The 72,089-nt window shown below is 38.7% G+C and overlaps 2 protein-coding genes and 3 pseudogenes across 2 annotated transcripts; 3 read left to right on the top strand and 2 right to left on the bottom strand.

The window, feature by feature from the left end:
- The first annotated feature begins 20,518 nt into the window (after positions 1–20,518).
- On the top strand, positions 20,519–22,509 carry LOC116269736 (annotated as a pseudogene).
- A 1,558-nt stretch (positions 22,510–24,067) lies between these two features.
- LOC103877711 lies at positions 24,068–27,977 on the bottom strand (annotated as a pseudogene).
- Positions 27,978–33,658: 5,681 nt separating this feature from the next.
- Positions 33,659–37,447, bottom strand: LOC110741238 (annotated as a pseudogene).
- A 15,662-nt stretch (positions 37,448–53,109) lies between these two features.
- LOC116269735 (olfactory receptor 51F2-like) lies at positions 53,110–54,653 on the top strand. Its single transcript, XM_031653254.1, has one exon. It carries the CDS (start codon positions 53,225–53,227, stop codon positions 54,128–54,130), a length of 906 nt encoding a protein of 301 aa, XP_031509114.1. The 5' UTR covers positions 53,110–53,224; the 3' UTR covers positions 54,131–54,653.
- A 7,481-nt stretch (positions 54,654–62,134) lies between these two features.
- LOC101013532 (olfactory receptor 51E2) lies at positions 62,135–63,601 on the top strand. Its single transcript, XM_021926204.2, has one exon. It carries the CDS (start codon positions 62,227–62,229, stop codon positions 63,187–63,189), a length of 963 nt encoding a protein of 320 aa, XP_021781896.1. The 5' UTR covers positions 62,135–62,226; the 3' UTR covers positions 63,190–63,601.
- Positions 63,602–72,089: the final 8,488 nt, after the last annotated feature.

The raw sequence follows: 72,089 nt of genomic DNA, 5'->3' as shown, positions 1-72,089 counted from the left end.
CTGTAGAAAACTGTCTGTTAATGTCCTTTGCCCACTTTTTGATAGTTATTTGTTATTTGTTGTTGTTGAGATGTTTGAATTCCTTGTAGATTCTGAATATTAGTCATTTGTTAGATGCACAACTGGTAAATATTTTATCCCCTTCTGCAAGTTATCTGTTCACTCTGTTGATTAATTTCTTTTGCTGGACAGAAGCTTCATAGTTTAATTAAGTCCACTTTATCTATTTTTGTTTCTGTTGCATTTGCTTTTGAGGTCTTAGTCATGAACTCCTTGCCAAGGCAAATGTCTATAAAAGTTTTTCCTAGCTTTTCCTCTAGTATTTTTGAAACTTCAGGTCTTACATTTGAGTCTTTATTCCATCTTGAGTTAAATTTTGTATATGGTGAGAGATGGGGGTCCAGGTTCATTCTGCATATGGCAATCCAATTTTCCCAGCACCATTTATTTAATAGGGTTTCTGCCCTTTCCCCAGTGTGTTTTTGTCAACACTGTCACAGATCAGCCAGCTATAGATATGTGGCTTTATTTCTGGGTTCTCTACTCTGTTTCATTGGTCAATGTGTCTATTTTTATACCAGTACTGTGCTCTTTTGCTTACTATAGCCTTGTAGTGCAATTTCAAGTCAAGTAATGTGATGCCTACAGCTTTGTTCTTTTTGCTTAGGATTCTTTTGGCTATTCAGGCTCCTTTTTAATAAGAATTTTATATTTTTTTTAATTCCGTGGAAAAATGACTTTGGTAATTTGTTAGGTATTACATTGAATTTGCAGATTGCTTTGGCAGTATGGTCATTTTAACAATACCGATTTTCTGATCCATGATCATGGGATATTTTTCCATTTGTTTGTATCATCTACATTTGTTTCTCAGCATTTTGTAGTTTTCCTTGTAGAGATCCTTCACCTCCTTGATTAAACGAATTTCTACGTATTCTTTATAGCTATTATAAATGAAGTTGAGTTCTTATTTGGTTCTCAGCTAGATGGCTATTGTCATTTAGAAATGCTACTGATTTTTGTATGTTGATTTTGTATCCTGAAACTTTACTGAATGTATTTATCAAATCTAGGAGTCTTTCGGTGGAGTCTTCAGAATTTTCTAGGTATACGATCATATCATCAGCAAATAGAGATAATTTGACTTCCTCTTTTCCAATTTTGATACGTTTCCTTTTTGCTCTTGCCTGATTGCTCTGACTGGGACTATTTTGAATGAAAGTGGTGAAAGTAGGCATCCTTGTCTTGTTTCAGTTCTTAGAGAAAATGTTTTCAACTTTTTCCCATTCAGTATGATGTTGGCTGCCGGTTTGTCATACAAGGCTTTTATCATTTTCAGATATTTCCTTCTATTCCTAGCTTCTTGAGGGTTTTTATCATGAACTCATGCTGAATTTTATCAATTGCTTATTCTGCAACTATTGCCATGATCATATGAGGTTTTTTTAAAAAAAATCTGCTTATGTGGTGAATCATACTCATTGATTTGCCTATGTTGTGACATCCTTGAATCTGTGGAATAAAACCCACTTCATTGTTGGGTATTTTTTTTTTTTTTTTTTTGATGTGCTGTTTGATTCAGTTTGCTAGTATTTTATTAAGAATTTTTGCATCTATATTCATCTGGGATATTTATCTGTAGTTTTATTTTCATGTGTGTCCATGCCTGGCTTTGGTATTGGTGATACAGTCTGCATAAAATGAGTTAGGGATAATTCCCCCCTCATTGATGTTTTGGAACAGTTTTAGTTGGATTGGTACCAACTCTTCCTTCTATGTCTGGTAGAATTTGGCTATTAATCCATCTGGTTCTGTATTTTTCTTATTTGGGAGACTTTTATTACTGATTCAATATTACTAATCAATATTAGTCTGTTCAGGTTTTCTGTTTCTTTCTGGTTCAATCTTTGGAGGTTATATTTCTAGGAATGTATTCATTTCCTTTACGTTTTCTAGTTTGTGAGTGTAGAGTTGCTCATAGTAGTTTGTGATGATCTTTTGTATTTCTAAGGTATCAATTGTAATGTCTCCTTTTTCATTTCTGATTGTACTTATCTGAATTTCCTCTCTTCTTTTGTTGGTTAATCTAGCTAGTTGTCTATGACTTTTTTTTTTATTTTTGCAAAGAACCAACTTTTCATTTTGTTGATTCTTTGTATTGTTCTTTTGGTATCAATTCTATTTAGTTCTGTTCAGATCTTTGTAATTTATTTTCTCCTGCTAGCTTTGGTTCCATTTGTTCTTGTTTTTCTAGTTTCTTGATGTATGATGTTAGGTTAACTTGTGATCTTTCTATTCTTTTGATGCAGGCATTGAATGCTATAAAACTCTCTCTCGGTACTGTTTTTGCTGTATGCCGGAGGTTTTCTTATGTTGCCTATTTTAACACCAAAATATCTTATCTTCACTTTTAGACTCAGTTTAGGCATCAAAATCCTTTACCTAAATCATAGTTTCCTTAGAGTTCTCTAGGTCTCCAATCTTACCTTTTCCCTCCTTCTGTTTTCCATAAAACATAAAGACCTCTTTAAAAGGTTTTTAATGAAATATTAATGTACAAAAAAAGTTCTCATTAATAAAATATATTTTAGAAAAGGCCAAAATCTTCCTTGCTATATTTCCCCAAACCCAGCCTCTTTCTGACTTCTCCACAGAGGTAACCATTGTACAGTTTTGATTTTTATCGTTTCTTTTTATATTTATATACATAAATATGGAAAAATAAAATTTAAAACAAATTTTATCCTTTGTATTTCAGATAGTAACACAGTTTCTTAAGGACACTTTTCCTGTTTTTTAAATACTGCATAAAACCAACTAAAGAAACTTGCTCATTACCCAGAATTCCTATGGATCTCACTGTCCCTTCATATTTTCTTTTCAACGCTTTCCAAGGTATTAGCCCTCTGTGGTTTCAAACCCCACTGGCTAATTCTCTACACCTCTATCGTATCTATTTGGTAAGCTCATTCTGACTGCTACTTCGTTTAGACATAGAAATGCTGAGGAATGCTATATTTAAGCATTACTTCCTCAGGGTCCACTTGCATCAACCACAGTCACTAAGAACCCTACCACAATTACTCTAGCTTATTGCCAGAATCAATGACCTGGGATTTGGCAGTCTGATTCACCCTGCCCTACTTCAAACATTCCTGTTTTTACAAATGAGGATAAAATGTGGCACATTTTACAACACCAAACATCCAGCTCAAAGTTCTGTGGCCTTAAGAACTGAGACCAAGAACATGATTATTCCAATATATAGTTTTTTTGTTTTGCTTTGTTTTGTTTTTGTTTTTGTTTTGTGACAAAGTCTTACTCTTGTCACCCAGGCTGGAGTGCAATGGCACAGTCTCAGCTCACTGCAACTTCTACCTCCCGGGTTCAAGCAATTCTCCTGCCTCTGCCTCCCGAGTAACTGGGATTACAGGTGCACACCACCATGCCCAGCTAATTTTTCTACTTTTAGCAGAGATGTGGTTTCGCCATGTTGGCCAGGTTCGTCTCAAACTCCTGACCTTGTGATCCCCCACCAGCCTCCCGAAGTACTGGGATTACAGGTGTGAGCCACCACGCCTGGCCCCAATTTATATTCTTATTCATCTTTTAACAACAACATGTATTTAGCATCTACTGTAAATCAAGTAGTCAGATGGGTATTGAGAATATAAACATGAACAAGACTAGCTTCTTGCCTTAAGAGTACTTAATGCCTAGTGAGGAATATAATTTGCAAAGATATAATTTTAAAAATATTTACTATATAGATTTACCTTCTTTCAAGAAACCTCAATAAAGAACACAAATATTGGATGATTCCTATTACAAGAACTTTAACCAGTAATTCTACTTTACTGCGACCATGGTATAAAATCAAAAACTACTTGACACAGAAATAGGAAGAAAGAACACTAAAAGGATAGAAACCACTGAAAGTGAGAATTAATAATGTGAGAAAATACTTGAAATAATAATGCAAGTCAATGGTAACATAAGATTGACTATGAAAATTTAAATTGACACTCAAATTTTGATAATGGCATCGCTTGTCTATGAAGTGTTTTCCAAAGGTTAATCCATAGTCTGAATACATAACAACTATAGTACAAGGCCAAACACATAACTATTGCTTGAGGATCTTGTTAAAAATTTAGATTCCTGATACATCTCTACCAGGGAATATTATTTGGCATTAAAATTAGCCCCTCGTGCCCATGTTTTTCCAACTATACTTGGAATTTAGGTCTTAGTCTAGACACCATTATTTGCTGGAAACCATTCCTTATTCCCCAAAATGAGATTGTTGCCCTCTTTATGTGCTGTGGTAGCATTCCAAATTTACTATCCATGCTATAATTCCACTATACTTGCCTTTGTCCTCTAGTCAACTACTCATGATGAGGTCAGGGACTTTGTTGTTATTAACACTTAATTTCCTATGCCTTGTCCACAGTAGATGTACAGTACCTATTTGCTGAATTACTGAATATATCTGTCTGATTTTCAGTACTGTGCTTGGATTAAAGTGATTGTTTTGTCACGTAGCATTGGAAACTCACCACTGCTCCATTTCTGGCTCATGCTGTGCATTACAGCAGGGTTTCTTACAAGTGCTAGCTCACAGGCTCCCTCTTGCTGGTTCTAGGTTTGTCCTCTGTATGGCACACAGATCAAATGTATTTTCCAGTAAAGCAACTTTCAGCCATTTGAACATAGCCATATATTTGTTCTTAGTCTTCTCTTTTTCTGGCTAATTATACATTTTGTAACTTCCAAGTGTCCCTTTTTGCTTTATGCATCATTATTATACTTTCTTTTTCTTGTTGTTTTTGGTTTGTTGTTGTTTTAATTTTTATTTTACTTTAAGTTCCAGGATACATGTGCAGAACTGCAGGTTTGTCACACAGGTGGTTTGCTGCACCTATTGACCCATCCTCTAAGTTCCCTCCCCTCCCCCACTGCCCCCAACAGGCCCTCGTGTGTGTTGTTCCCCTCCCTGTGTCCATGTGTTCTCATTGTTCACCTCCCACTTATGAGTGAGAACATGTGGTGTTTGGTGTTCTGTATTAGTATTCGTTTTCTCTTTTCTGTTTTCTGTTTTCTGTATTCTGTATTAGTTTGCTGAAGATGATGGCTTCCAGCTTCATCCATGTCCTTCAAGGACATGATCTCATTCCTTTTTATGACTGCATAGTATGCATGGTATACGTGTACCATATTTTCTTTATTCAGTATATCATTGATGGGCATTTAGTGTGGTTCCGTGACTTTGCTATTGTAAACAGTGCTGCAATAAACATACATGCACATGTGTCTCTATAGTAGAATCATTTATATTCCTTTAGGTAAATACCCAGTAATGGGATTGCTGGGTCAAATGGTATTGCTGGTTCTAGATCCTTGAGATCTCAGAAATAACATCACACATCTACAACTATTTGCTCTTTCACAACCCTGACAAAAACAAGCAATTGGAAAAGGATCCCCTATTCAATAAATGGTGCTGGGAAAACTGGCTGACCACATGCAGAAAACTGAAACTGGACCCTTTCCTTACACCTTATACAAAAATTAACTCGAGATGGATTAAAGACTTAGATATAAAACCCAAAACGATAAAATCCCTAGAAGAAAACCTAGGCAATACCATTCAGGACAGGCATAAGGAAAACCTTCATGATGAAAATGCCAAAAGCAATTGCAACAAAAGCTAATATTGTCCTTTCAATACACTTTGGCAAGAACAAGACTAATAAAATCAATGCTTTTAGGCCACTGGAATACCATGTAATAAAATTAATGTCATTCTGTGGAAGGGACTAAAATGTCTCTAAGGTACTTTCCAGTTATAAAATTCTAGGACTCTACATGACTCTAAAACAGTATGAATTAAGATATTTAAATTCAATGTTCCAGGTTGACTTAGAGGAGATGTCCAAAGCCAAAATATAATTTCTTTTTTTTTTTTTAGAAGACTAAGAACAAACATATGGCTATGTTCAAATGGCTGAATGTTGCTTTACTGGAAAATAATTATATTTGATCTGTGTGCCATACAGAGGACAAACCTAGGACCAGCAAGAGGGAGCCTGTGAGCTAGCACTTGTAAGAAACCCTGCTGTAATGCACAGCATGAGCCAGAAATGGAGCAGTGGTGAGTTTCCAATGCTACATGACAAAACAGTCACTTTAATCCAAGCACAGTACTGAAAATCAGACAGATATATTCAGTAATTCAGCAAATAGGTACTGTACATCTACTGTGGACAAGGCACAGAGTCTCACTCTTGTTGCCCAAGCTAGAGTGCAATGGCGCAATCTCGGCTCACTGAAACCTCTGCTTCCAGGGATCAAGCGATTCTCCTGCCTCAGCCTCCTGAATAGCTGGGATTACAGGCGCCTGCCATCACGCTCAGCTGATCTTTTGTATTTTTAGTAGAGACAAGGTTTCACTATGTTGGCCAGGCTGGTCTCGAACTCCTGACCTCATGATCCGCCTGCCTCGGCCTCCCAAAGTGCTGGGATTACAGACATGAGCCACTGCCCCCAGCCCCAAAATATTATTTCTTTGTATGTTCTCCTGCTGTGACTTTCCTGCCTATGACCACTGGTTTTTAATATTAACTTTCTTGGTCATTTATTTTATTTAAATTTCTATTGATGATTCTAGCCATAAGTGCATTATTTTTTATCATAATGTTATTCTTCTAATATGTATAACTGTTAAAATGTTCTTCTAAAATTATCTGATGAATAAGGACCTTATTTTTATTTTTTATATTAATTTTGAAATGATGTCAGGAAACTGAATGATAAACTGATTTTATTTTAGTTAATATACTCTTCTGTCAACTATGCAGTTAATGGAACAAGAATCACTTCATAATCAGCAATTATAATTCCATACCCATTACAATCCATACCTGAAATTTTCTATATGAGACTTTTTCCATAATATTTCATATATTTAGGATATTAAGTAATGCCCATAAGCTTATCGTTGTGACATTTTTAACTGCAATTACATTGAATAAAAAAATGGAGATTATCAAATTCAACCTTTCTTACTATTAACATTAAACGTCAAGACCAAAGACATATGGCTATTTTGTGGCTGATTCAAAACTGAGCAGGCTTTGATGAAAAATATGCTGGGTTCTCAGCAGCCTATAAGAGCAGGAGTAACAGCTGAGACTGGACAGCAGTAGTAGCTAGAGACAAAAAAAAAAAAGTAGTCAACAATACAACATGTAGTCCCAAGAGGTATCATAAAGTAAGATTTGGAGATAGAATGTTTCACTAGTGAAGGAGGTAAAATTGTGTGGCTATAATACAGCTGCGTGAGTATATTCTCCATATCAATGGTTGGAGTCATCATAGTTCTGAATGTCCATAAATGACCAGTGGGATTCTAGCCAATGCCTGGGTCTATGAGAAAATTGCCCAAACTTCTTGCAGTCAAGAAGAACAAAACATTAATATTCAAAGCACTACCAGACTGGCTTAGCGAGGTTCTTAGCAAGATTTTCCAGCACTAAGGGTCCCAGATGACAAAAGTAAAGTCAACATGGAAAAGAACAAAGGAAAGAGAAGAAAACTCACCTAGGACCACACCTGCATAGCAATAAGACTCATTTCAGATGCTACTTCCTGGTGGAGTTAAAAGCTCACGTGTTATTTACATTGATGAAGATAGACTTTGAAAGCATACTGTCCTGAGTCTTGTATGTAAACCAAGGGTGGCAATAATTGCAACAATATTAGGCTAGAAAGAGAAGTGTCTGGTATCAGGCCTCTGCATATCTAGTTCACTCCTATCCCTGAAGCTTAATACAGTTGGCTTTTAAAAGACTAATTGCTAAAGGTGGTGTTACAGATAATTTTCTTCAACAGTTATATATCAACTCAGCTATAGTGACAACAGATACGAAAATCAAGAATCAAGATCAGAAGTGTAAACCTAGACTAGAAACAACTCTAGTAAGGTAGGGGCAAAATCCATTGACCAAGAAATAGCAAATGGGCTATTTTGACTTGTATAGAATTATTTCTTTATATAAAATTATTTTCTTAAAAGATTACATACATATAATGTATGATAAAGTTCCATGATAATAGAGGTTTTTTTCTTAAGGCAGGTTAATTTAATTTTATAGAAGGAACACTTTCAAAACTTCAAATAGCATAATTAGAGAAAAAAGTGACAAAAAAACGAAGAGATGAATACTGACTATAACTTACTCCCAAGACAAAAGACTATTTATTTCTGTAATTATTGACCGAAGCCTGACAATTCCATGATTAGATGAGGTAACAGCCAAGTTCCTGTTTACATGTATTACTGTTTCAAAACAATCCTAGTGGCAGAATTCTGACTGTTGAGACCAGAACTGCTCATAAAATCTGGAAGGTTTTTTCTTTATCACAAGGCCCTGTAGATGGACAAATTTAAACATCAGATGAAAACACCCCTTAAGCTGATAGAACTGCACTTTTCTGGTTGATGACGTATTTTCTCACGGTGGTAGTCTTAACCAGTAAGAATCTGCAAAACCACATTATGAATGAGAAGCAAAATAAGGTGCTTCATGTCCACCTGCCTCCTCAGGCTAGCCTCTAATGCCCACACCTCCACCGAACTGCCCGGCTTTCTTGTGTTCATTTGTCTTGATTTTCTTTCCTTGCAAAGAAACCAAATTGCAAAAGCAGACACAGGAAGGGAGGCAGCAGGAGAGAAGTAAGAAGGAAAGGTGGCAAACATGAGTGCTCCTTGGACAGATACCAAAGCAGGGGCTGAATTTGTTTCTTGTGGGGCATCAGTGGAATTCTTGTTTTAAAAAAACCCAGCCAGGCTTAGTGGCTTACACCTGTAGTCCTAATGCTTGAGAGGCTGAGGCAGGAGCATCACTTGAGGACAGGAGTTTGAGTCTCCACGAAAAGCAAACGAAAAATAATGGGGCGTGGTGGCTCGAGCCTGTAGTCCTAGCCACTCAGGAAGCTGAGACAAGAGGAGTTTGAGCAAGCAGTGAGTCATGATTGCACCCTGCAGCAGAGTTTTTAAACAAATATTCGCATACATGTATATTTTTATTAAATAATAAATCTTACTTTTAAAAATGAATACCACTTCAAATTACCCAATTAATTTATGGTATTTTCAAATTACTTTTGATCTCTTTGTGTGGACCTTACAAAGGAAGGGAGAAAGAAACTGACTAGGGTCAAAGTGAAAGGGGACCAAAAGTACCCCTGGGTTTTTGTGTGTGTGTGTGTGTGTGTGTGTTTGTTTGTTTGTTTGTTTGTTGAGACAGTTGTACTCTTGTTGCCCAGGCTGGAGTGCAATGGTGCGATCTGGGCTCACTGCAAGCTCCGCCTCCCGGGTTCACGCCATTCTCCTGCCTCAACCTCCAAGTAGCTGGGATTATAGGCATGCGCCACCACGCCTGGCTAATTTTGTATTTTTAGTAGAGACGGGGTTTCTCCATGTTGGTCAGGCTGGTGTCAAACTCCCGACCTCACGTGATCCACCCGCCTTGGCCTCCCAAAGTGCTGGGATTACAGGCGTGAGCCACAGCACCCGGCCACCCCTGGGTTTTAAAAAAACAAGATGTGCTATTCTCTGTTGTGAATCGGGAAACAAGAATCATGAAGAGGAAATTCAACTCAGCAGGGAAAAAAATGTTAAAACTGGGAAGTAGAAAGGAGACGTTAAAATCCTAAAAATAATCTCCAATTTGATTTATCTGACTACAGTTAGTAGAAATCATAACAAAACTGATGAATGGTTTCATCATTTCTCATTCTAGGACATTTATTGCAACAGAATTATTCTTCCACAGTAATCATGTTGTCTTTTTTTTTTTTTTTTTTTTTTTTTTTTGGAGACGGAGTCTCGCTCTGTCGCCTGTCGCCCAGGCTGGAGTGCAGTGGCCAGATCTCAACTCACTGCAAGCTCCGCCTCCCGGATTTACGCGATTCTCCTGCCTCAGCCTCCTGAGTAGCTGGGACTACAGGCGCCCGCCACCTCGCCCGGCTAGTTTTTTGTTTTTTTTTTTTTTTTTTTAGTAGAGACGGGTTTCACCGTGTTAGCCAGGATGGTCTCGATCTCCTGACCTTGTGATCCCCCCCGTCTCGGCCTCCCAAAGTGCTGGGATTACAGGCTTGAGCCACCGCGCCCAGCCCATATCGTCTTTTCTTAACATCACTTCCTCTTCTCTGATCTTTTTCCTGACTGGAGTTCCAGGACTAGAAGTTGCTCATGCCTGGATCTCCATCCCCTTCTGCTGTCTCTACATAACTGCTCTCTCTCAGAATGGCATCATTCTATTCGTCATCATCACTGAGTCCAATCTCCACAAACCAATGTACTATTTCCTCTCTATGCTCTCAACCACTGACCTGGGCTTGTGTGTTTTGACACTAGTGGCTATGCTGGGCATATTCTGGTTCAATCAAGTAGAAAGAATAAAAGAAAGTTTAGATTAGAAATTAATGAAACAGAAAATAGAAAAAACAACAATCAATAAAACAAAGTTAATTATTTGATACAAGTGAATTAGTAATTTTAAAACTTCTCAAGAAGAAAAACATAGACCTAGATGATTCACTGGCAAATTTCACTAAACACTTAAAGAAAAATTAATATCAATTCTTCATAAGCTATTTCAAAAATGGAAGAGTAAATACATCCCAACTCATTTTATGAAGTCATTTTATCATGATGTTAAAACTATGCAGAGACATCATAGAAAAAGAAAATCGTTAAGATTTGTTGTGAATATAGATGAAAACATCATCAATTAAATATAGCAAACTAAATCCAGCAACATATAAAAAGGATTATGTACCATGACTAAGTGAAATTTATTCCAAGAATGCAAGGTTGATTTAACATTAGAAAAAAACCTGTAGAACAATGAATAGGATAAAGAACAAAAACTACATGATCATCTCAAAGATGTAGAAGAAGCATCTGACAAGATTCAACTATCATTTTTTATAACAACACTCAACAATGTAGAACAAAAAGGAACTTTGTAAACTGATAATAGACATTTATGAAAAACCCACAGGTAACATGATCCTTAATGGGGAAAGTCTGAATAGTCCCCTCTAATATAATGAAAAAGGCAAGGATGTCCACTCTCATCTATTTTACTCAACATTGCCCTGGAGGTTCGAGCCACAACAGCTAGACAAGGCAAGGAAATAACAACCAGGGAAAGGAGAAGGTAAAACTATTTCTATTTGCTTTGACATCATCTTTTAATTAATGATGATCATCATCATGATCTAAGAATTTTAAAATTCTTAGAATTTTCTACTAAATTTTTTAATCTACTAAATATTAAAACTAATAAATGGGTTCAGAAAAGTTGCAGAATATAAGATCAATAAAAAATTGTATTTCCATACACTAAAAACAATCTAAAACTAAAATTAAGAGAAAAATTCCATTTACAATAGCATCAAAAAGAATAGTTAGAAATATATTTAATTAAAGAGGCATAAGACTTGCACACTGAAACCAAAATATTGCTGAAATAAATTAAAGATGGAACAACATGTTGTAAATGTAAATGGAACAACATGTCATATTCATAGATTTGAAGACTTAATCTTGCTAAGACGGCTGTAATTCCCAAGTTGGTTTACAAATGTAATCACCATCAAAATTCAATCTTGCTTCCTTGCATAAATTGTCAAGCTGGTCCTAAAATACATACAGAATTTTAAGGGTTCCAGAAGAGCCAAAATAATCTTGAAAAAGAAGAGCGAAGTTGGGTGCTTCACGCTTACTAATATCAAAATTTATTACACAGCTGCCATTATTCAGCCAGTACATAGTACTGGCATAGGACAGACATATCCATCAATGAACTGGAATTGAGAGTCAGGAAATGTACACTCACATGTCCTGTCAACTAATTTTTAACCAGGGTGTCAAGACAGCTCAATGAAGAAAGAATGGTGTTTTCGACAAATGGCGTTGCCACCCAAATTTCCACCAACTAAAAAGTGAATATACAAAATGTGATGGAGCCATGCAATGGAATATTCATTCAGCTATGAAAAGGACGGAAGTACTGATACTTACCACACAATGTATAAACCTTGAAAACAGTGCACTAAATGAAAAAAGCCCATCACAAATGCCCAAAAGTGTATGATTCAATTTATATAAAATCTTCAGAATAGGCAAATCTATAGAGACAGAAAGTAGATTAGTGATTGCTCAGGGCTGAGAGGGATGGAGAGCAATGAGGTACAACTGCTTCTGGATAGGGTGCTTCTCTTGGAGTTCACGAAAATTTTCTATAGTTTCTTGGAACAACAAGTAACATATTAAGTACAGCCACATAACTTCATGAATATACTAAACACCATTAATTTTTACCTTTTAAATGAATGAATTGTATGTATGTGAATTGTATCACAATAAAACTATTATATTAAAAAAGAATTAAAGATTATGTAAGAAAGTTGATCTTTAATTCCTAGCCTATAAAAATAAGAAGAAAAAGATTAAATTCACAGTTTCCCTGGAATATGAGTAAGCTTATAATTAGTGATCCATAAAGATAGAGAATTCATAAAAAGATACAACAAAAGATGAAATAACATTGACAGACAAACTGCAGCCCAAAATATGTACAGGAGAATATCAAAGGAGAAGTGGAAGCAATTCAGTGGGATGGTTCAGTCTCTGAAGTGTGGATTGGTAAACTCCATTGTAATGACCAGTCATTTTACTGTCCCACTAACCCTACCCTGGCCTATTTGTGCCATCCTTTAGCACATGAAGAGATATTTCCCTCAAGGTGGGAAGAATGAATGTGGGTAGTTTCTCCAAGGTAGGTCTACACTTCAACTCACTGGCAACATCCAGGAGGAACCGAGAGCCCTTATACCCAGATGAAGAGCTAATAGTCTACCATCCCTCCCAATGACAGAATATCTTCCTTTCCCCACAATACAGAAGGAAAGCCATCCATAGTGAATAGAAACAATATCCACAAAAACATGAACAGAAAATATTAAAAACAGTGAAGAATCCCTAAATACATCATTTCTGGTGGGCTACAAATTGACAGGAAATAGCCATATGTATGAACCCACACATGTGCACACACACATGCACAAAAACTCTTTAACATTAGATTAAGTAATAGAACATTAAATTCAGAATATTATAGAAAATGTCCCCATACCAGAGGTATATATGTAGCATATCTTATAGTGTCTTTTCTTATTCTCCAGAAACATCAGTGTGGAAGGAGAGGGCAAGGGACAGCAAAGCCACTGACAACTGTCTTTACCTGTCAGGGTACTGACAGATCAGTGCCCGATTTCCTAACTAGCCATAGTCCTTAGGCCAGTGGATACTTACAGCTTTCATCTTCCTACTGAAAGAGCTTATACAAATGAGCTACACATTTAATGGGAAAAGAAAGAAATGTTTGTGGACCCTCTTGGCATTCAAGAAAAATTCAGTGTCAGCTAGGCCACATCTAATTGTGTGTGTGTTGGGAGTGGTGGGGAAGCAGACTCTGTCTGTGTACATCTCTAAAACGCAAAGTGGCCTACTGTGAATGGTGCATCTGGCCAGGTGCAGTGGCTCATGCCTGTAATCTCAGCACTTTGGGAGGCCAAGGTGGGCAGATCACCTGAGGTCAGGAATTGGAGACCAGCCTAGCCAACATTGTGACTCTACTAAACATACAAAATTTAGTAGAGATCAACCCCATCTCTACTAAACACACAAAATTAGCCAGGACTGGTGGTGCACACCTGTAATCCCAGCTACTAGGAATGCTGAGGCAGGAGAATCACTTGCACCTGGGAGGTGGAGGTTGCAGTAAGCCAAGATCGCGCCATTGCACTTTAGCCTGGGCAAAGAGAGCAAAACTCCGTTTAAAACAAAACAAAACAAAAAGAATGGTGCATCTTTGTTGTGGTTGGAAATGCAAGATGCAATATTTTTCATTTGTTGTGGAAGAGATGCCCCAGCATACCTCAGACTACCAGACCACTAAAAGTTTTACTGATGTGGAAGGGTGCAGCATCTTTGTAGGGTCTACCAGCTATCCTTGGGAGTTCCTGTTGTCTCACATGATTAGCATGGTTTTATCATCTCATCAATATGGTGGACCAGTGTGATTCTCTAAGGGACGTCTTACTGCTCCAGGTCTCTCAGACTGCATTGTGATAGAGATCCAGAGAGACAACATAGTCTTGAGTGCATACTATCGTACATTATGACTAAATTCAAACTGTTCCTATTCCTCAGTTTATCTCGTGGATGGAAAAATATCAATAGCCACATAGCATGCATTGGAAGCTGTGTTAATATGATCTAGCAAAGCAGCAGCAAATAAGGCTCCTGTTTGGTTAAGTTTGCAGTTAGTCATCTGTCATTCTCAATGCTCGCTTTCTCTCTCTCTCTCTCTCCCTCCCTCTCTCACTCTCTCTCTCTCCCAGAAACCTAAGTGTTAAAATAAAAGGAGATCTGATGAGAAATTCTATCTCTGCACCCTGGCTCTCTAATGGTGCTATTAATGTCTGTCATCCTCTTCCAATACTGATTCCAAAACTTAAGGAGAAATCAGGTTGCAGCTATCCCACGAGGGAAGTGAAGACTGTATCTGGAACTCAGAGGTTTCACTGGGGCACCTCGTATGTCTCATATCTGACAGTAAAGGCAAATGAAATACTAAAGAAACCCAATAGGGAAAGATCAATGAGAACACAGTCCTTTTGGAATAAAAATTTGGGTAAACCACCAGTCAAAGTGAAAGCTAAGGAAAAGGTGATGTGTATTAGTTTAGTGGGCTTAAAGAAAAAGATAAATATAAGCCATTGTCTCATGACTAGCTACAAAAATGAGGACTGTATTATCTATGCATTTTTAACGCAAATATATTACCCAGTTATTTTCCCTTCCCTCACTACTTTGTATGAGGAGTGCGGATATTACTTAACTTTACGATGCATCACGTAGGTCATCAGACCACAAAAATCCATGCCTGATCAGATTGGGAGAATTGTTTACCAGTTGGGCTTCCTGGATTTGCAATGAACTCAATGAGAGGCTTTCTCATTTCCACTTTTGACAGAGAAAAGGAAAGTTATGTTTATATATGTGTATATATATATACACACACACACACACACATGCACACACATATATATATGCTGATGCCTATTAGGTTAAATCATGAAGTCATTAAATATATTTGATGAATAGCAAAAAGAGTGGACTGTGTTTATCTTGAACATGTTTGCCCTCAAATCCGTTTATTTCCCTTACTCTACCCTGCTCAATACCTCCAAGGAGCTGACCCTTGCAGGCTAGCTATCTCAGCCTTCCATGTTAGCCGTATTCTAGTTGGGTTTGGCCCACGGGAGAAACTAGTTAAGTCTGAAGGTGAGGCAAGGAGTTAGGGAGTTTCTTACTGCCCCTCTCTGTTTGGGGCAGCTTCTCTAGCAGTGTTGCATTTTCTCCACATGTCCACCTTCTATTAGGGTGCCATAGCTCCTGAGCTCCAATCACACCAAGGAGATTCCAGCCACGAGGCTGTAGTAGCTTGCTGCAATCAGGTTACCTCACCATCATCTGCCCAGCTGTCAGGTTTCAATAACATCCTTTGAAAATATTTGTAGTGGCTTCTAATTTTCTGCTTAAACTCTGACTTTTACATTGTATTGCCCAACAATTTAACTTCCAGAGAATTTAACTTACATATGAACTAGGAAGATGCTTATCGTACAATTTTTAAAGCTTTGGATAAAAAATTTAATATTTAATGAAAAATATTTAGTTTTTTTAGTCATGGTAAAAAAATGGGAACAATTTAAATGGCTGTGACTAGGGAGATGATTTTTTATGCAAAGCATGTAGTATGTTTTTAACATAAAATGCTACACACAAGTTTTTTAAACCATATATAATTATATAAATATTACATACATCAACATGCATGATCTCAAAATAGATTTAGTTAATAAAGCAAAATGCACATTGAATATTGAATATGTAAATAGAATGCATTTACTTGATTTTAAAATTTCTAAACAATTCCATGTGCTCTGTGTGTGTGTATGTGTATGTGCATGTGTATATATTCAAGAAAAATTAAAAGACTTTAAAAGGAATGTTGCTCACCACTTTGAGATAGTGTTTACCTCTAGCAAGCACCTCCTAAGAAAAAAAGGGGAAGACTATTAAGAGGGGACAAAAGGCAATATTTTGCCTTGATCATATTTATCAGAAACAAAATTGTGAGATAGAGATTTGTACACAGAAAACTTATTAAAGTGTCCTTTCTGAAATAGCATCCATAATAGAAGTAAGGGAGGCCCGATTGGGCAAAAGGGGATCTGAACTGTGTCACACTTATAACAGAGGCCACAAGTCCCATGGGCACTCTAGAGCTGAAATGGCCCTTCAGAGTTGTCTAGGCAAGGGGGACAAGGCCTCTGTACTCTGTATTGACCAGTATTGACCGGTCACTGGATAAACCCTTAATAAACTTGGGTGTGGCAACTCCACTGGTCCAAGGGCAATTTCTAGAGAGGGACTCAGCTGTAAGCAGTCAGTACCCAATACTCTGGAAAGCTATGGAAATCATGCCTTCATTCTGAAGAGAGGATTAATATGTGTAAGTTTTAATTTATTCTTGGATTATAATATGTTTAACAAGGAACGATTTCCCTATGTTAAATTACCCAGGTCCTTTCCAACTGTTAATGTCATGTGAAAATCCAATTGTGACTAGCATCTTTATTAACAATTTTTTCATATCTTATTTTTCCTTGAATATATCATTTTAATTACAATTACTGAATTTTAAAAGATAATAATTTTTTCCTAATACATACCTCGTTTTTAAACTTTTACTTTTCAGGAGAACTGTACCAGTTTATACTCCCAACAGCTGATCATGAGTGTATTCTGCTCACCTACGCTCAGCAGTATTGTGACATTTTTACTTCAATATTTTCTAATTTAATAGTTGGATAATGACAGCTCATTATTTTGTTCTATGACTTCTTAATTACTACTAACCCTGAATAGACAGGTTTTTTGTTTGTTTGTTTGTTTGTTGTTTTTTGTTTTGAGACAGAGTCTTGCTCTGTTGCCCAGGATGGAGTGCAGTGGCATAATCTTGGCTCACTGCAATCTCCACCTCCAGGGTTCAAGCAATTCTCTTGCCTCAGCCTCCAAGTAGCTGGGATTACAGGCATCCACCACCACGCCTGACTGAGTTTTGTATTTTTATTAGAGACGGATTTTCACCATGTTGACCAGGCTAGTCTTGAACTACTGACCTCAGGTGATCCACCCACCTCGGCCTTCCAAAGTGCTGGGATTACAGGCGTGAGCCACCATGCCCAGCCAAGTATTTTTTTTATTAGGATTGTCATGTACCTTGTACTAAACCAAACATTTTAAAAAATACAGATTTTTTTTCAAATATGGCCATAAAAATTTCTTTTTAAATAATAAAATCTTTATATTTGCTATTTATAAATGTTTGATGACTCTAAGCAAACATTTTAGCAAATGCTATTAAACAGACCATGTGATGCCTAGTGAGCAATATCTCCTTCTAAATGATCTGATTGAAAGTAAGAAGTGATACTGATTGTCTTTTATAATGTAACTAAAGTTGATGAACAAACAATATGCATGGGATGTTATCTTTAAAGCAAATGGAGTTTTTGTTTTGGTTTTTATTTTCTTATTTGTTTTTTATCCCTCACTCCCTTTATAGCTACTCAGTGGAAAACATTTTTTCTTACCCCTGTATAAAAATGTTGACAAGCAATAAAAGTTTTTTGCTTATCATAAAAAATAGAAAGTCTTACTTGATTTTTATGGATTTTTGTTTTTGGTTTTGTTTTGTTTTAGAGACAGAGTCTCTGTCTTCACCCAGGATAGAGTGCAATGGCATGATCATAGTTCACTGCAACCTCAAATTCCTGGCCTCAAGCAATCCTGAACCTCCTGCCTCAGCCTCCTGAGTAGCTAGGGCTATAGGTGTAGGCCCTACTGTGCCTGGCTAATTTTTTAACTTTTTTGTAGAGATAGGATCTCAGTATTCTGCTTAGGCTGGTCTCAAACTCCTGGCCTGAAGCGATCCTCCCACCTCAGCCTCCCAAAGTGCTGGGATTACAAGCGTGAAGCACCACCCTAGGCCAAAAAGTCCTACTTAAAGTTATAAAACACACTTTCCATTTAGAAATAAATTAATCGACACTTGCATCTTCATTCAAAAATAATACTCCTCTCTGCTATCTGAGCTAAAGCTGGCTATAGGTAGTCCTCAGGACATCTAGAGAGAGGCTTCATTGGCTTCTCTTCTCTTTCACACACTCATATATTTCTAGCTATCATTTTAACACTGTCAAGGTCAAAGCTAAAAGAAAATAAAACCAATGGTAAATTTTTTTTTTCTTTTTAACAAAGTTGCGCTCTTGTCTCCCAGGCTGGAGTGCGGTCACGCGATCTCGGCTCATTTCAACCTCTGCCTCCTGGATTCAAGTGATTATCGTGCCTCAGCCTTCAATTAGCTGGTACTACAGGCACGTGCCACCACACCTGGCTAATTTTGAAATATTTTTAGTAGAGCCTGAGTTTCACCATGTTGTCCAGGCTGGACCTCAAGTGATCCACTCGCCTCAGTCTCCCAAAGTGCTGGGATTACAGGCGTGAGACACCATGCCTGACCTAGTAAAATTCTTATTTATTCGATATTGTCATAAGATGTTTTCATATTTGCTAGACTTAGTGGTTTTGGGGACTTTCTCTTGGACTTCTTATATGAGTTCATCCAAGTCTCCCAACAAACACTACTGGTTTCTCACCAGAGGTTGCTTTGATCTGGTGAATGTGCTCTATTTCTTTCCGCAGCCCAGAGGTTACCCCCAGTTCTCTTCTGTTGCGGCTTTACTGTGCCTCCAGACAGCCCTACTGGACATCATCTAAGAGGACCTTTTTACAGGCTCTCTCAAATGCACACAGTGTACTTCTGGTCCACAGGACACACTCAGGCAGTCTTGCACAAGCAGATTTGTGAGAGTAGTATGGACCCTATATATGAAACAGCAATTCTTTCTACTCTACCACCACAGAAACTCTCCCTTTTTCTGATTTTCAGCTGTCTCAGAGGGAGTCGGTCATCAGTGCACTCACTACCTCAGATCTCTCTGAAGGGAGTCATTATATCTCTGCCCAACCACCTGATGAGACAGTGAATAAGATCTTAACACAGTTTTCTCTAAAGTGGTCCTCTTCACAAGTCTTATGATGAGAACCCCCATTTAACAGCACCTCCTGTGTCATAAGATACTATGTCCATACTACCTCTATATCACAATTTTCTGGCATCAGAGAAAGAAAAAGAAAAGAAGTTCTCAGCAAACAAGGCTCTGACAACAAAAGCTGGCAGTTCTTGCAAAGACACCATTTGCCTCTTGCTTAAGATACTAAGCTAGCCCACCATTAGGGTGTGTAAAAAGACATTTGCAATTTTAAGATGCCAAGAATTCTGTTATATACATGTTTCTCTATTTCCTCTTTGGGCATGCAGATTAGCAGGAAACAAAACAGTCTTAAATTTCACTTTTTAGGCTGTTATCTTTGTGTCTGTATATTAGCCAGTTCTCGCACTGCTATAAATACCTGAGACTGGGTAATTTATAAAGAAAAGAGGTTTAATTATGTCACGGCTCTGCAGGTTCTACAGGAAGCATGGTGCTGGGGAGGCCTCAGGAAACTTACAATCATGGCAGAAGGCAAAAGGGAGCAATAATTCACATGACTGAAGAAGGAGCAAGGGGGAGGTACCACATACTTCTGAACAACGAGATCTCATGAGAAATCACCATGCAAAAACAGCACCAAGAGGGATGGTGTTAAGCCATGAGAAACTGTCCCTGTGATCCAATCACCTTCCACCAGGCCCCACCTCCAACAATAGGGATTACAATTCAACATGAGATTTAGGCGGGAACACAGATCCAAACTACATCAGTCTATAATAATTTCTTTAATTCTTCAGTGAATTGCATATTCTCTTTGTCATCTAACCTGTCTTCCTTGATAGTCTGACAGCTCACTTTGGAATTTAGTAGCTGTGATTTTTCTGCCTCAGCCATAACTAGGGAGGAAAAATTCCATTTTAACATTGTATTATAGCAATCAATGAAGTTGTTCTATTGGATTCATTTATACAGAAAGTTTCTCCTACCACCTCATATCCCTTTCTGGGATTTTTGTGTAGGAATCATGGAGAACTTATCTTTAGATTTTATATTCTCCAAAATATTGGGGTATAATTTTTGCTTCCAAACCATTAGAACGGCAAATTTCTAATCCTTGCATTTCACAAGGTAAACAGTAAATCGGTTCCTTTAACCTTATGTTTTTAATGTAAACTAAAGTCAAAAGAACAATACTACTGCAGAACTGAAGCCTCTAAGTCCTGTTAGTCCGAAACTTTAGCTGTCTATGCTATTTAGGCCAGAGAAAACGTACAAGACTTTGTGTTCAGATCCCTACAAGTCATCTAACCAGGAGGCCACAAGTCCACCCCACCTTCCATTTCTGGTTTCAGGTCCTGAAGAGTATAGAGAAAATCCTGCTTTTCCTGGGGTTTTAAATGCTGGCAAAAGCAAGGCTTATGGTAATAAGACCCAGATCAAAGGCCTATCCTCCTGGTTCAGCCTGCCTGCCTCCACTCCTGCCTCCACCATGTCCATCAGGGTGACCCAGAAGTCCTACGAGGTGTCCACCTCTGGCCCCCGGGGCCTTCAGCAGCCACTCCTACACAAGTGGGCCCGTTGCCTGCATCAGCTCCTCGAGCTTCTCCCCAGTGGCACCAGCAACTTCCAGGGTAGCCTGGGCAGAGGCTATGGTGGGACCAGTGGCATGGGAGGCATCACAACTGACACGGTCAACCAGAGCCTGCTGAGCCTCCTTAACCTGGAGGTAGACCCCAACATCCAGGCCGTGCCCACCCAGGAGTAGGAGCAGATCAAGACCCTCAATAGTCAATTTGCCTCCTTCATCGACAAGGTACAGTTCCTGAAGCAGCAGAACAAGATGCTGGAGACCAAGTGGAGCCTCCTGCAGCAGCAGAAGACAGCTCAGAGCAACATGGACAACATGTTCCAGAGCTACATCAACAACCTTAGGCGGCAGCTGGAGACTCTGGGCCAGGAGAAGCTGAAGCTGGAGGCAGAGCTTGGCAACATGCAGGGGCTAGTGGAGGACTTCAAGAACAAGTATGAGGATGAGATCAATAAGTGTACAGAGATGGAGAATGAATTTGTCCTTCTCAAGAAGGATGTGGATGAAGCTAACATGAACAAGATAGAGCTGGAGACTCACCTGGAAGGGCTGACTGACGAGATCGGCTTCCTCAGGCAGCTGTATGAAAAGGAGATCCGGGAGCTGCAGTCCCAGATCTCAGACACCTCTGTGGTGCTGTCCATGGACAATAGCCACTCCCTGGACATGGACAGCATCATCGCTGAGGCCAAGGCACAGTACAAGGAGATCGCCAACCACAGCCGGGCTGAGGCTGAGAGCATGCACCAGATCAAGTATAAGGAGCTGCAAACACTGGCTAGGAAGCACCGGATGACCTGCAGCGCACAAAGACTGAGATCTCCAAGATGAACCGGAACATCAGCCTACTCCAGGCTGAAATTGACGGCCTCAAAGGCCAGAGGGCTTCCCTGGAGGCCGCCATCACAGATGCGGAGCAGAGTGGGGAGCTGGCCATTAAGGATGCCAACGCCGAGCTGTCGGAACTGGAGGCCGCCCAGCATCGGGCCAAGCAGAACATGGCTTGACAGTTGCGTGGGTACCAGGAGCTGATGAACGTCAAACTGGCCCTGGATATCGAGATCGCCACCTACAGGAAGCTGCTGGAAGGCGAGGAGAGCCGGCTGGAGTCTGCGATGCAGAACATGACTATCCATAGGAAGACCACGAGCCCCTGTGCAGGTGGTCTGAGCTCAGCCTATGGGGGCTTCACAAGCCCTGGCCTCAGCTACGACCTGGCCTCCAGCTTTGGCTCTGCCTCAGGCTCCAGCTCCTTCAGCCACACCAGCTCCACCAGAGCCCTGGTCGTGAAGAAGATCGAGACCCGCGAAGGGAAGCTGGTGTCCGAGTCCTCTGACGTCCTGCCGAAGCGAACAGCTGTGGCAGCCCCTCCCAGCCTGCCCCTCCTGCGGCTGCCCGAGAGCCCGGGAGAGAGGCCGCTGTGCAGGGTAGCACAGGGAACAGGAGCACCCCTGAGGCTCAGCCCTAGCCCTCAGCCCACAGCAGGGAGTTTAATGCCTAAGGACCCCCCTTGTCCATGCCTCCAGCTACAAAACAATTCAATTGCTTTTTTTTTTCCTGTCCTAAATAAAACCTCAGCTAGCTCTGACAAAAAAAAAAAAAGTAATTACTTAATGCCTTAGGTGGTGAAAAAACAATTAGCGTCTATTAAATGCATTTCAAACTAAAAAGTACTTAAGGTTAAGTAAAAGTAGACCTATTAAGATCAAGGAGTCATTCCTTTGCTCTTTAAAGAGATATGTATCAGTCACAAAATCAGCAGGAAATAAAATTCATTCAGAATAATTTAAAGTGAGAGATGTCAGTGAAAAAACTAATTATAGAATAATGGACATGGCTTAGGAAAAAAACAAAGTGTGTTAGTCCATTCTCACACTGCTATAAATAAATACCTGAGACTGGGTAACTTATAAAGAAAAGAGGTTTAACTGGCTACAGTTTTGCAGACAATGCAAGAAGCATAGCAATTTCTGCTTCTGGGGAGGCCTCAGGAAGCTTTCAGTCATGGCAGAAGGCAAAGTGAGAACAAGGCACTTCACATGGTTGAAGCAAGAGGAAGATGTAACCCATTGGGAATTACATTTCAACACGAGGTTTGGTTGGGGACAGAGATCCAAACCGTATCACAAGAGATGCTGAGATGCCTGGAGACTGGTGATAGTGAGAAACAATTACAATTCCAGGGGCCAAAGCGGGAGAACGAAACATTGTCAAAGCAGAATGTCTCCTCCAACTCTACATTCTCATTCTGGTGCCTTTCATTTTGTGAACCCAACCCCAAGTCAGCTCACAAGAGAACCTGATAATGCAGTCCATTTTGGTCTGAAGCATGAAGAAGAGCACAAAATAATGGACAATAGAACTGGAGATTAAGAGGACAGTGAAAATAATGAGCACAAGTTTCCAGTCAAAATATATCAGCTAAAAATAGATATGCTATATTCTCTGTCTTTGGAAAAAAAATCCGTTCTTGAACAGACATGAGAGCAATTGGAAAGATGAGACATAAGACAAAGAGTTCCTGAACAGCCAGTAAGCTCCAAAACAGATGTTGACGCAGACACAATCTGAAACTCTATTGCTGGCCGTTGCACAGGAGACCTGAAGTAGCAGAGGAGAGAGGGGCATGTCCTAGGAGAAGTAGATATTTGGTAGAAAGGAGAGAAAACATCCCCAAGAAATACCCCAAAATTGTCAACTAGCATCCTTTCGGAAGATTGTATGTAATGGTACTTGGTGAACTGCTAAAGCATTTGGTTGGTTGTAGTTGTTAGTTACTGATGTTATTAACAGCAGTCCTCTATCATGACCATATTGAGCTTCTGTTACAAGCACCTTACTCCATTGTGGTGGCTGTTGGCTTTCTCAACTCCAAATCCACTACTCTATAGACTCTGCTTTTGATAAGAAGGCTGCAACTCATCAATCAGAATCATCGTTTGGTTCCCTGCTATGTTCCATTAATTGGAGGAGGCTAGGACACTGGAAGCTGCTGTAGGGACAAATATCTCTATCATGTTTGCTTATTATACCTATCAGTGCTATCACAGCAATAGTTCTTTGCCCAGATGCATTGGTTCCAGTTTCTAGTTTATTTTTTTCCCACACTTCCAGCAATATTCTAATCATGTCCCTCAAAAGAAATAGAACCAACTATCAGTGGGCTGTGTTCAGGGACCTGAGTCCCAACTTCACAAGAGGTCTTTCTCTGGTGTTCCTGAGGTATGAGCTGTAGCGGGGAAGTCCTCTTTCCTGCAAAGTTGGCTCTTGGCCTCATGTTCTCCATCCTTTGAGCTCCTCAGGTACCAGAACCAAAAGAGCAGCACCCTCTCATTATAGGTCAGAATATAAGCTCTTGGGGAAACTCTCCATCAAAATTATAGTTTTTAATAAGCCCAGACTCTTCTCTTTGTTCCCAAAGCCATATGAGTAAACTTCCTGTAGTTATTATCCCTGAATTATTCCCGTGTTCCCTTTTTTTCCCTTTCAGTCCTCTAATATCTGTTTATCCAGTTCTTTGTACTAAATGCTTCCTGTGTTAGTCACTGGTGTGACTTCTATTTTTCAGTCTAGACCCTTAATAGCATATCCATTTCAACTTTCCTTGAGGATAAGGTCCAAGCATAGCATTATAAATCCCACCAGATTAAAATATTTCTGTATTTGCTTCTTGTTAATCTTGAAGCCTTAAAGAAAATTAATTTATTTGAAGATGGTATTTCCCAAAAGCAGGAACATGCCTGTTTAGCAATAAGCATGACATTATGACTTCTGAAGAAACTATACAGATTGGAGCTGAATTAAGCATAGTTGTATTTCACAGAATGCTTATACTCGACATCTTCCCTGAAGAGCTGGGAGAAAGTATGAATATTTGACCAAATACAGTTAGGTTACTGACAATGCAATAAAATATTTATTTATTATACTAGCTGTTAAATGTGGAGGTCAATGAGGCCAGAGGCAAAGGAAAGTAAAAATATTTGGAACAATTAAGTAACCATGGACACGGCAAGTTGTCTATGGTAAATTTCATTTATAAGATTCAGTAATTTGAAATTGTTAACACACTTTTTATTCCCATTTGAGAGCAGGGTGATGTTATTTATCTCTTTAAAGGAGAAGTTTAAATAATAAGTAGACACTTTCTCTTTTTCCATTTTTTTAAAACAAAATAATACCACATTTGCAAACTAAGGTGGGCCGTTGGTTAACAAAGCCTTTGAAAATGATTCATCTCAAATATAGAAATGTTCTTATTATCATCATGACTATCAAAGGAAAAGAATGGTATCCTTGAGAATCTTCAGCTCATATTAAGCTCTCTGAGTTCACAGTCTTCTTACTTCAAACTAAGTTGTATTTTGGGAAACTTTAAATACAAGCATGAGTCTAAACATATTAACCTCTTTAAATGGCATTTTACTCATCTATAAAGTGACAAAGAATAGAAAAAATTGAAACGTTCATCTAGTTCTTTGCCATGCTAGAATGGAGAACTTTTAGCACAGTCTGGCATATCTGTTTGGTCTTCACACTATAGATGATGGGGTTCATTACAGGAGAGATTAGTAGGTAGGCACTGGCAATCAAAGTATGCACATAGGGTGGGGTCTGCTTCCCAAACCTGTGAACAAAGGACAGACTGATCAATGGAATGTAAAATACAGCAACAGCCCCAATATGGGAGATACATGTGCTGAAGGCTTTCTTCCTTTCTTCCGGGGAAGCAATGCTAAGAACAGTCTTAATGATCAAAATATAAGAAAGGACAATAAAGACAGAATCCACCCCAGCAGTGGTAATCAGGGCAGTCATCCCAACTGCACTGTTGATTCTGGTGTCTGTGCATGAGAGCTTCATCACATCAGGGTGAAAGCAATAGGAGTGGTGGAGCACGTGGCTGCGTCAGTAGGACAGTCTGTTAAGAAGCAACACCATAGGGATCAGTGTTATTGTTAACCTGGTGATAATTGCTACTCCAATCTGTGCTATTTTAAGATCAGTTAAGACAGAAGTATATCTAAGAGGATTAGTAATGGCCACAAAATGATCAAAAGCCATGGCCAACAGCACTGAGGATTCCATGACAGTGAAGAGTTGAATAAAGAACATCTGGGACAAGCAGGCATTAAAGCTGATTTCCCTCACATTGAACCAGAATATACCCAGCATAGTGACCAGAGTGGATATGGACAGGCCGAGGTCAGTGCAGCATGAGGAGGAAATAGTATATGGGTTTGTGGAGGCTGGGCTGAGTGATGATGGCAAAGAGGATCAGGTTGTTTCCTGAGAGGGCAGTTACATAGAGGAAGCAGAAGGAAATGGAGATCCAGGTGTGGAAGGCTTCCAGCCCAGGAACACCAGTGAGCAGGAAAATGATGGAAGTGGAAGTGATATTCTGCAAAGTTGACATATTGAATTCAAACGGCAGAATCTTCAGCTGTGTCTGGAAATGATAAACTGTATTTATTTATTATGCATTTAATCGGAAATTATTTCACCAAGTAAACATTTATAAAAGATGATGTCTACATTATATAGAAAACTCATAAAGATTGATTAATGACAACAACAAATGAAGTCCACATCAAACAAAGGAGCAGAAAACAGGAAATGAATGGTTCCCTGAGGATACAGAATTTGCACAAAAACAAAGAGAGCAGCATTCCTTCTTATTTAAGTTCACATGTCTGATGAGTGACTTCAAGTGGTAAGTAGTCAGCAAATATTTGTTGAAGTGTGTTCAAAGGGTTGTGTGATATTTTAGACAAATAGTAAACAATATATGCAGTGAGTCTGATACATAACTGAATTACACTAGCTTTTAGAGGCCCATCCAAAAAATCCTCTCTTTATCTCCTGCTATTTTCTTTCAATCAGAATCAAATCCAATACATCCAACAAATAGCCAACATTTGTTGATCCCCTGCTATCTGCAGTTGATAATACCCTGGATAAGCATACAGTCTATTTGAGATATCAAAACTTAAACTGTACCTAAGAAATTTTCATACCACATAACGAGTGTGAGTTAGATATAAAAACATATACTTATGTATAAACCATAATTAGAGTATATGGGGCATCCAATATGAAAGTATTATGGATAGTTTGATGTTATGAATTTTTATCCTGCATCCCAAGTCGACGTTTCTTACAGCTCCGTGTTATAAATTTTAACTGGGTTAAATTACTCTGACATTTATCAGCTGGGTTACCACATGATGAGTTACTAAACTGTATGTGCCTCATTTTCTCCATCTCTAAAGTAACTATGGTGTGCATATCCACAGGACTGTTGTAAAGATTAAATTAATGTATGTGAAAATCTGAGCAGAGCATCTCACTATGGTAAAAACTTACCAAATGTTAGTTATTATCATTAAATAGAAAAATTAAAGTTAAAAATGTATACACACATTGTTTTCCAACATCTATCCCCAATCCCTACCCTCACTTATCTACTTTTCTCTTTATCTGGTAGCTGAGAACAAAAAAAAAAAATGGAAATATTCTAAGTCTAATTTAGATAATATCCGCTGGTTAATTCCTCTACAACTATGTTTTTCTCATCCTTTCTTCATCTTTCCAGGTTAAAAAGAAGTGCACTTACTGCTTTCCAGACAAGCCCCATTACCTAGTCTCAATCTATCTTGGATGTTAGTTTAGTTTAACATCAAACATTACTGAGTGCAAGCTGCAATCCAGACTGTCGACATACAGAGCCAAGTGAAGTATTGCACTTGCCCTGAGGATCATTAGGAAATAATAGGATAGTTCAGAAAACAAATGTGTAAACAAATGATAAGACTGTATTTAAAATACAGAGGTATATATATTAGATAGTTGGAGGGGATGGAGTCAAACAGCTTCTCTGAGTAAGCAAAGAATTGTTGAGCAGAGGCTGATAAGTGAAAATCATCATGAAAGAAATTCTAAGCATATTCAAAGGCGATGGAGTTTCAGATATTTTAGAAATGCCACTAAAGTGTGAAATACAGTGTACCAAAAGGTAGTGTGTAAGAGGTAAGAGAAGGCCAGGTATGGTGGCTCATGCCTGTAATCCCAGCACTTTGGGAGGCCAAGGCAGATGGATCACCTGAGGTCAAGAGTTCGAGAGCAGCCTGGCCAACATGGTGAAACCCCATCTCTACTAAAAATACAAAACATTAGCCAGGCGTGGTGGCGCATACCTGCAACCCCAGCTACTCAGGAGGCTGAGGCAGGAGAATCGCTTGAACCTGGGAGGCGGAGATTGCAGTGAGCTGAGATCGCACCATTACACTCCAGCCTGGGCAACAAGAACGAAACTCCATCTCAAAAAAAAAAAAAAAAAGAAAGCTCTTAAGAGAGTTCAAGTATGGAATTATCATCTTCACTTCAAAAGGGTAAGAGATTTGTGCTATTCATACAATCTATATAAACATGCAGATGAACAACATTCTTCGTTCTTCTTAGCCTGCATCCCTGCTATGTGTATCTCTTTTTCTACACCAACAACTCATAAAATGATTTGCCTATCCTCATTTCTGTACCTCATGGTTCATACCTATATTTGAAATCTGGTTTTGTTTTTGACCAAAGCATACTTTGTTGCATTAGTTGTCTATAACTGCATAAGAAATTAGTAAAAATTCAGCGGCTTTAAACAAAACACATATATTACCTCACAGTTCTGTAAGTCAGATGTCTGAGCACAGCAAAACTAGATGCACTACTCAGGATCTCACAAGATTGAAATTAAAGTTCCATCCAGTACCATGTTCTTAATTGGAGAGGAGGGTCCTTAAAATCCTCACTCAGATTGCTGTAGGAATTTAGTTCCTTTTGGTATATGGTTGAGGTCTCCAATTTCTTGCTGGGCTTTTAGCTTCTAGAGGCTACTCTCAGTCCCAGTCATGTGTTCTTCTCACAACATGACATCTTAGGTCTTCAAATCCAGCAGGAGAACCTCCTTCGAGATTCTTGTCTCTTTTAAAGACTTCTATGATTAGGTAAGCCCTAGCAGGATAATCTTGCTTTTAATTAACTCAAAGTCAAGTAATCAGGGACCTTAGTTACATCTGTTAAACCCTTTTGCCATATAATGTAATGTAATCATGGGAGTGATATCCCATCACATTCACAGGCCCTAGTCACACACCCAAGACATGGGTATTGCTCAAAACAAGTACGCCAGGATGGACAAAAATCTTTAGGGCCCTTTTAGAATCCTACTAACCCCACCTGTCAAGACTATCCAGTCTCCAAATCTTTATAGGTTCAACTTCTGAAAAGTCTCTTGATTGACCATATTTATCTTCTAGTTTTATCAGTGACCTTTCTTCCTACCCTCAGAAATCTTTTTATATACTCTACCTGGGCTTTTCCTTACTTCACCAAACTACCAAATATAGCAAGTTCTTTCACACTAATGTGCTCGCTTAATTCATGTAGTTCTCTCTTTTTTGAATAAGACAAAAATTTTTAGATCCATTATTTGATCCACTGAACCATGTGTAAATTAAACATGAATTTATTTCAGGAAGCATTTGGTGGCATCACCTATTCTAAGTCAGAAGAACTTACTTCTTCCTCTGGAGTTATATTATTTTCTATTTATGCATCTAGAATAGTGTTTATTCCATTGTATGATCATGGGTTATTTGAAAATTGCCTCTCTAACAAAATTAAGTTACTGGAAGGTAGATCATTGTTTTTTCATCATTATATTCCCAATACCTTGAAATATATTTTGAGAAGTGTGGGCATACAATATATACATGTTGATGTAAATTCAATCCAAGAGTTGTTAACTAAGATTCTGAACATATCTCAGGACTTCAACACATTCAATTTTGTCTATTTAAAACATGCTGTGTTGCCTAAAATTATATATGTGGCTTCTGGAAGAATCGCACAGAGCTCTCCAGTGTTCTCACAAACTGAGTAATGTGTGTGTGTGTGTGTGTGTGTGTGTGAGAGAGAGAGAGAGAGAGAGAGAGAGAAAGAGGTTTGGGGTTTTACTGATGGAAGACTCTGTCCTAGTATTGGAGGGTTAACTTTTATGTGCCCTCTCATTTGTTGACAGTAATTCTCTTCCTACTATATCAAGATAACACTCCAGACCCATTGTAAGAATGTGTTGCAAGTTCTGTCCTGGGCTACCTTGACTTATCTCTTTTCTCTGATTACAGAGTAAGTGATATTGTTATACAGTCATACAAACCTAGGTTCAAATTTCGTCTCTGCCATCTAGAGCTAGCCAGAGTTTTCCAAATAAGCACTTTACATCAGATTCCACTAATGTGAAACTGGTAGTTCACCATTGGCACTACTTCATAAGGATTAAAAGGATTAAATGAGATAACATTGTAAAACATATAATATGTTGACCAGTGTGCAGGACGTGGAAGTCACTTGATATTGGTAAATGAACATGAGGATGAGGATAAGAATGGCAGTGGCAGTGTGTGATGGTGGTAGTGGCCGTTGACCTTAGGACTTTGAGTGGCAGTTATAAAATGTGACACAACTAACCAGGAGACTTAAAATTGCATGGACACATTAACAGCCTGCTCTAAGCAGCAAAACAAATGGCTCATAGACCAATCAAACCTCCTCAGTCAGAATAGAATGTTCCTAGAAAATACAGATATCAGAAAATAGATTTCCACAATTTTCCTTAGGCACCCACGAGAGCTTTCTGCAGTTAATAAAGTCTCCCTCATTCTTAAAAGAAACCAGGCATGTAAAGTCTAATGTTTTTCTTGAATGCAGCAGTTTTACTTACAAAGTATAAGGATATGTTCTTTCCCACACTGTTCTCCATAAAGGGGCCTGAGGAGCTGGGGATGTGTTCTACCCGGAAATAGGTAGCATATATAAGAAGCCATATCTCAGGATGCCTGAAAGCTCTTAATAAGCTCCTGGTGAAGATTTCTGCATCCCCCCGAGTCTGAAGCTTCCTAAGGGTTCATTCTACTTCATGGCTTCCTTCTCCTTCTACTTCATGTACTTTTATAGTTTCCATGAAGGGACTGCTGTTACAGGTCTTTGATCTTATGTATATGTAAAATTTTCTTAAAAGTAAATTTGTGAGTAACCACACCCTCCAAAAAAACCCCACAAGATCACCCCTCATCTTCACACCACTCCCACACCCAACTGATAAACTTATCTTCCTCCTATATTATTTAGGTGAATTTTGTATATTTTTAGAAACCCCTCTGCTTGTGCTTCACTCCATCCCCCCAAAAAATCTTCATTTATTCTTTCATGGAACATTTGAAGTATCTTTCATATTCTAGGACTTCATACTGGTAATACAGAGAATAAAACAGAGTCTTTTCCCTCCAGAGCTCCTTGGAGGGAACCCCTTGTGGAAACAGACATAAAACTCGGTGATTACAATAAGGGATATTTATGATGACAGCACAGAAGAGTTGTGTTTATGCTGCAGGAAACTCAGAACCAGGTCTGTCAGGAGACATGGAGCACAGAGCGTAGGAAGAACAGAAGGTGACTAATAGCAGACTCAGCTCGCTTGGAACTCCCGGTGCCAGTGTAGTGGAGAGATGAAGCTAAATAGGGAGACAGGATCTATGTTAGGCATGAAGATCTTTTAGGCATCCTAAGTCATTTGAGTCTAAATAACATAATACAAATTACTCAGCATGGAACTTAATCTTTTCTCTTCCCTAGAAAAACTCATTTTATTCTTGTTATTTATTTATTTTACTGTTATTTTTATTATATTTTAAGTTCTAGGGTACCTGTGCACAACGTGCAGGTTTGTTACATATGTATACAACTGTCATCTTGGTGAGCTGCACCCGTTAACTCGTCATTTTTACAGCTCCACATGAAGCAGCTGAGGAAGTTGGGCACCTAATTTGAGAATCCCTAATATATTGCAGCGCTCTGCTTGGTTTCAATATCAACCTGAATGGTACAGATATCACATTTTCCTTGTAAACTCTGATATATCAGTTTACAGAAATGTCAATTTAGAAGACATTCTCAAACAGAACCTCAATACCCCATCGCCCACTCTTTCCAAGTCTACCTCAGATTAACCAGACTACTATTTTCAGCATTAGTTCTGACAGTTTTAAACAACCATTTTTTCAGATGGACTATAAATAAAAGCAAAATGTATAGACCATAGTATCGGATGTTGTTGAATTTAGAGTATAACATAGATAGCGGGGAAAAATAAGAAGTATAAGCTTTAATACTGAAAGAAAAAAAACTTAGAAATAAGAAAAAATATAAAGTATTACAAGAGAGAAAATAAATATACTTCAAAGTGGATTTTATTAAGGTACATATAACTATACTATGCAAGATTATCTGTAATTGACACCTCATAAATTACATTATTAAAGCATGAATCAAAATCGTTGCTTTCACAGTAACATTCTTAGTACATTTATTTTAAGATGCACCCAAAAATGTGGTTGCCCCAACTTCAAAATTACTTTTCAAAACTTTTCCTATCCATATGAAATTTAAATAATTTATGTTTGTGCTTGTATTGCTTAGAAATGAATGCATATTATATTTTCTCTATTAAACAGTAAATTTCTAGGAGCTATATTTTTCTTATCAAGTCAAGTATTTCCTAAGCTGCTTGTTTTTCCACTGGTTCAGGCTCCTACTGGGAGAAAGAGAGACCGCCATCTATGACTACTCTTAGTATATGGTATAATGTTTTGTACACAGTTTGTAAGTAACAACTCATTAAAATATTGTTTTAATTTAGATATGTTTAGTCAGATTTAAACACCTTAAGAATGAAGCCTGTGCCTTCCCTGTTCACTGTTTTATCCCTAGTACCTCCCTTCCACAGTGTTTGCCAAAATGAAGATGCTCAAAATATGTAAGTATATATGTGAAGTTATATAAAAATAAATTTAATTCAATAAGCGTGCATTAAGTAGCTATTATTAATAAAGCACAGTGCTTGTATCTGTGCAAGATACATCAATCCCCAAAGTCCAATGCCCATTTTCAAAAAGCTTCAGGTCAGTAGGGGAAGAGAAATCTGACTAACTATAAGACAAAGATTTATTAACAGCACCTGAAAGAATAATAAATGGAACAATCAGGAAAAGAAGGATGTGGGTATTTCAGTCAGAGAGAGCAAAATAATCAAAGACTGAGAGGCAATATATTCCTGGTGTTTTTCAGGAATATACATAATTCATCAAAGTGGATAGACCCCAGAAAACTGTTACTCTGTCATACATGATATTCCATAAATGTCTTGTTAAAGTGCAAATTTGTGGGCTCCATCTCAAGCACTTCTGTTTAATTAGTTCTGGAGCAGAATTGAGGAATCTGCACCTTAAAAACAAGTGTCAAGTGGTTTGGATGCACAGATGCTGGACCACATTGAGAAAACAGATAGATGCAAGTAGAAAGTGGATGTCATCTAATGAGTGTATTCAGTGGGTTGTATGAGGCCAGATCTGTGAAGACCCATTGGAATGAAGATCTTATGGAAGATGAAGAACTAAAAAAGTTTTGTTTTGTGGAAAGGTGTTAAGTGGAAATTACTTCATTATCTAAAAAGAAAAAGAAACCCTCATTATTGAACATTTATAAAATGCAGGAAAGTATAAAGAATATGTCAACAAAACAATATCCAGCTATCAAATATAAGCTGTTTCAATGTTTGGGATATGTTTATTTATACTTTTTAATATACATGTACACATATTCACATGAAATATATACACAATAGTAAGTACTTTGTATACTAACCTATCTTTTTTTAACAAAATGTAATTTATATTTGTATTGGTATTTAACTTGTTGCATTGTATTTTATATTTTATTTAGTCAATACCCTAAAGTAATTGTTTAAGCAGTTTCCATATTTTCATTGCAATGTATAATGAATGATGTGTTTAACATCACAATATATCTTTACATCCTTGCCCATTTTTCTTCTTTAGACATATATTTAAACAATGGACCCCCAGATCTTTTACTATTAAAATACAAATGCATTTACCAAAGTGACCTCAAATACTCTTTTAAGAATTAGGAAAGTAGTCCTTTTATTCATACTTCTTGCTTATTGTTCTTATTCATATTCTTCAGCCATTTACAATCTGTCTGGTGGAATAATGAATCATTACAAATAAACTGTAAGAATTACTAAAACCTAGACTAGACTTTGCCTACTGATCTATGTTATGTGAGACCTACCTTGCATAGCTACATACTCTAGAGGTGGTGAGACTGCCTAAACTCCAAGTATGACTTTACTTGTGCATGCTTTCAGACATGTTTTAACTGTGGTCCTATACTGTGCTAGGTTCAGTATTCATGACAGGATCAGATGTACCGGCATAATCTCTGCCCTCAAATAACCCACCATTTAGAACTGTGTAAATAGTAAGTTAATGGATCGTCAGAATAGAGAGAAAGCATGTTGAAACCAGCTTTTTCAATAAACAACAGTAACTCACAGTACTGAATGATCAAACATGGGTCAGGGAAGTCTTGGTAAAGAAGGAGTACACTCAAACTTCCCTAAATTAGCTTAGAGAGAAATACTTTGAACACAGTCTTGCGAATTTGCTTTGTCTTTATACTGTAGATTATGGGATTCATTACAGGAGGGATAAGCAGATAAACATTGTCAATGAGCGTGTGCACAAGAGGAGGGGCATGCTTTCCAAATCTGTACACTAGTGACAAACTGATCATGGGGATGTAGAAGATGGTAACTGCACTGATGTGAGAGACACAGGTACCAAAAGCCTTTTTCCGCTCCTCTGGGGAGGCAATTCAGAGCACAGAGTGGATGATCAGAGCATAGGAGAGGAGGATCAAGACGGAGTCCAAGCCAGCAGTAGAGATAACAATGGCCAGGCCAAACGCACTGTTGATCGATGTGTCTGTGCATGAGAGCTTCATCACATCAGGGTGGAAGCAGTAGGAATGGTGGAGCACATGACTACGGCAGAAGGAGAGGCATTTAAGGAGCAGGAGTAGAGGCACTAGAGCTGTTGTCCCCCTAAAAACAATTGCAAAGCCCACTTTAATAATCCATGAATTGGTTAAGATTGTGGCATATCTCAGTGGGTTACAGATGGCAATGAAGCGGTCAAAGGCCATTGCCAAAAGTACTGAGGACTCCATGAATGTGAAGCCATTTGGCCAATGCAGGCATCAAAACTGATTTCTCGAGCATTGAACCAGAAAATACCCAGCATGGTGATCAATGTAGAAAGACACAGATCTAGGTCCATGAAGGATAGCATGGAGAGAAAATAGTACATGGGTTCATGGAGGCTCGACTCAGTGATGATGACAAACAGGATCATGCCATTTCCAGAGATAACAATGACATAGAGACAACAGAATGGGATGGAGGTCCAGGTCTGAGGGGTTTCAAGGCCAGGGATGCCAGTAAGGAAGAAGACTGCAGAGTGGAAAATGCTCTGGTTGAAGGATGGCATGATGAGTGAAGAAGCAGATGTCTTCGAGGAAAAGAACCAAGTCCTGTAATAATGGAGAAGAAAAGTATTTTCACTCTCTTCTATATACCATACAATTTACGATCACTAGAGAACCACATCCTATTCTTCATTGAAAATGCATAGCCACTTACTGTTTTCTTAGATGTGTTCTTGAATGAACTAGGAGAGGACACAGACACTAAACTGTGCAAAGAAACCTGGTTTTTAGCAAGATTCCCATTATACTCCATCTAGGCTTCAGGATATTTATATATACATATATAAAACAGGAGATTAGATTCAATAATAGAAAATATTTTCAGTTCTATGACTGTATGTACATGGGCAGACAGGATATTTCTGGGCAACCATAAGAAGCACAACAGGAAATTCACCCTGCTTTTCTTCACTTCTCAGTTTCTGAGGCAAAAACCCTAAGGTGCATTAAAGTTTATAAGTCCATGTGACCCAATGAAAGTAAGATGACAAGATAATATTAAACATTTTCTAGTAAAAAACTCCTGATCAAATAAATACACAACAGCTGCTGAGTGAAAAAACAAATACATAAAACTAAGTACCAGGAAAGAAACAATTAAATCTAAATGGACCACAGTGGGTGATAATAGAAAAAAGGTTTGTTTATACAGGTAATAATTGAGAAGTTGATTATGTTCAAATGAAATTCTGCCTGAAAAAAAAAGATGGCTTAAATAACCTTAACAAGAACAAAGGAACTCATTGGAAAGTCATGGATAATAACTGGAGTATTTACCTGAGCAAGTTTCTTGATTTTCCATTTCTGCAAAAGGGTATTGAGAATAGATTGGCTGGGGGAAAGAGGTTTTCTCTGGAGATCTAAGTGTTTGCTCACCTAGATCCATAAATCTGTAGGATTGAAAACGTTTCTGTATATTGCTTCTTGTCTTAAGTTTTCTGACACTGTTTTTTATCTACAGAAAGAATGCTTGGTTTTTAACATATCTATGTTCCCCTTTCACTCACTCATGCATGTATTTACTCAAAAAAAATTAAATACCTACAGTGTTAGTGTGTGCATTAGAATCAGACTTGCTACTTTAAGAAGGTCTGTACATGACTCTGAGAAGGAAAATATTTGAGTGTAAGTTAACTTGGTTATCTTCATTGCAATCCCCTGAATGAATAGACAGGAACTTAGACATCAGTAAGAAGAATTGGTTACAGAAAGTGCGTTCAAGAGGGCATTTCTCTAGGTATTTGAGAAGAAGGAAAAATGTTCAATACAGGAAGGCTCTTTGAGTTCTCACTAAAATATATATATATGCTGGAAATTCTGAATTGAGAGGCAATGCAAGACAAAACAAAATATATGGATTTTTGAGTCAACCCTTGGATCTCAGTTAGAAGATAAGCTTCACTTTTTCACCTGCGACTTTACATACAAGAATCGAGACATGAACCAACTTCCACATCCTAGGGAAAATGACTCGTGCCCTGATAATGGAGCCTGAGAGTTGTGAAACTAATGTCTATGGTTGAAGTCACAGGATCAGTGACAAATATCGTAGGGTAATAAATCTAAAGAAATGAAGTCTGAGGACAGAGTGCTGGGGAACAGCAGTATTTAAAGAAAAGACCAGAAGAAGCATCCTCTAACGATATTGAGGAGGCATGGCCACTAAGGTAAAAATAACTCCCAGGAAAATACAAGGACCATTTTTCCTCAGACCTATGATCTTAGAGCCAGAAAAAATGGCTAGCACAACAGCATCTAAAAGTACCTGTTGAATAAATGAATGAACTGCTTCTGAAAATAGTGATAAACCCCAGCACTTAATATTTCCACATATGTGTGATTTCTGATATGTGGCCCCCTCAAATTATAAGTTAAATTCATGCAACCATAAGAACATATTTTAACATTGGAGGAAAACAAACAGTTTTCTCAATAATCTGATATTTATCTTTGAGACAAGGACTTTGCTCAAATTTGAACCTAGTGATAAAAACATTTATTTTCCCAGTTGAAGTAGAGAGCAAGTAATGACCTTAAGATCATACACTCTTTATTTTAAAAATGAGGAAGCAACCTCTCAATTTAATGTTCTTTTTATTATAGTAAATAAGCCCAATTTGCAAACCATATATCTGATTAGGGGTTAATATTCAAAATATATAAGGAACTCCTACAACTCAGTAGCAAAAACACAAATAACTCAATTTAAAAATGGACAAAGGCCGGGCACGGTGGCTCATGCCTGTAATCCCAACACTTTGGGAGGCCGAGGCGGGCGGATTACGAGGTCAGGAGATCGAGACCATCTGGCTAACATGGTGAAACCCCGTCTCTACTAAAAATACAAAAAATTAGCCAGGCGTGGTGGCGGGCGCCTGTAGTCCCAGCTACTTGGGAGGCTGAGGCAGGAGAATGGCGTGAACCCGGGAGGCGGAGCTTGCAGTGAGCCAAGATAGCCCACTGCACTCCAGCCTGGGAGAGAGGGAGACTCCGTCTCAAAAAAAAAAAAGGACAAAGGACTTGAATAGAGATTTCTCCAAAGAAAACATACAAATGGCCAACAAATATAAAATATAAAAAGATGTCAAGTGTTGACAAGAATGAGAAGAAACTGGACCTATTGTACACAGTTGGTGAGAATGTAAAATCATGCAACCACTGTGAAAAACAGCACATCCACTCTGTGTATATATCCAAAGGAAATAAATAGTCAAAGAGATATCTGCACTTCCATGTTCATTGCAGAATTAATTACAATAGCCAACACATGGAAACAACCTAAATATCCATCAACAAATGAATGGATAAAGAAAGCACAAGACATGCATGTCATAGAATACTATTCAACCTTAAAAGTAGTAATATTCTGACACATGCTACAACATGGATGAACCTGAAATGAAATACTTCATGATTCCACTTATATTGGAAGTATCCCTTAACCAAACTCATAGAAACAGAAAGTCGAATAGTGATTGCAACAGACACAGGGAGAGGGAAAAATGGGGGAGATGCTGTTAAACAGGTGTAAAGTTTCAGTTACTAAAGAAGAATTAGTTCCAGAGATCTGATATACAACATTTTACTTATAGTTAACAATACTGTATTGTGTGATTAAAAGTTTGAGTAAATCTCATGTTAAGTGTTCTTTTTTTTCTTTTCTTTCTTTTTTTTTTACAGGGTCTTGCTCTGTTGCCCAGGGTGGAGTACAGTGGTGCAATCACTGCTCACTGCAGCCTCAAACTTTCAGGCTCCAGTGATCCTTCCACCTCAGCCTGCCAAGTAAAGTACCTGTAAAGTAGCTGAGACTACAGGCACACACCATCATGCCTGGATAATTTTTTTTAAATTTTTTGTAGAGATGGGGTTTCACCATGTTGCCCAGGCTGGTCTTGAACTATTGAACTCAAGGAATACACCTGCCTTGGCCTCCAAAGTGCTGGGATTACAAGTGTGATTTTATCACAATAAAAATAAATAGAATAGCTATATTGTAAACAGCAAAAATAAAACATAAAAGAAAAACCCAACAGAGTAAGTACTCAGCTATATTTCTAATAAAATTAGTGGTAATGTATTTAATGTCTCCTAAGTGCCAAATAATTTACTTCGCTGAATCTCTGAGTCCCTCTTTCCACTGCACACAGCTCATAGCATCTTTCTTCAACTCCTACAATCAAAGGGAAACATAATAGGATTCTTGTAACAGAGGGAACTCTATTAGCAAACATGGGTCCAAGAACAGCTTTTTTTTTCTTTTTTCTTTTTTCTTTTTTTTTTTTTTTTTTTAGACAGAGTCTTGCTCTGTCTCTAGGCTGGAGTGCAATGGCACAATCACCTCCTCCTCCCAGGTTCAAGCGATTCTCCTGCCTCAGCCTCCCGAGTAGCTGGGACTACAGGCGCCCATCACCACACGCAGCTAATTTTTTGTATTTTAGTAGAGACGGGGGTTTCACCATGTTGGCCAGGATGGTCTCGATCTCCTGACCTCATGATCCGCCCACCTCAGCCTCCCAAAGTGTTGGGATTACAGGTGTGAGCCACTGCGCCCAGCCAAGAATAGCTTTTTAAAAAAATTCTATGATTCTTAAACCAGTCTTGAGTTGTCCTGCACTAAAACTAACAAGCAAATATTAAACTCTTCTTAAACAGATCTCTTTAAGTGTCTCTTTCTCCCCTACTGAGAATTCTTCCATGACAGGGCCTATAACTTAAACATCCCTGTCACCAGACTACCAGGAACATCGAAATAGCCCTCATGACAATGCTTCACATTCATTACTATCACAACACCATTATTGGGTATTAATAACTCCCTTTTATGGATGAGAAAGCAGGGTAAGATGAGATAATCGAGTCTCAGAGGAACCATATGACGTTCTCAAATTCATCCAACAAGCCAATGGCAGATTCAGGAATTGAGCTCTGTTCTTACTCCAAACGCCATGCTCTCGCAAACTCTTTATTTAATTTTTTTTTTTTTTTTCGTATTTTTTTTTTTTTTTTACTGTGGAATGAACAAACACATGCTGATGACTGTACTCTATATTTGGAATAACTATTTTGAATGCTACAACAATATTTTTGAGTTGACATAATGTATGAAAATATACTACTGAGTTCATGCTCACTAATTTACTCTGAACACTTCTGTGTTGACTTCATATACTATCTGAAGGTTATACAGTACCTGATCTACTTATAAATGTCTTCAGTGCACCACAACACTGACCTTGTGTGCAGAAGAATTCTGGGGTCTGGAAGGTGAGGTTATTTGATCCTGCCCCCTGCTATTTGAAGGATCATCCCACACAGCAGAGAATCTATTAACACAAAGCAAGTGAGAGTTGTCTCAACATCACTAACTTGCAGAAAGGTTCTGTACTACTACAGCTGCAGAATCAGCCCCTGATCAGCCCTGCCCCTTGACAAAGAGGTCCTCTTCTGCCAGGAGAAAACATAGGGAGAAAATTCAGGAATAGGAGAACTACCAGATTTGAGAGAAAGAGCCTTTATAAGGAGCCTAGAAGTCACCTGGTGAGAGTCATTTACCCAACAGAAAAACAAATTCCTAGGTGAGAACCCCATAGAGCTGTGTTCTGCTAACCCTTTGTGCTCCAAATAACAAATTGTAAAAGGCAACATATTTTCAGTCTGTCTTCACTCTTTCTTCCCCAAAAGATAATTCTACAGATGAACTGCAATTTCAGGTCTCATTCAAGAGCAATTTGAACCCTAAATAGCTGTGGGACCAGTGTACATAGAGCCAGAGTAAAGAAGTGGTGGTGTTAACGGATCATTAACAGCTGAGTTTGCTCAGCTGCCATTTGCCAATTTCACAGCAATCATAAGACATGGAACCCAAATAGGAAAGGGGTTGCTGAGTTACTACATTCACTGAAGGTAGTGCAGTGGTTTTCTGATTGAGGGCCCAAGCCCTCCCCTGAATTTCCTGGGAGTTGTTGCTAACCTGTGCATAGTCACAGAAAATGACAACTTAAGAGGAAGTGACTAAAGGAAGACTACAAAACTTTATGAGTCCCTTGTGTGTCCCTTGCTAGCTTACAGAGATACTAGGCTGCTCTAACTGTCCTAAAACTGCTACCAGTATGTTTACCACTGTGGTGGAGAATTAACCATGTTTGACAGACAGCTTCTATTTAAGCCGTGAACGCTCATAAATGACTTTCAGCTTTTTCATTAATATAGTGTTTCACAATTAATGGTGAGCTTGGAAGGTTGGTAAGTTTCAAGGACAACTATTTAAACATGTTTCTTGGTATAAGAGGCTGTATCAAGAGGACATTACCTTGCAAAGGCCTGCTATATGGAAGAAGAGGACGTGGTAACTATTCCCATTAGAGTTGCTACAGAGCAGATACCTGTTTAATTTTTTTCTTCTTCTTATGTTACAAGATGCTAGATCTCTAGGAAAATCTGGAAAGACGCATTTTTTCCCAGAAGTTCACAAAGAACCTGAGAAAATATGCTCTCTTTTTAGGTATCTTCTGGACTAATTGAAACACAATCTTCCCCCAGAAATACTTCAGCGGGTTGGGGAGAAATCTTAACAGTCCCAGATAAATGTGCAACATAATGTGTGAGACTCCGTGGGAAAAAATGCACAATTTAAATAGAAGCTTTCAAGATACAGAAGCAAAAACAGATGTCCAGGCTGTTACAGGGAAATAAATGTGAAAATTTTACTATCCATGCTAGGAATTCCAGTCTGAGGAGCACTGGTTCATGCTCACAGACACATGTGCAGGCTGATCTTCTACACACAGCTGCAGAAAATGGGACACAGAAGAACTTCAGGCTCTTTTTTAGTGCAAACTCCAGACATTTAAACCATTCACCAGCCATGGCCTAACAATCAGTGGTTACAAGAAGGGCATAATGATCAACATTCATTTTGACTAGTTGTATATTCTAATTGTACTGTCCCAGGACTTAAGTATGTTAAACACTTGCCTACACCCACCTGTCCATTAAGAGTCAATATAGATCATGACCATCCTGGCTAACACAGTGAAACCCCATCTCTACTAAAAAAAATACAAAAAAATTAGCCAGGCGTGGTGGCGGGTGCCTGTAGTCCCAGCTACTAAACAGGCTGAGGCAGAAGAAGGGCATGAATCCGGGAGGTGGAGCTTGCAGTGAGCCGAGATCGCACCACTGTACTCCAGCCTGGGCGACAGAGCGAGACTCCATCTCAAAAAAAAAAAAAAAAAAAATTAAAATAAAAAAAAAAAGAGTCAACATAGCATTGGTTCAACTGAAAGTATTTGGAACAAGACAACCTTGGACCAAAGCTCAGTTCTGTCACCAATCGTGTGACCTTAGGCTAACTGTGTAACTACATCACCTCTGTTTTTGGCTTTCAGTTTGGAGAAAATAGTTATACTGCTTTATAAGTCTATTTTGTAAAATAAGGTAACCCAGTATTGATCCATAAAAAGGTCTTAGCACAGTACACTTTGCACTCACTCACTCAAAATGTGTTATTAATCATTATAATTATTTATTTTTATTATTTATGATTACTAGTTTTCATTAAAATGGCAATTTTATTAAATTATCATTTAGCGCCTAGTATGTGTCAGATACTGTGTTCCAATGTTGAGATGAAAAGGTGTAGTATCTACTCTCAAGGAACTCATATATATGACAGATAGATAGACAACCATTATAACACAAATCTGGTCAGGACATTACCCTGCTTTCAATTCTTTGGCTTCCCAGGTCCTCAGAAATCTGGCCTTGCGACCCCTTGAGGTGGAGAAACATTCATTTCTACTCTTTCTCCTTCAGTCACACAGAACTCATTTTCAGTTTCCTAAACATGGCATGGTTTGGCTCAGGTCTGAGCCTTCTTTCATTCTATTCTCTGAGGCAGTATTATGATGTTTACTGATTCCTCAACTCTGTTTCAAATATAATTCAAAACAGTTTTATTTTTTATTTATATTAAAATTAAAATAGCTTTTTATCCTAGATTTTCTGATTTGCAGATCGTGGATAAACTAATGGAAGCTTAACTCTGTAGCGTTTTTTATCCTTTTTTAATTTTTCTTTTTAGTTTCCCTACTTTGCAGTGCCCTAATTTGGTCCTCAGTCCGCCAAGCAGATGAAACACCACAGCTGTTGACTGTGCCTGGAATATTTCCTTAACCTTCTGTCATCCCCTCACCCTACTCTACTCTCCTGCCCTCATTACTAGCTCCCCTGACAAAACCCTTTTCACTCACTCAGATCTCATATTATCGATTACATTTGGTTAGCCTCCCTTGATCACACGGGCTAAATTGTCCCAGCACCTAGGTGATCTATACCAGCACTTCACAAATATGAACAGCACATTAATGCTCTAGGTATCTTGCAAAAGTGCAGGTTCTAATTCAGAAGATCTAATTTTCTTTTCATTTCCAACAAGTTTCCAGGCGATGCTAACATTATTGGTCCTTCAATAGCAAAGATCTCTGTGAATACCACTTATAGAGTAATTATAACACAGTATTTTAATTTCCCATTTACTTATTTGTATCCCCCACTAGACTTCAAACTGTGTAATATTTGGGGTGATATCTATTGTGTTCACTGTTACACCCTCAGGATCTTGTTCAATGCCAGATATATGTAGATTATACGATATTTCTTTTAATAAATGAATTAAGAACTATAATGAAGGCATGTGCAACAAGATATAGTGGGAGCAGAGAGGAATGGAATAAATAGGAATATTAGGAATAGCCAGAAGTTCACAGGGAGAGGTAAGGGTGAGTGACATTTCTATACACACCAAAATTGAATGGTGAGTGTTGGCCATATAAACATGGTAGGAAAACTGCTAAATCCAACGTGGCTGGATCCAGGAAAAGACGTGAATGAGACTTTTATCAGACCGTGGAGGGCTAGTAGGTGATATGGAGTTTTAATAACTTTTCTAAACAGCAGTATAAACAAAATGGTTTTTGACATAGTGTCTTAATCTATTTCCTCGTGCTCTAACACAATACCAAATACTAGGTAATTTATGAAGGAAAGAAGTATATTTAGCTCACAGTTCTGGAGGCTAGGAAATTCAAAAGCACGGTGCCAGCATCTGGAGAGAGGTTTTGTGCTGTCATTACATAGTGGAGGGCATCACATGGCAAAAGGGCAAGGGCATGTGTGTCAGCCCAGATCTCTTTTTCTTGTTATAAATCCACCAGTCCCATCATGATGACCTTATCTAATCCTACTTATCTCCCAAAGGTTTCATATCTAATCAAGATATGAATTTGGGAATTAAATTTCCAACATGGGACACATATTCAAACAGTAACATGCAGCAACCCGTTTTTGTTGCTGTTGTTATCGTTTGTTCTCTTTTAAGTTTATTTCTACAATTTCAATACATTAACCTTGTATTACCTGGTTTGCCTCTGACCTCTTGCTCCTGTATCAAATTCTGTTTCTTTTATATCCTAAACTGTTTGCTCCTTGTACTAGTCTTAGCCCTGAAACTTGTTTTTCTATTTCCTGATCAAGCATGACCATCCACTTGAGCTGCTATATGCACAAATTTTAAAGGTTGCATAACATCCCAGGACTGGGTATAAATGCTTTATATATTCTGCATCATTGAGAATTTTTATCTATATTTTTACCACTGTAAATAATGGGGCAATAAATTTTCCTGTACATAAAATACGTGCATTTCTGATATCTTCCTTTCAATAAAGTTTTAGAAATGGAATATTATGGACATTTTAGGACAATAAAATATACTGGAAAATCTGCTTCCAGAAAGTTCATGCAAACATTGTAAAACAATGCCTAGTCCACTGTAACACAGCAACACAACACTGTGTATTATGTGTTTTAAAAAACATTTGCTGATTTGATAGGCAAGAATATTTTACTGTTTACTGTAGTAAAATGTTGACAGTCAATAAATGAGACTTATTTCAAGTTCCTAGTGCAGAGTTTTCCTGTCTCCAATTTGGTACTTCCCATTTGGATTACCAAGTTTCAGAAACATTAGTATGAAGTCAAATGACATCACAGACTATGATATGTTTCCTGGATTCAATGGTGTTAATATTAATGTACCAACAAGGTGTGTTGCTATGTAATTTCATGGAGGAACATTGAACTGGAATTTTCAGAAAGTTTAATTAAATTACCAACTACTGTTCTGCTAGGCTGGCATGAGAATAGGGCAGTGAGAAGAGTCATATTTTGAAGTATGTGTACCAGTGTGTGTATTGGTGCTTTGACCAGTATGCACACTAGTTTCATTTTCATGTACTAAGCTCTGGCACAAAATTTACATGATACCACTATAGTAACTTTATTTTTCTTATAAGAGTAACATTCTTTCAACCATAAGAATAAAAATATGTGACTATTCCAAAACAGTTTCTGAGACTAATGGGAAAAGAGTCACAGCCCTAGAATTTGCCCAACTTGGTAGGCAAAGTGTTTTCAAAGGTCTCAAGAAATTTACTGTGAGGAAACACAACAATAAAAAACCTTTATGTGCAAGGTATAAGCATGCACAAGTGACAACCTGTTAACATTCGGTTTGGCGCATCAGCATGCATGAAGGCTTTTGGGTGTAGACGACTCAAATTGAAAGTAGTGGTGGATGGATGGTCATGTGAAGGCTTGAGTTTTGAAAACTGAAAGGGTGTCAGATAGCCCAGGCTTTGAATACTGGTTGTGCCATTTATGACTGAGAAACCTAACTAAGTTACTTAAACTCTAACTTTTGGTTTAAACATAGTTTAAGACATAAATCAAACTAATAATGGATTCTTCTACCGAATTTATTATTGCAGAGTTGTGTAAGTCAAAAGTTGACATGGATCTCACTGAGCTAAAATCAAGGAATCATCAGGCTGCATTTCTTTATAGAGGGGATAGGGAAACAACAATTATCTTATTTTCTCCTTTTGGAGGCTTCCCACATTCCTTGGCTTGTGGCCTCCTTCTGCCATCTTCGAAGCCAGCAACAGTGGATCAAATCCTTCTCATGCTGCCATCTCTTTCATTCTCCACTTTTAAAGACTCATGTGAATATATTGGGTCCACCCAGCTAATCCATCTAATCTCGCCATCTCAAGTTATTTAACTTTAATCACATCTGCAAAGTCCCTTTACAATGTAAGGTGACATATTCACAGATTCCAGGCATTGAGACATAGATATCTTTGGGGGCCATTATCCTGCCTATCGCAAACACTTGGCATAGTATCGTGGATGTAGAATGCATAATAAAATATTATTGTTCTTGTTATTTATTGTTTTTATTACACTATGAAGAAGAAAATCACTCAGGCTATCACATTTTCAGTAGTGAAACAGACTTGATAGTGGGGAGGATATAATATCGGAAGCAGGGAGAATGGTTAGGAAACTACTGAAATTACTCAAGTGAGAGATAATTGTGACTTAAATAAAGGTGACATTTCTGGAGATGATAAAGAGTGATCAATTTCTGGTTGTATTTTTCAAAGAGATTGACAAAATTTACTGATGGATTAAATGCAGGATGTAAGAGACAGAAACCGAGAATGAATCCAAGCCCCACATGCCCAAAGAGTGGTCCAAAATTAGTGGGAATATCTAAGGATTTAAAGAGGCCATTAAGTAGACAAGATGGACAACTTATAGCAATCTATGCATTCTATTTATTAAAGACTAATGAGAGCAATAGTAACCTGACAGAAGGTGACATCAATCACCCATCTACCCACAATTTTTCTTGATATAATACAAGATTTTCAAAATTTGACTACAAGTAGGGAGAACCCCAAATTATTGTGACTAATTCTCTTCAACCTGGTAGGTTGGGACTTCAAAATATAAAACAGGTCAAAATTACAAAAAATAAATGAAACTGTATTTTATGCACAACTAAGTTGTGAACTAAGACTTTTACCTACCGTATTCACCAAACATTTGGTTCATGCCTCTAGGATAACCTTATCATTGGTTAACATGTAATTATTGGTTAACCTATCTTCTACACTAAAATCCTAAACAGTAAGAATTATGGTGTATTCTTAAAAAAAACTCTATCACTGAGCATAATGTTTAGAATATGGGACATTCTTATGAAATATTTACTGGATATATGTATGGATGAGTAAATGAATTATTTTTTATCTATAAGAGAAAGACTGCTGCTGCAAAGAACCACAAGCAGACTAATGAAACCATGCTGCTGTGAATAATAATAGATACTGAGGAGTTAAGGGCTGGAGTTGGACTCTCACTCATAATAGGAGATGCCATTTAGCAATTTGATACAATATTTTGTCTTTTAAAATCTCCTTCAGAGTGACTGCTAGTGATTATGAGGTTCCTTTTAAGGGTAATGAAAATGTTCTAAAATTGAATTGCAATGATGTTTTTTGCACAGTTCTGTGACTTTACTAAAAACAATTGAATCATACACTATAAATGGGTGAATTTTATAGTATGTGAATTATATATCAATAAAGCTGTTAAATAAAAAAGCTTTTGAGTAAATGACACATGAACAAAAAGTTACATCAGCCCATAAAGCACATAGCCACCATAAGTAATTGCATAATGAAACGGATATAAAAGGACTATATGAGGCAAAAGAAGTCTTCTGGGAATCTCCACACCCTGAAGACACAGTGAGTTAGTAGCACCACCACCAGGAACTGGCCTCTCAGCTCTGTGCCTGTCTCCAATCAGGCTGGAATAAGTCTCCTCATATTTGAAAGCTTGGCCCTCCCCTGGAATCTAAAGCCTCTCAGCCTTCTGAGTCAGCCTGAAAGGAACAGGCCGGACTGCTGTATGGGCTCTGTAAGTAAAACTGTTTTGTTCAATGAAAATGCTTGACTCTAGATGAATTGGACTTTCTCACCCACAGGGAATAATTTCTTCACAATGTGCAGAATTAGATTAGATGTTGGGATGGTGGGCTGAGGAGGATGGTAGAATTTGCAGAATTATTTATTCTCAGGAAATAGGTAGAGAATGGGTATTTTGTTCTGCCTGATACAGGTTGGATAACTTGTTTTTCGTCAAATGGTTTAATTAGTGTGCTAATATATTTATCACAGTCAGTGAATCTCATTTCTATGCCCAATAGCTATTACTAAAAATGAAAAATTACCAATTTCGAGCACGTTGCATGCCAGCTACTGGTATTAGACACAGTGCATACCCTGTCTTATAGATGAAGAAACTGGATCACAGAAAGTTTGTATTATTTGTAGATTTCAGTAAAACAATTGTTTTTGAGAGCATGAGCTTTGGAATTAAAAACACCTGGGTTAAAAATTCAGCTCTGACTTTCACTAGTTGTGTGTGATTTCAAATATGTTTCAGAACTTCTGATACTCAGTGTCTTTACCAGAAAAATTAATTTAAAGTGAATCTAATAATACTTGTCGCATGACGATATAGTAAGAATTAAAATAATGCTTATAAAGCACTGAGGACAATAATGTTCACAAAACAAGTGTCCAGTAAATGGTAGCTATTTCTATGAGTAATATTTTTATTAATGGTGTAGATGGTCTCAAAACTAGTTAGTGTTTGAGCAATATTTTTATTAATGGTGTAGATGGTCTCAAAACTAGTTAGTGTTTGAGCTAGAATCTGAACCCAGGTCAGTTACACACGATAGCCATACCATTGCCAATAGCATGGAGAATACTGATGACACTATACGGTCTAGTTCAGCAGATTAAGAGAGCCACAAGCTATAGCTTATAATAGTGCAGTGAAAGAAGAGTATCATCATAATCTGAGTAGGCAGGAAAGTTAGTTGAGAGAATATACCTTATTTCTGAAGAGAGAAAATGAAGGTATGTATGAATTGCAGAGGATGGGTCGGAAAGATTTGAGAGTGAAAGCAGCACAAAAGAGAAGCTTGGGAGAAATTTAGTGCCTCCTTCTAAGAATATTCATTAGTCCCCCTCTAGTCTTGGATATAAACGCTTAAGATTTTTTCAATGTAAGAAAAACACAATGAAATAATAGCTTCAAATACCCACTACTAACAATTGCTTGGCCTTCTTATATAGACCTCCCGAGGTTCTCATTTTTTGCATTTCAGGAGTAGAATCAATTAAAAACTAATCTTTATATGTAAGGGATGAGAGAGAGAAAGACGAGGGTGTGTGTGTGCACACATGTGTGTGCATATGGTGGGTAGTAATTTTAATTCAGTGATTTGCTAGAGTTCGATGCCATTTGCTGATAAATGAAGCAGGAGGAAGAGCCAAGTTTGGAAGGGAGGAGAGAATGAGTTCTATTTGTCTCATACAGAGGTTGAAGTAACTGAGTGATGATGGGTGAAGATGTCCCTCAGGGGTTGCCATAGTATTTTATTTACCTTTTATTCACCACGTGAAGCATGGAGCTTTGTTCTCCAAAGTGCTATCAATTATGTTTCTAAATTACAGGTTTGATTGCTTCACTATATTTTCACATTTCATTACTACCTTTACACTTAAAACCAGAAACTTTGCCACAGCATTAAAGATTCTGCTAACTTTTAAAACATAGAACTCTGGAGATGCCATAATTAGATTGCAGATTTATGAGTCTTCTGGATATAAGTGCTATTTAAAGCCATGAGAATAACCAAGATATCTCAAGGAGAGCATAAGAAAAGCAAGGAAAGAAGAGATACTTCTTGGGAGAAAAGCAGACTCCTCTAGAATCCCACAATTTATAAGGTAGAGAACAAAACCATTGTTTGACAAACAGAAAAAAAGAAAAAAAAAACACCTCACAGAATAACCATCATTGAAGCTAATGAAGGAGAAAGTTTCAAGGAGGAGGAGGTAAACATTGCCGAAAGTTGAGATGAGGGAGAGAAAAACAAATCTGAGATTAAACTTTTGGACTTGGCATGTAGAAAATCACGGGTGACATCATTTGGAGGATTTTCAGAGTCATTAGGGAAAGAATTCAGATTGTTACTGAAGGTGAAGGAATAATAAACAAAAGCGGATTGTTCTCCAAAGGAATTTTTATCCTTATAAAAGATACAGCAGGAAATTGAGAAAGAAACAGGGTTTATGTCTTGTATCCCTCACTATCACTATCAAAGCACAAGGCTAATTATGAAAACTATTCAATATATCCTGGTTGAAATGAATGGTTTGGAAATATCTATATAAAACTGTGGGAAGCTTTTATTGTTGAGTTAGAGTAAAACTTGAGTATTGCAGACTGCAAAAAAGCAACCAATGGTACTAAACAAGATACTAAAGAGGGAAAGGAATTTTGTTGGCATTAAATGAGAAGAGATGGAAAATGATTTATTTATTAAAAGCAAAGCTCCTTGCTTCCAGTGGTCAATAAAAGGTGAATAAAATGTTTAGAAATGTCTGGCTCTTGATGCTCTGCAAAAATTTAAGTTCATTACACTTTCCACGAAATTCAAGATTTTCATGATTTGACCTCTGGTGCTTTCTCTAGCTTCATTTAGCCTCACATTTAAGACTTCGATACACCCCTTCTCTTGTAGTTATCCAACAAACTGCCTTATGTTATTCTTTCATTCATGTCTCTCCTCATGTTATCAATGGCACTGCAAAAGCACACTTCTCCTGTTTTTCATCTTTATAAACTCACATCTACCCATCAAAACTTCACACAGTTATAAGTCGTACAGTCTGTTAAAATTCTTGGAACTGGCTCTTCTTGACACAAACAGACACATTCATGTATGCACACACTCCAAATCTGCCACTCCACACTATTATCTCTTCTGTCTTATCTGTTAGATACAACCTATCCTTATACACTCTACAACTAGTAGCATTTATCTGTTTGTCTGTTTGTCTCTGACACTGCTGATATACACTGTCTGGCATGTAGTGGATATTTAAAATTAGTCATTTTTTATTTTCAGTAAGAGTCCCTAGACTCTTGACACAGCAAACTCGGCTCCCTGTATATGTATACATATAGTTCAGTTCAGTTTGAACTGAACCAAGTGTTCATGGTTGATAGTCAGGAGCTAAAGTGGAGTTATTGGCTGTGGAAAAGAATAAGGTACCCTCTTGTCTCTGAGCCCAGAGTGAATGTAGGAAGGGTGCAAGAAGATATGGTTGTAGAGTGATGGAAAGGAGAGAAATCATTTCTTTTTTGCTGGGCCCAACACAGATCAGGTCAAACTATATACACTATGGTTTTCTTTTGTTTTGTTTATGATCTCTCAGCAAGAAGGAGGAAAAAACTGCCAAGAAGAATGAAAATAGGCAATGAATAAATTGTTGAAATGAAGTAATGGGAACCGTGAAGAAGTTAGGATGAAAGAGAAATTATTCAAATAGCAATTTAATTTTTTAAAGTGGTTACATAAAATTTCCTACAACACAATGACAAAAATTACAACTCAGACATTGCATGGGAATTAAAAATCATGAAAGCCTGAATTAATTGACATAAATGAAGCCCCTCTGTACTTTCATAACCATTTGTATTATTCATCAATGTATATGAGATATTGAAGTTACTGAACAATGGTTCTGCTCTCTCTCTCTCTCACTGGATTATAAACTCTGTAAGAGGGGTTTTATTTGTGTTGTCCTTTAGCTTCTAACATAGCACTATGTAAGATCCAGATACTCAGTTAATGTCCCTGAGAGAGTAAAACAAGATCAAGAGAAGAAGTGTTACAAGTGCATTACTGCTCAACACTTCTACACAGGCCATTCTGAAAGCCTGGGAATTCTTCATCTCAACTTATATAAAACGCAGAAATCTTTCAAGCACTGGTTTTTCTAGAAAGCCTTCTCCAAATTCGACAAACCACTGAATGCTCTCTTTCTGTTAATTCCGTTTTAGTGTGTTTTGGTTTATAAAAATTATTTTATCGTATTTCTAGTTGACAAATAATATGGTATATATTTGTGGGGTAAAATGTGATGTTGTAATACATGTATGCATTGAGGAATGATCAAATCAGGCTAATTATCATATCCATCACCTCAAATATTTATCATTTCTTTGTGGTGAGAACATTTAAAATTCTCTCTTTTTGTTTTCTTGGAAATATACTATACATTAACTATAAGTCTTATTTCTCTAAGAGGTTTGATCATACATTTTAGATATTTTCATCACTCTCCCGATGACACGTTATTCCAGAATCTAAAGCTATAGTTTCATTATTTGGCCAAATCATGTAACCTAAAATTTCTTATTGTTCCTCTAGTTTTCTGTTAATTTTAGTTAAATCCCTACCCTTTTTTTCACTAAGACTTCTTTCGGTGATCCTTGAGGTGGCACTTCATCAGGGTGAATGTGTGAGTCTGGATACGTTGAGGTTCCTCTCCATCCTCTCTTTTATCAACACTTACTGTCAGCCACCCAGCACCCTTTCTTTTCCCCCGAAGAATAGTTACCCTGCAACTAGCTATCTCTCATTAATTGAGCCCTCTGCAGCCAAAGCCCTAATCTCTGATTTTCCCTTGACCCCCATCTTCAACTCACCCATACCCATCTACCTTTCTGCAATTCCGTACTCAATGAAAAAAGAAATGTGATGTTTGCAATAAAGTTATACTTTTCCCTCCCGAAACAAAACAGTAACATTCCATTAGTTATCTCCTAAGAAGTATGTCTTAACAAAATAGAGAGATTCCGTTCTGGAGAACTAGTCTTCAAGCGGACTGAAGAGAGAACTGTGTTGGAAGGTGGCAGCACACTCTATCAGGTGGGGGCCGCCTCCTGTCTTCCTAAGCCTGGTGGGAGGTCTGTATTCTAATTCACCATCTCTTCCAAATGTGACGCCAGGTATCACATTGTAAGGGTTTATTTAATAGTTAGATGCTGAAGCCATTTATTTGTCACTTCCTATGTGTGACTTTGTATTATAATGATCTCTTTCTTCATATTTTCTGGCTTCCCAAATTGTCTGTAAGCTTCTCTGTTTTTCACACTTACGACCAATGTAATATTGCTGTTCCACAGCCCCAGTGAATTTTTCTCTGGCAACAACCATAGAGGAAAAATAACGCACTACCTCTTTAGCACAATTTCAACATGCCAGAAAGAATGAAATATGATTGGCAAATTTGGGGTAAAGTGTTTATTATTAGTTCGGTTATCTATGGCTGGAATGATCAGAGGACTGGTCACATGATATAAACACAGCTGCCAGCAAAGTGCCCTAGAGAAGAAAGATTGTACACTGAGGCAAATTCAAAGACAAAGCAAAGTATCCACTACAGCAGTTGAAATCTGACATTTTTTAATCAATTTAAATGAGTCATTCATAGTTTCATATTATATAAATACTCATGTCAGTTTTCTGTACAATAAAATTATTTTTAATTCGATCAATACACAAACGAACGTAGCTTTTTTTTTGTTTTAAGCTCTCACCTTGTTCTGTACTTTTAATTCAGCATGTCAGCTTTGCAGACTATCACCTCCACTTCCATCATTTTCCTGCTCACTGGTGTTCCTGGGCTGGAAGCCTTCCACACCTGGATCTCCATTCCCTTCTGCTTCCTCTATGTAACTGCTCTTTTGGGAAACAGCCTGATCCTCTTCGCTATCATCACTCAGCCCAGCCTCCATGAACCCATGTACTATTTCCTCTCCATGCTGTCTACCACTGGCCTTGGCCTATCCATATCCACTCTGGTCACCATGCTGGGTATATTCTGGTTCAATGTGAGGGAAATCAGCTTTAATGCCTGCCTGTCCCAGATGTTCTTTATTAAATTCTTCACTGTCATGGAATCCTCGGTGCTGTTGTACATGGCTTTTGATCGTTTTATGGCCATCTCTAATCCCCTTAGGTATGCCATAATTTTAACTGACTCCAGAATAGCTCAAATTGGAGTGGCAAGTGTCATCAGGGGGATCCTAATGCTGACACCAATGGTAGCACTTCTTATAAGACTTTCCTACTGCTACAGCCACGTACTCCACCACTCCTACTGCTACCACCCTGACGTGATGAAGCTCTCATGCACAGACACCAGAATCAACAGTGCAGTTGGGTTGACTGCCATGTTCCCTACTGTTGGTGTAGACTCAGTTCTCCTCCTCCTTTCTTATGTTTTGATCATTAGGACTGTCCTTAGCATTGCTTCCCCAGAAGAGAGGAAGAAAATCTTCAGCACATGTGTCTCCCACATTGTGGCTGTTGCTATAGATTACATTCCATTGATCAGCCTGTCCTTTGTTCACAGATTTGGGAAACAAGCCCCAGCCTATGTACATACTATGATTGCTAACACCTACCTGCTGATTCCCCCTGTAACGAACCCCATCATCTACAGTGTGAAAACCAAACATATGTAGAGCTGTGATAAAAATTCTGCATTCCAAAGAAACATAAAATTGTAGAATTCCAGCACTAGATGGACCCCTCAAGATGGTATACTTCAGGTCATGTTACCAATTAAAAACAAAAACAACCAAAGAACTGGTGCCCATTGAAGCTAAGCATATAATCATTTAAAGTTAAAGCTGGAATGCATCTAGAACATCAGCTAGTTTGACTACTTTATTTCCCAGATGAGGAGGTGAAGACATGGAATGGAAGAGATGAACAGCCTAAAATTAGCCTTACATCTAAAAATTCTCCTTCTCACACCACTGTTGGGTCCAAACTGTTGTTGCCTTCTGTCCCTGCCGACAGCCTTTCTATTATTATCTCATCTACTTCATAGCAGTTAGAATGACACATTATAGAAAAGTCACTCCTGTGTGAGAAATAGGTAGTATTTTCCAACTGTTCTAGTAATTTCGATTGCCATTTATTAGTTTCTCTGACAAGTCATGGTTCTAAGTGTTTTTTATGTGTATTAACACATTTTATATCTAAAACAATGTTATAAGATAATCACTTTTATTATCAATAAGAAAATTGAAGCATGAAATGTTAAGTAGCTTGCTTAAACAGCTAGTAACTGGTGTTGCTGATGGCAGAGCACATCCATGCAGACTGACTCCAGAGTCCCCCACACTCTTAACTTTAATGCTATATTGCTACCTATAATATAATATATAGGTATATAATTTTTATATAATTTATATTTCCAAAAATTATATGAATATCTATATAAACTTATATTTATAAATTATATGCTTATATATATAAATTATATTTATATTTATAAATCTAAATATAGAGAGAAGTTCAGGTAATTTTTACTAGGAAACATAAAGAAGTAAAACAATTAATTTTTAAAAACCACCACTCTAACCTCTAGAAATTTTCAGTCAAATTAGGGAGAAAAAGCTCAAATCAAATCTTCAAACCTTACAAATATATTTCTACTTGATGATCTTTCCTGACTCAAGCATATTTCAGTATTTCTCTCAGCCCTCCATCAACAATCTGCCCCAACAGAAATGGAAAGTGACTACAAATGAATTATGGTCATTTACTTATGCATTTTTAAATTTGTGTCATAATAGTCATGTAATGGCTTAATCCAGAAAGAGAATTAGTTCCACCCTGGGTATGTCCATTAATTCTCAAAATTTTTAAAGCATGTATTTCAATGCCACACTAATATCACTAATTTAAGATGGGCTTTATAGATCCAGAAATGAAGTAGAAGTAATCATTCATATCTACAGGCTTCCCCCCACACTTTATGCAGATCTCTGCCAACTGCACCTTATTACAGGGCCTTTGATGTTATAATAATAATAATAGTAATACCTTTCCCTCAATTTCTTCCTATATTCACTCTCATCCTTACCTGCCTTATTTTTAATTTTTAGCATTTTTATTCCCCAACGTATTACATATAGGCTGTTTCTTTTCTGGTTTCCTCATCATTCCCTATAGGGAATTTATTAAATGACTATAGTACTTATAGTACTGTAAGAATTATGTCAAATCCTCAGCCTGTTTGATCACAACATTTCAGTTTCAATTATTGTTAGTCTTCATCTTTATATGTTGGCATGTCCTGAGACTTTGTTCTCAGACCTTTATGCTTTGTCATAATCCCTTCCTTGGTCATCCCGTTCAGTATTATGTCTTTAAGTACCATCTCTATGCTGACAAAATCCAAATTAATATTTGTAGTTCAGACTCATCCCACTGCCTATGTATCAGTATCATTACTTGAATGTCTCATAATCATCTTAAAATCAACATCTAATATACACTAATATTCCCATCAAGGAAAAAGCATGCTCACCCACAGTCTTCCCTAACTCAGTAACTCTACCTTCCAGTTTGTTGAGACAAAGCACTTGTAGTTATCCCTGATGCCTTTCTATCACTCCTATGCTACATCTGCATGTTCTGGCAACCCTTTCTTCTAGATATCTCAGATATTGATGTCTAAAATCAAGTCACTTTATACCACTTCTACTGCTACCACTGTGATGCAAGCCATCATCTTGGACCTAAATTATTATAACAGCCTTCTGGTGGGTCTTCCTTCATCCACATTTGCTTTACAGTCTATTTTCTCCCATAGTGAAGTTAGACTGATTAAACTAATCAGTTTAATACACAAGGTAGATCAAGTTCAATATACCTCAATGGCATCCTGTCTTACCTAGGAAAAATTCACAGTCACTGTAAAAACATGTAAAGATCTATATGATCTATATTCCCTCCATCAGCCCAATATTATCTTCTACTGCTCTGCCAGTGATTCACTCTATGTCACCCACACTAGCTTCCAAATATTTTCTTAAACTCATCAAGCATGCTTCAACATCAGTTTACACATGCTATTCTCACTACCTGGAATGTTCATCCTCCAGAGACCCACATGACTTACACTTCACTTTATATAGATCTCTGCTCAAGTGCACCCTATTACAGGGCCCTTGATGTTATAATAACAACAGCAACACCTCTCCCTCAATTCCTGCCTGTATTCACTCTCATCTTTATCTGCCTTACTTTTAATTTTTAGCATTTTTATACCCCAGTATATTACATAAATGTTATTTATTTTCTGGTTTCATTACCACAACATAATGTTTTTGAGAATAAAGAATTGGTCCATTTATGCTATCTCCCAGCCCTAAAATAGGGCCTGCCACATAGTAAAAATAGTAGAATGTCTTAATGATATGGCTCTGTTTACCTCTTAAGCTTCATTGCTTCCCCTCTGTACAATGCCCCAGAGACAACAAACAACCTGCATGTCCTAAGTCCCAGTAAAGAATGTCCTGTCCCTTTTAAGCCTACCTCCACCTAGAGCATTCTCACTCTGTTCCTTCTCCTGACTTAGAATAGAAGGGGCTCTCCTTCAGGGACTTTTCCTGACCTCTCTGGTCTGTCTGGTGCCCTTTCCAGGTGCTCCTGCAGCACCTTGTTCTTCTCTCTCAAGACAACTCCTTCCAAACTCTCTTGTCACCATTCTCCCCACAACAAACTCTGAGCTCACTTCTTGGGGTCAGGGACTGGGTCTATTCACTGTTGTTTCCACATTTCTATCTATAGTGTCTGCTCCATTGTAACTTTTACTCTTCATTGAATTAATGAATTAATAGTGTCTTTGATGCGTAAGGATTTTGATGGCATACAAGAAGATAACAAAGTTCTCCTATACCAGAAAGTTCTTCGTATCTACAAATATATTTTTGTGAAATTTCACATTTTAGAGAATACCATGCCAAGTACTGCTATTTGGTATAAAAAGTTCGCTCTTTTTCATATGATCTAGTATACACTGATCCTAATCTTGTGAAGCCTTATTCCCACTTTCCAACATAAAACTTGCTTTGTCTAGTGAATGAATGTAGGTAATAGTAAAACTTAGGAGGCCACTTTAAAGAGGTGATTTATATTTTGAATAAACTTCCAGTTTATTTCTACATATTTCTTTCCCCTTCTATTCCCTAATATGTACCCCCACTGATCATCTTTACATATCTGTAACTCACAATGAAGCAAAAACAAAAATCCAGAGAAGCTACAGGCAGATCTGAAGTGGAAAGATGGAAAAGCTCAGATGATACAGGCCTACAGACTAGGGTTATGTTTATTTGTTTCCATACACTACTATTACAGAAGATAGCAAATAGAGCTGAAGGAAAAGGATGGAGATACTCAGAGTCCTAAAAATAGAAAGGAGAAAAAGGAACATCAACCTCAAGGACAACTGAGATGTTCGCACAACTTCTGCAGATTCTCTTCCCCCACCTCACCTCACAAATGCTAACCTGTGGATAGTCCTCCTGTCCAACAATCCTGGCAGCTTATAAGCTTCTATCTATAGGAAATTGATAATGTAGATACCGAGATTGGGTGGGTTGCAGAACAAATGTCATGCTCTGACCAAGATGCATAAGCTCACAATGAGTTGGGGACTTTCCTAAAAGCCAGAGCACTAGTAGTCACATGGCCACTGTTGTAGCTACTTGAACATGGTAGTGGTAGTGAAGATGGAAATAAGAGGAAACATGCAAAAGATTTTTAGAAGGAAAAATAGACAAGATCGGTTGAATAACTGATTGTGAAGGATGAGGAAATGCTATGTATCTTAAGTTTTGTCTCACATAACTAAATTCATAAGCACATCCACTTCATCCTCCTAAAATTCACCCTCCCAACAGCTTCTGGAATAGCAATCTGAAACACATGTCTATTTGTGATGTCCCTGCTTAAAACCATTTATTCACCTCCCAATTCCTACAGGATGAAGTCCTTGAGTTCACAGCCTATCATCAGTTCACATCCATTGACCTCTTCAATTTCTCTTTCCTTTTTGGTTGATTCTATGCTTCAGCCAAGCTACAATTGTTCATAATTCCTCTATAGAAAATTCTGTTTCTTTCATGATTTTCTGTCTGCTGAAATACGCTCTTTTTGGACCCACCCAATGACTAAATAAATACCCCTCTCAAGTTCCCATAAAAATCTGTGGCATTCACTGCTCTTTCATATTATTTCAGGTTTCTTTGGGTAGGTGTCTGTGAATACTTTGAAGGCAAGGACTTTGTCTTATTCACCTCTGCCACCCTAAACTCAGCACAGTACCTGCACCAAACCAGCATTGAGAATGTGCTTATTACACAATGAATGAATTAATTAACTCCATTGCCAGATATAGGTGACCAATAAATACTTAATGGCTGATTGATAAGAAAGTAATTCTGTTTCTGTGTTCAAAGATTATGGTGATGATGACAAGGTAAGACTCATGTGTGAGGCATACTTAGAAAGGATGGCAGATAGAACAGGTTAGTGTTAAATATTAATAAAGTATGAAGGTAACTCTGCTGGGTATGACGTAGGGGACACGTCACTGGAAGAGAGCCATCAAGCATCCTGAGGTACTGAGGATACCTCAATATCCTGGAGAAGGTGGTTGGGGTGGTTTTTTTTTATCTATTTTGCTTATAACTTTGTAATCCTTTGACAAACATTTGTTTAATGTGAATAAACAAAGAGTCAGAATACCTGGTTCTCTAACCAATATTATCACTAATTAACTATACGACCTAGGACAAAAAGCTGTCATCTCATCTAGGCTTTATCTATAATCCAGGAGCAATGAAGAGTGGCTTTGATACATTAAGGGCTGTTTTGTCAACCAGAAGAAAGGCTAGGGAAAGATATGGAGAATTGCATGTCCCTATTTTGAATTATGGAACTAAACTTTTGTAGTTTTAGAGAGGATGCAAACTCCTAAAGCCTAAGGACCATGCCTAGTCACACATGTTGTCTGTTGTGTCTAGCAGAGTGGCACATGAAGAAACTCGCTCATCCTGTGGCTGACTCTGTGTGCTTAGGTTAGCTTGGAGGAGTGGGAGCAGATTGTCGAAAGCCCTGTATATGTGAGTGTGGGAGTGATTGCAGAGGCAGTGGGTGCTTTGAGGTTGTTCTCCCTGGACAGGAATAGTGGGAAGCCCGTGGGAATGGCACACAAGTGGACATGGAGATATTTTTCCTCTGTCTGCCAAGTCCCTGGGGCCTCAGTTCATACTCCACAGCCTGTTCCCATGGGCTTTCTGAGGGACATTATAAAAAAGGCCTGAACCAGAAAGCAAAACCAGTTCCAGTTGCTCTTTCTAAGTAGGACTGTACCATTCTCAGGTAAGTGCACCCTCACCTGGGGTCAGGCAGCCTTAGCTCCTGCCATCCTAAGGGACCTTGAAGACCCCACATACTGGTTCAAGTCAGGGCAGGGAGAAGTCCTTGCATCCCATCCACAACTTTATGGACTGGGAAGAGATATCCCAGAGTCTTAGCAACAATCAGGAAAGGCAAGTGAGAATGAATGCAACAGCCACATTCGACCCAAAGAGAAGCTGAAATTGGGTTTAGCAGGGAGTCTACTTTAGGCAGGATGCCAGGCAACATGGGAGGGTGACGTGAGGTCTTTCAGGATAGGTATTTTGGGAGATGAGATGATGGCCCAAAGTCTTATACTCTAGTGAGCATGTGCAGGTACCAGCAAGGCAGAAAATATGCTCTGCAGAGAGAGGGTTTAAGAAAGTAACCAGCTCTGGGGCCAATAAAGAATCTTGTTATCTATCAGCACTGCATATCTATCAGCACTGCATGTGGTAGCATAGCAAAAGGCATTAAGAAAGAAAATATACGTCACTGTGCTCCCCTTGGTCTCCCTCCATGCCTGCTCTTTTCTTCACCCTGGGTCCCATTTCGCTGGAACACAGTGGTCTAGTGATCTGGCCTCTCTTCAGGGAAGGTTCCTTAGTTCTGCCCCACACATTACAGCATGATTTGTTTAAATTTCTGTATCCCCTTCCCCAAGCTATGATGGATACAGAAATGGATGGATGGATGCAAGATGTAAACTACCTTGTATCTCACTAAAGGATGCAATCATCTGCCTTTGAAAAGGGCTTTTCATGTTCTGATAGCAACTGGGAGCCAAATATGGTATTTAATATTTGTCAAGGAGCTTAGCTATTTTGTCTGCACAAGTTCTGAAGGTGGAGAAGAGAAAATAGAGGCAGAAGTATGGGTTTGTAACCTTTGAACCCCGAATCTGTCCTTCCTTGCTTATCCAAAATGGGGAGAATCCAGTTCTAATCTCTTTGTATTAATGTTATCATATTGTAATTTAAGATCACTGGTATCTAACCCCTCTACATTAAGACCAAATTGAAGGGCATCTCCCAGCTGCAGGAAGAACTCAGATGATGAGTGAAAAATTCTGGGGTTAGGGGAGTGCAATATAAGCAGGCTAACCTGTTTCAATGAAACAGATAATCAATGAAGACACCTGCATCATTTGTTTCCAAAAGTTAGGCCTTGCAGCCAAGGCTTTGGCGTTCTAGAGAAAATTAGCTCTAAAGACCAAGGCACCTAGGCAAACTAGCAGAAAAGAAGTTTTGTGAAGTCAGAACCCAGGTGTTTGGGTGAGGGTAGGGAGTTGGGGCAAAGAAACACTGGGCTTCTAAAAAAGAAATGTCTCCCCTGAGATGAATGACTTGTTGGCACAAGTTTCAGGAAAGACAAAGCTCTAAAAATATCATTGTAAAATTAATAATACTTCTCCAAAGTAAGGACTCAACTCAAACTATCCTTGGATGCAATTAAAGTGGCCTTGGAAGAAGCTTTCAGATGTGGAGGTACTCACCAGTGTCCTGACAGCACCTTCATCTCTAAAGAAGTCATCAGAGGGAGCCACTACCTTTGATTTTATGACCACAGATGAGTTTCCTTTAATCTGAAAGAGATTGGCTTTTGGCATTTTTTTTTTTCTTAGGTTTTGTTTATTTATGTTCTTTTAAGCTTTAAAAAAATGTCATTGCTGTGCTTCTTATTCCTCTGGCTGACTTCAGAATTGAGGACCGGGAATCCTGAAAATTTGCAAAGTTATCTCCTATCCTCACTGCCTTGGAACACCCATTATTCCACTCTCTGTCTAATTTCTACTCATGTTTCAAGTCTAAACAGGAAGATTCTTCTGTGATCATGCCTCTCTCTTTCGCATGAATTAAATGCATACATTATGCTAGTAATGCTTCTGGAATGAAGGAATAATCGAAAGAAAGAAAGTGGGGGGAGGGAAGCAGGGAAAGTAAAATAAGAAAGGCAGCCTTATCTGGAAGGAGCTCCCAAAAGTGTATCTCTTAACACATATCAGAAAAAAAGGGTCACCAAATATCCAGACAATGAAGGTATGGATCAGTAGGAAGAATCTGAGGGAATTTGGAAAGGCTACATTTTGGAAAAAGCATTGCTCTCCCAGGGTTCCCTTTTAAAAATTTAAATAAACCTTGAGAGTAGTGATGCATAAATGAATTTGAGCTGTCACAGTTCCCCCTTTGGAAGAGGGCCTTAGAGCTTATAAAAGACCCTAAGTGGAGGTGGGAGGAGACAAAAGGGGTGGGATGTCAGTTTCAAGTTTCCAGGGCATTCTCTGATTGTGCTCTATGTCCCTGCAGACTGCCAGTGTGACCTCACCCTCTCCAGTCACCCCTCCTCAGTTCCAGCTATGAGTTCCTGCAACTTCACACATGCCACCTTTGTGCTTATTGGTATCCCAGGACTGGAGAAAGCCCATTTCTGGGTTGGCTTCCCCCTCCTTTCCATGTATGTAGTGGCAGTGTTTGGAAACTGCATCGTGGTCTTCATCGTAAGGACGGAACGCAACCTGCACTCTCCGATGTACCTCTTTCTCTGCATGCTGGCAGCCATTGACCTGGCCTTATCCACATCCACCATGCCTAAGATCCTTGCACTTTTCTGGTTTGATTCCCGAGAGATTAGCTTTGAGGCCTGCCTTACCCAGATGTTCTTTATTCATGCCCTCTCGGCCATTGAATCCACCATCCTGCTGGCCATGGCCTTTGACCGTTATGTGGCCATCTGCCACCCACTGCGCCATGCTGCTGTGCTCAACAATACAGTAACAGCCCAGATTGGCATCGTGGCTGTGGTCCGCGGGTCCCTCTTTTTTTTCCCACTGCCTCTGCTGATCAAGCGACTGGCCTTCTGCCACTCCAATGTACTCTCACACTCCTATTGTGTCCACCAGGATGTGATGAAGTTGGCCTATGCAGACACTTTGCCCAATGTGGTATATGGTCTTACTGCCATTCTGCTGGTCATGGGAGTGGATGTAATGTTCATCTCCTTGTCTTATTTTCTGATAATACGAACGGTGCTGCAACTGCCTTCTAAGTCAGAGCGGGCCAAGGCCTTTGGAACCTGTGTGTCACATATTGGTGTGGTACTTGCCTTCTATGTGCCACTTATTGGCCTCTCAGTGGTACACCGCTTTGGAAACAGCCTTCATCCCATTGTGCGTGTTGTCATGGGTGACATCTACCTGCTGCTGCCTCCTGTCATCAATCCCATCATCTATGGTGCCAAAACCAAACAGATCAGAACAAGGGTGCTGGCTATGTTCAAGATCAGCTGTGACAAGGACTTTCAGGCTGTGGGAGGCAAGTGACCCTTAACACTACACTTCTCCTTATCTTTATTGGCTTGATAAACATAATTATTTCCAACACTAGCTTATTTCCAGTTGCCCATAAGCACATCAGTGCTTTTCTCTGGCTGGAATAATAAACTAAAGTATGGTCCATCTACTTAAAGGACTATTATGTGGAATAATACATACTAATGAAGTATTATGTGAATTAAAGACTACAATAAAACCAAACATAAAGATACATGATTGAAGCCAAGTTGAAAAATAGCATATGCCTTGGAGGAAATGTGCTCAAATTGCTAATGATTTAGTGTTGTCCCTACTTTCTTTTTATTATTATTATTATCATTATTATTATTATGGCGGTATTGGTTAACTGTCATGTACAACTTTTTTTTTTTTTTATTTTTTAGATGGGGTCTTGCTCTGTCACCAGGCTGGAGTGAAGTGGCATGATCTCGGCTCACTGCAACCTCCGCATCCTGGGTTCAAGCAATTCTTCTGCCTCAGCCTCCTGAGTAGCTGGGACTACAGGCACGTGCCACCACACCTGGCTAATTTTTTGTATGTTTCAGTAGAGACGAGGTTTCACCATGTTGGCCAGGATGATCTCGATCTCCTGACCTCGTGATCCACCTGCCTCGGCCTCCCAAAGTGCTGGGATTACAGGTGTGAGCCACGGCGCCCGGCCCGTGTACAACTTTTTAAATAGGGAATATGATAGCTGGGCATGGTGGTATGCACCTGTAGCCCCCACTACCCGGAAGGCTGAGGTGGGAGAATCGCTCGAGTCCAGGAGTTTGAGGTTCAGTGACCCATGATCACACCACTACACTCCAGCCTGGGCAACAGAGCAAGACCCTATCTCAAAGCATACAATGGAATAACATGTCAAATGAAATAGGGAAAACGAAGCTGACCATTTATGTAAGCCAGGGCTTGTCACAGTCTCTATTGTTATTATGCATTACCTGGGAATTTATATAAGCCGTTAATAATAATGCCAACCAACATATCACGTGTGCTCACAATGTTCTGGCACTATTGTAAGTGCTTTACAGGTTTCATGTGTTCTTCATAACTTGGTGGAGTAGGTACCATTTGTGTCTCTTTATTATAAGTGAGAGAAATGAAGTTTATATTATCAAGGGGACTAAAGTCACACAGCTTGTGGGCACTGCACCAAGATTTAAAATTAAATTCGACAGTTGAATACAGTTACTTAACTACCACGTTATATTGCTTCCTGGGTAACATCTGCCATTTATTTCCTCAGCTGTACAAATCCTCTGTTTTCTTTCTGTTACACGCTAACATCAATGGCTTTGAACATGTGATGAGAGATAATCCTGCCCTAGTTGTGGGCAACACATGCAGAATACTCTTCCTGTTTTACAGCCACCTTTCATGGTCTTATTGCTTGCTTCTTTCCAGATTCAGGGAGAATGTTGTTGTCTATTTGTCTCTTACATCTCCTTGATCATGTCTTCATTTTTAATGTGCTCTGTACCTGTCAAAAATTTTGAATGTACACCACATGCTATTGCCTGAACTTAAGTATAAGATAAAATAAAATTTTATTTTAAATTTTGCTGAGTGTTATGCCTATTGATTTTACATTTATAGAATCCTATAAATCAGAGTTGGAGATGTGAGAGATTCCCTAGTCTTCTTTCTCACCAGTGCAGGAATCCTGACTGGAATGGTTCACACAATAGTAAGGATGCTGAATGCATCTTATTTCAATGTAGGGTATTCCCACTGTACTGTTGAGCAGATCCAGTGAGCAGCTGAGATCTGAATACAATCATTGGGCCTATATGTTCCCTCCGTAGCTTCACTAAACAAGTCTTGGGTGCAGGACTTGGGTAGATAAACCATGAGGGAGACTCTATACTGTAGGCTCTCTCTTAGGAGGAGGGAATCACAGATACTTGATGTGTAGTGATGACGGGCTCTGCCAGCATATAGATCTGTGAGCATTCAACGGTGCTTCATTGTTCAGAGGCAGTAAAGTGGCTTCCAAAGTCAGGCAGTTAATCAATGCACATAGGCCAGGGCTAAAGGGAGGAAACACAATAGAAGAAATGGATGATTTCTCTAAAGAAATGAAAGTGTACCCATGCTCTCTGTAAAGTGCAGATTCATGTGTTGGGCCCCACCCTCAAATAATGAGGTCATGTGCCTCATTTTACGAGGTTAAACTCTACTATGTCTCTCCCCACAACCTCAGTCCTCTTCTACCTTCCTGTCCACTCCTTTACCTCAATTCAGATCCTCCAGCCTACTTCCATATGCCTAAGAACATAGCCATATTGACAATTTAATGAGTAGTAGATTTCTTTCTCTCTCTTCTGTGAACAGCTAATCCCTTACTGTCTCCCACTATGATCCAAGTTGTTTATATACTCTTATCACCTCCTCTCCCTTTCCCTCTGTCCTAAGATTTTTAACTTTTAAAAGTAGCCCAGGCCGGGAATGGTGGTTCATGCCTGTATTCCTAGCACTGTGGGAGGCTGAGGGAGGCGCATCACCTGAGGCCAGTAGTTTGAGACCAGTGTGGCCAATATGGTAAAATTCCATCTCCACTAAAAATACAAAAAATAGCCAGGTGTGGTGGTGGGTGTCTGTAATCCCAGATACTCTGGAGACTGAGGCAGGAGGATCACTTGAACCAGGGAGGTGGAGGTTGCAGTGAGCCGAGATCTCCACCACTGCACTCCAGCCTGGACAACAGAGCGAGACTCCTTCTCAAAAAAAAAAAAAAAAAAAAAAACAAAACAAAATAGGCCAAAGACTTCTGTGCCAATGTTCATGGTAGCATTATCCACAATCACCGAAAGGTGGAAACAACCCAAATGTCCATCAACAGATGAATGGATAAACAGAATGTGGTTTATATATACAGTGGAATATTATTCAGTCTTAAAAATCTGGCACCCACTACAACATAGATGAAACTTGAAAACATTATGCTAAATAAAATAAGCCAGCTGACAAAAGGACAAATCATATATGATTCCACTTACATACAGTATCTAGAATAGGCAAATTCATAAAGAAAGAAAGTAGAATACAGGTTACCAGGGACTGGGGAAGGGGAGGATGGAGAGTTATTGTTTATGGGTGCAGAGGTTCCGTTTGGGATAATAAAAAAGTTCTGGAAATGGATAGTGGTTATGGGGGTTGTACAACAATATGAATTTGCTTAATGTTACTGAATTGTACATTTTATGTTTAAAATGTTAAATTTTATTTTACATATGTTTACCACAATAAAAGTTGCCAAAAATAATGCAAAACTCTCATGATCAATTTTATCTTAAGAATATGTTGAAATGATTATATTTTAGATGTCAGGTTTAAAATATATTATTAAGGTATTTTAAAGAGTAGCTTGAAGAGGATGATATTTAGTTCAAAGTAATAAAGCTTTAATAGTAGGGCTACCAAGGTTGTAACAGGGCCATTATTTATAGCGGCAATTTTTATAGTCTTCAAATCCCATCCTGAAGGATACCAGCTGTATGTACATCTGGTCACCTAGCCTAAGGCTGAGCAAACAGAAGGCGGGAGACTTCCTGGCACTGTGCACGCTTGGGTAAGTCAACTTTCTCTTCTCCATTTTTCTACCTGTAACCTTATTGTAGGTTTCATTTCTCAGACAGCAGTACAGAAATAGAAAAAAACCTTCAATTATACTTTCAATTATCCTTCTATGACTGTCAAATAATAACTTAGCAATATCTGACTGATTGGAATAATAAAGTTGTGATCATGTGGCTGAGAAAAAATCATATGACCTTGTGATGGTTAATATCATGTGCCCACTGGCTGGACTACAGTACCCAGATACTTAGTCACTCATGTTTTCTGGATTTCCCTGTAAGGGTGTTTTTTTTCAGATGAGATTAATGTTTTAATCAGAGGACTTCGAGTAAAGGAGATTACCTTCCACAATGGGGGTGGGCCTTATCCAATTAGTTGAAGGCCTCAGTAGATCAGATTGACCTGCCCTGGGCAACAAGAATTATCCCAACAGAGGTGGCCTGAGGACTTAATTGCCATGTTGTCTCCAGATTGGCTCTGCAGTCTACTGACCTACCCTACAGATATTGGATTCACTAGTCTCCATTGTGTGAGCTGATTCCTCAACAGAAATATCTCTATTTCTCTATCTCTACATATTATCTGTCTATCTATCTATATATCTCCTTTGATTCTGCTTCTCTGGAGAACTCTGACAAATACAAACCTAAAAGTTATAAAAGTGGGGAAAATTGTCCCTGTGAGCAGCTAACCTGTGAAGGGAGAACTGAAATTTGAAAGAAACCCCATAAAAACAACATGCAAAACACAAATCAAATTAACTGGGCCAGCCAAATCTAAGGTCGGCATCACAAACTACACAAGCCCAAATTCTTTTATTTATTTATTTATTTTATTATTATTATTTTTTGAGACACAGTTTCACTCTTGTTGCCCAGGCTGGAGTGCAATGGCACAATCTCAGCTCACTACAACCTCCACCTCCCGGGTTCAAGCCATACTCCTGCCTCAGCTTCTCGAATAGCTGGGATTACAGACGCCTGCCAGCATGCCTGGCTAATTTTTTGTATTTTTAGTAGAAACAGAGTCTTACCACGTTGGCCAGGCTGGTCTTGAACTCCAGACCTCAGGTGATCCACCTGCCTCAGCCTCCCAAAGTGCTAGGATTACAAGGGTGAGCCACCACGCCCAGCCCCAAGCTTAAATTATTTTAATAACAGTTTGCTCAGACCATGTGACTAAAGATCAAAGATAAACTGATCTAACCATAACTCTGCATGAACTCACATGTTCTAAAGACAAAACCCCTGAAAAATCCATGTGAAAACCATCCTATGACTAACCCTAGATCCCCCACACTCCATAAATACGTTTCCCTAACTCTCTCCTTTTGATGTACTTTGTTCCATTTAATTGTTCTTAAGCATGAGGCAGAGAGTTATGTAAGAAATGTCTGGCCATCCTGGCTAACAGGGTGAAACCCCGTCTCTACCAAAAATACAAAAAATTAGCTGGGCGTGGTGGGCGGGTGCCTGTAGTCCCAGCTACCTGGGAAGCTGAGGCAGAAGAATGGCATGAACCCGGGAGGTAGAGCTTGCAGTGAGCCGAAATCTCCCCACTTGCACTCCAGCCTGGGCGACAGAGCGAGACTCCGTCTCAAAAAAAAAAAAAGAAAGAAAAAAGAAATGTCTGGAATATTTATTTGGGGGTCCTAAAAGCAGTGCCTGAGACAGGGACTTGGGTGAAGCTAGTGTAATTAAGACATGTTTCTAGAAAATAGGAGTGAGGGAACAGAGACAGTGAGACAAGGCAGAAGAAAATTCAACACAGAGTTATTACCAAGGTTGCTGCTGTGGACAATGAGCACTCAACTCTGCTAGGACTCTGTTCAGAATGCCTTGGGGGAATTGTCTGTCCAAAGGCTGAACTAGGGCATTTGCCGTCAACCTGCATCCTCATTTGACCCAAGGTTGCCCCTGGGCTTTGCCTACTTCTATGGCTTTGAAGAAAGCACAAAAGCAGAAAAGCATGGAGAAAGGGCACCAATTTAAAGTGGGAGAAATACTCAGAATGAATTAAAATGTCTGACACAGCTCCCGGTAAAGTCAGAAGAGGGCCAAGGCGGTATGACATTAGACACAGAGCATCTGTTCCACCTGGTTGTGGGGAGTGGAGGGTGGTAAAGGTTTGAGAAATCTTGGATTCGTTTATCTCTATTGCATTTAATATTACCATATACTGAGGGCTTACTGTTCATCCTCCAATAAAATAATACCTTATTTGCATAATCCTCAAAAAAAGCATCTGGGGCTGGGGGTGGTGGCTCACGCCTGTAATCCCAGCACTTTGGGAGGCCAAGGAGGGCAGATCATGAGGTCAAGAGATCGAGACCATCTTGGCTAACACGTGAAACCCCATCTCTACTAAAAATACAAAAATTAGCCAGGTATGCTAATGCACAACTGTAGTCCCAGCTACTCAGGAGGCTGAGGCAGGAGAATCACTTGAACCCAGGAGGCAGAGGTTGCAGTGAGCAGAGATCGTGCCACTGCACTCCAGCCTGGCGACAGAGTGAGGCTCTGTCTCAAAAAAATATATTAAAAAAATAAAAATTTAATTTAATTTTTTAAAAAAACAAGCATCTATGTTGATGGCCACTGTTCAAACTAGGAAACTGAGGCACAACTGGGGGTCATATAATTTTCTGAGTCACTCAGTACTTCAGACTGGAACCTGGGTCTCTCTGACTTCGTAGTCTACTTTTTGAAGATTGTAGCCTGACCAGGCAGGCATGGAGCAGCATGGACTGGCATGGACTGGCCCAGCAAAGTGATAACCGATGCTGGGAAAAGACTTCCCCGACAGGAGGTGACTTTGCACAAATCATGTTCTTCTGTGTACTTCTGTTTTTTCCAGATGAAACATGGGCAACGGTGTAACACTTGCCCTTCGGAGATCAAGGAGGGTTCAGTCACAGGCACAGGATCATTTGCTTTCAATGTTTCTGCATCCCTTCTGCGAGGAAAAAGAACATCAGAAGTGTAACCCGGTCTGTCCCAGTTCCCACAGGTTCTACCCATGAAAGTGATGTGAGATTTTCTTTTTCTTTTTTTTTCTAAGCCACTCTATTGAAGTCTGATTGACATACAAAAAGTTACAGATTTTTAATGTATACAACTTGATATATTTGAACATAAGTGATACACCCTTAAAACAATCACCATAACTAGTGTGGTTAACTTATCCTTCACCTCCAAAAGTTTCCTCTCACCTCCTTTATTGTTGTTGCTGTTGTTGCTATTGTTTTTCCTTTTGTGGTAAGGGCACTGAACATAAGCGCTAATCTCTTAACACATTTTTAAGTGTACGATACAGTAGTGTTAATCACAGGCCCTATGTTGAGTTGCTTTTAAAGAGATGCCTTCCCTCTTACTCCATACTATGTTCCCAAAGAGCAGGCCCAGAGAGAACCTGGGGGCGGGGGTAAAACACAAGAATAGCCTGCCCTGGGTCCTATGTTGAGGGAAGGATAGAGTCCTGGAATGGAATTTGGAGCTCTGAGCTACATCTCATGTTCTGCTACTAGGAGGGCGACCTTACTTAATTCATATAATCTCTTGGGATTAACTATAAAACATGGTGATTGAATTAGAAAATCCCTAAATCCTGCCCCCATTCTAAATATTAGTTGCCCTGAACACCATTAAGAAGTCACAGGCAATTCCAAAGGGCCTGTAAAGGCTGACACTCTCTGCAGTGTCCTTGGAAACTATTCTTTGACCCACACGAGAAAGCCAGCCCCCTTCCCTGAGGCCACCTCTTTGCCCAAACGTGGCATTTCTCCACTTGATCTCCTACCTCTTGTTCCTGCCAATTATGACTCTCTTCAAAAATCAAATCTGTTCCCAAATATTGTGGATGTTCTACCCCAAGAGATATTCACAGGCTTCCTATAAGGAAACATAGTCCAATAAAAAGAACAGATAGTTATCTTACTCATCAACTCAATTCACTCTTTGTGAGGCTGGCTTCTCTCACCTGTTTACTAGGGATGATAATGTTGTCTACGCTCAGTGCTTTTGTGAAAATTATGTGCAATGATCCACAGACAATGCCTAGGATAGTATTAATACATAGTACAAACTCAACAAATACTCATTATTATTACCATGGAAACGGAACAGGTAATATTATCTGCCTCACACAAAAATGGAGGGGATGAGAATGTGCATTGGTATGTGTGACAAGCAAGTCACAGATTTTCTTAAAGCACTCACTTGGTCACATCTGCCTAGAACCTTGAAGTTTAAGAACTCTCGTTCTCTCTCTCTCTCTCTCTCTCTCTCGCTGTCTCTCTTCTCTCTCTCTCTCTCACTGTCTGTCTTCTCTCTCTCTTGCTGTCTCTGTTCTTTCTTTCTCTCTCTCTCTCTGTCACACACAGACACACACACACACACACTAGTACCAAGACTAAGAGTGGAAGACAGTAAAAAGAAAGGTAGCATGGTGGGCAGGGGACATGGGATTCAAATAGGATTTAAATGAGCCTGAAATGACTGATTGATCTATGCACTGAAGAAGGAATGCCAACAGAAGGGCCAGTCTCCAACGTTGTCTCAGGAAAATACGATTGAAGTTTAAAAGGTGGTGAATTAAAAGGGAGGGGTTATGGCCACTGCTTATTCCTTGTTCACAAGGGTCAGCGTCCTGGGAGTGTGTTTGCCTTCCTGTTCTCATTAATCTGGAAGGGCTTCTGGGTGTCTTGGGAGCTGAATCAACTCATAGAGGTGGTCCTAGACAGCTCCTTCTGTGAGAGGCTTCCAGAATTGGGAGTCTCAGGCAAGTGGTCACTGAAGTGAGAGTGTCTTTCCCAGTGAAACAGGGTCTCCAGGGACTAAGGACCATAAAAACATTGCCCTTTTCCCAGCCATGTTTATGTTGGCCTGGTCAGTGGAGGGTACCAGTTTAGGTAGCCAATTCCCCCAGAGAGCCACGGTCTGACGTTGCCCAATACATAGGACAGCTCCCATCCCCCAGTAACTTCATCTAGCCCCCATCTCTGAGCAGCACATCATCTATCCCTAGATTGATAAGAAATAAGAGAAAAACATAAATGTGTTTGTTTCTGGGAATAGATATTTCCTTAGGCATTTTATTATTGTAAGAAAAGAATTACACTCAATATGTATTTATGACCAGAGATTACCAGCATCACATATTTGGGATTCTTTCCGACTATAATCATCACCAATTCTCCCAGCTGGTGCTGAAGTTATTGCCCAGTGTCCATTTCTTAATATCATTTAATGTTAGACATTCAAGAATCATTGACAATGTTTCAGGACCTAAAATATAAAAGAAACAAAATA

Source organism: Papio anubis, chromosome 12 (genome assembly GCF_008728515.1).
Source record: "Papio anubis isolate 15944 chromosome 12, Panubis1.0, whole genome shotgun sequence".
Taxonomy (NCBI): domain Eukaryota; kingdom Metazoa; phylum Chordata; class Mammalia; order Primates; family Cercopithecidae; genus Papio; species Papio anubis.
Note: the sequence above shows the minus strand (reverse complement) of the source record. Positions and strands in the feature narration are given on the sequence as shown.

Excerpts from the sequence above, each read along its gene's own strand:
- LOC116269735 (XM_031653254.1), top strand. The coding sequence starts at position 53,225 with ATGTCAGCTTTGCAGACTATCACCTCCACTTCCATCATTTTCCTGCTC.
- LOC101013532 (XM_021926204.2), top strand. The coding sequence starts at position 62,227 with ATGAGTTCCTGCAACTTCACACATGCCACCTTTGTGCTTATTGGTATC.